At 47.8% G+C, this 68036-nt stretch overlaps 7 protein-coding genes and 2 non-coding genes across 9 annotated transcripts; 5 read left to right on the top strand and 4 right to left on the bottom strand.

Annotated features, from left to right (window-relative positions):
• Positions 1-9129: 9129 nt before the first annotated feature.
• Positions 9130-9210, bottom strand: TRNAL-AAG. Its single transcript has one exon. It is a non-coding gene; the product is annotated as a tRNA-Leu (tRNA).
• A 1868-nt stretch (positions 9211-11078) lies between these two features.
• On the bottom strand, positions 11079-11159 carry TRNAL-AAG. The gene has a single exon. It is a non-coding gene; the product is annotated as a tRNA-Leu (tRNA).
• Positions 11160-12096: 937 nt separating this feature from the next.
• Positions 12097-14195, top strand: LOC100825934 (zinc finger protein ZAT1). Its single transcript, XM_003572016.4, has one exon. It carries the CDS (start codon positions 12741-12743, stop codon positions 13830-13832), a length of 1092 nt encoding a protein of 363 aa, XP_003572064.1. The 5' UTR covers positions 12097-12740; the 3' UTR covers positions 13833-14195.
• A 3550-nt stretch (positions 14196-17745) lies between these two features.
• LOC100825620 (putative pre-16S rRNA nuclease) lies at positions 17746-19624 on the top strand. The gene is made up of 6 exons (XM_003572015.4): positions 17746-18122; positions 18211-18270; positions 18407-18519; positions 18660-18728; positions 19012-19063; positions 19143-19624. The coding sequence occupies exons 1-6, from the start codon at positions 17835-17837 to the stop codon at positions 19260-19262; spliced, it is 702 nt and encodes a 233-aa protein (XP_003572063.1). The 5' UTR covers positions 17746-17834; the 3' UTR covers positions 19263-19624.
• A 182-nt stretch (positions 19625-19806) lies between these two features.
• LOC100825315 (putative glucuronosyltransferase PGSIP7) lies at positions 19807-23162 on the bottom strand. The gene is made up of 5 exons (XM_003572014.4): positions 22563-23162; positions 21548-21809; positions 20954-21155; positions 20717-20864; positions 19807-20585 (listed from the first exon to the last, which is right to left on the bottom strand). The coding sequence occupies exons 1-5, from the start codon at positions 22871-22873 to the stop codon at positions 20042-20044; spliced, it is 1467 nt and encodes a 488-aa protein (XP_003572062.2). The 5' UTR covers positions 22874-23162; the 3' UTR covers positions 19807-20041.
• A 7050-nt stretch (positions 23163-30212) lies between these two features.
• On the top strand, positions 30213-32497 carry LOC100841655 (QWRF motif-containing protein 7). Its single transcript, XM_003574266.4, has 5 exons — positions 30213-31109; positions 31235-31471; positions 31591-31680; positions 31784-31891; positions 32150-32497. Exons 1-5 carry the CDS (start codon positions 30519-30521, stop codon positions 32258-32260), a joined length of 1137 nt encoding a protein of 378 aa, XP_003574314.1. The 5' UTR covers positions 30213-30518; the 3' UTR covers positions 32261-32497.
• A 5884-nt stretch (positions 32498-38381) lies between these two features.
• LOC100841351 (acanthoscurrin-1) lies at positions 38382-39444 on the bottom strand. Its single transcript, XM_003574265.4, has one exon. The coding sequence runs from the start codon at positions 39340-39342 to the stop codon at positions 38704-38706; it is 639 nt and encodes a 212-aa protein (XP_003574313.1). The 5' UTR covers positions 39343-39444; the 3' UTR covers positions 38382-38703.
• A 13536-nt stretch (positions 39445-52980) lies between these two features.
• On the top strand, positions 52981-53837 carry LOC112271681 (flavin-containing monooxygenase FMO GS-OX-like 7; the record flags this gene model as incomplete). Its single annotated transcript, XM_024461429.1, is given in 5 exon segments — positions 52981-53058; positions 53166-53241; positions 53244-53280; positions 53312-53627; positions 53706-53837. Coding segments are annotated over 5 exon segments (639 nt in total), but the record flags the coding sequence as incomplete, so codon positions are not given.
• A 5617-nt stretch (positions 53838-59454) lies between these two features.
• Positions 59455-61536, top strand: LOC100824706 (flavin-containing monooxygenase FMO GS-OX-like 2). Its single transcript, XM_003572013.4, has 6 exons — positions 59455-60170; positions 60312-60382; positions 60459-60608; positions 60695-60919; positions 60995-61168; positions 61251-61536. Exons 1-6 carry the CDS (start codon positions 59642-59644, stop codon positions 61407-61409), a joined length of 1308 nt encoding a protein of 435 aa, XP_003572061.1. The 5' UTR covers positions 59455-59641; the 3' UTR covers positions 61410-61536.
• Positions 61537-68036: the final 6500 nt, after the last annotated feature.

The raw sequence follows: 68036 nt of genomic DNA, 5'->3' as shown, positions 1-68036 counted from the left end.
GCTCGCCGCGCACAAGCTCGTCAGAGCCCATCTTTGGCGGCTTGCTGCAAGGGCATGGCCGTCCAGAAGATGTGTTTCTTTTCTGGGTTTTTTTAATGTGATTTGGAGTTGGGTGCAAACTGCAGATGTAGACTGAGATGAGGGGTTGGGATAAAAAGAGAAAAAAGAATGGGGAGAAAAACGAAAGGAGTGAAAATATGCAGGGGCTTAATGCATAAATGGGATGCGATCTGACAGTGGTCTTCACATGTAAGGAAAAGTGTCAAACGTGCTTAAACATCGGTTTTAGGTAAACTGAGAAGATTAGTCTGAAGAGATGTGGTTATCGAAAAGTGTGGTTTTGTGAGAAGTTTGTCTCAAAATCTATGGTTCCTTTAAATTTACTCTAAAAAGAGACCGTCTGACATGGCGGCTTACATGTGGATCCGATTTGTCGGTTTCGCTATCACAGGCACTAATCCGGGTGCTTTGGGTTTCTAAAAAAAATTACACCAAAACCTGTGGCAAACCCCTAGACTTGTGGCTGCGTGAAATCCTAGCCTCAGAACCTGTGGTTTTCTGAAATTTACTCTTTGCTGGAAATGAAAAATTGGATAGAGAAGAGAAGGTGGCTACAAGGTACTCCCGTTAATTAACAAAACACCGCACATATATATTTTTCTATTTGTTCCATTTTATATCTCATTTCTCATTTGACCGAGAAACGGTCACACACTATTTTTGTATCTAACTATTATGCATGTTGACTATTCAGTGGTATAGATGACATAACAAATTAGCAACACGGTACACCCAACAGTTGGTTAACTATTAGGGAGTGCCTAAAAAATAGTTAGTATTTCTCGGTCGACAATCCAAACCATCCAATGAATTTTTTTATCCAACGAACTTACATTTAATCTTTACACAAATCTCAACGATTGAATCAAAATGCTGTTACCATCGACTAAAAAATTGCAAAACAGTAACAATTATCCTTGCTTTAATACCACTGCTATTTCCGCATAGTCCAGTACAGTAGACCAGTACTCTAGCAAAAGACAACCCGCTAGATTCTCGCCGTAATTACTGGCGTTAAACCCTCACTGAGCAGGGCTGACTGCAGTTAAGTGTAGATTCACTCGGTTCGGTGCCGCAAGCACGCTCGTCGAGCAGAGTCAAACCAGACGACTCCATGCACTTAGTGCTAATAATGGAAGCCGTGATGTGTGCTGAAGATTGTCTTCATCTGTAGCTAATCTAGCGATGATCGAGAATACGGTTGATCTCTGATTCCGTGCGGCCGGAAAACGGAGAAATCACTGGAGTAAAGTCCCGCATGCAATTCCTTGGACCATGGATGCATGATTCTCTTTTTTTCCCCATGGAATTGCGGGACTTTACTCCATGGATGCATGATTCTCGCAGAGACACGTGACCATGGATGCATGATTATCTCTTTTACTAGTATTTTACAGAGACATAGTCACAGGCTCATAGGTCATAATACCTAGTCCAACGAAAACTACTCTTATCTGCTCTGAACTAGCTCATGCGTGGCGAGGATATCCGGTATCTGGATATAGATGCATTATTTTGTTCTGCGAAAAGCACATGCCATTGCCTATCAGTCTGAGCAGTTAACCGGAGAAAGGGACAAAAGGTAAACTGACTCCGACTGATCATGGGTTCAGGACTTCAGGTTTGCATGTGCCGCCGAGAAGTTGGACGCCGACCGCTGCAGCGCATGTGAGGCGCGGGCCACTTGAGGCGGATACCCTATTTGTTCCTGACATAGTATATCCCTGCTAGTACTTGGCACGCGAAGTGGCGATCTCCCAACACATATTCAGGAATCAGGAGGCCCAGACGGCCAGACCCAGTGGCCTAGCTCGCAAGCTCGCATCTTCGAACTGAAATTTTCTTGACACCGCCGTACAGTAAAATACAACACTGATACATTTAACGAACACTTTAGTCCACGAATTCGGAAAACGCACATTTAAACTCTTAAACTGGAACTACCGTGTCACTTTATTTAAAAACAGTTTGGCGAGGGTTAAATACGCCATGTGGCCGTCACGCCGGCCTCGGCCAGGACTGCGGGCTGCTACTTGATTTTCTTAGGATTTTTTTTGGCAAAATCACCATGCTCAAGTCGCCGCGAGGGCCAAGGCGGCCACGCCCAGACAGGGATCCTGGAGCCCTGAGAACCACGCTGTTGCCGCCGCCGTCCCGCCTAAGATTGCTATCAAGTTCACAACGCTCAATTTTGACCAGAGGACGCCGATGAAGGGGTCGCCGAAGCCAACATGGCGGCCACGTGGCGTGATTAAACCTCACCGAACTGTTTTTTGACTAAAATGACACGATAGTCTAGTTTAGGGGTTTAAATGTGCGTTTTTTGAGTTCGTGGACTAAAGCGTTCATTTTTACCGAGTTCGCGAACTAGCGGTGTATTTTACTTTATTTTTTGACACCGCCATACTTGCCTCGCGGCGTTCCCCGGCCCGGGCAAACAAATTTGCGGAGCCAGGGCCCAGGGCTAATTAATGTTTGTGCATCTAATATTATACGGAGATGTTGTCCAGTTTCATGCACGCAAAACCTGAACGCTGTCTATAAAAAAGAAAGAAAGAAGGGAGGTGGCATCATTTTACGTGCTATGGAGCGTCATTGACTCATGCATGGTCGCTGATTTACGTTGAGTGCAGTCACAGAGTTGCTTACGTTCATTGGTCTGGGAGAACCAGATTTGAGGCCTGATTCTCAGGTGTTTGGTTTGCTACAACTTGAAGTATAGCTGAAATGTGATCCCTCAGACGGAATGTTTGAACAGCCGGGAATACAAAATACCTAAAACATAATGCGCTGACGTTCTTTATTTGGCTGGTTCGCGCGCACGGACGCAATTGGTCCAGCGCTACTAGTTGGGCGTGCGGAGGGTGCAACTGGACGTGGTCAGCTTTCTTTGTACCGGTCCATTTTCAAGGTTTAAATGTTTTGTACATCAAATCGTCAGTCCGATTTATATTCTGTTTTCACCGGTTGGTTCGTATCGACGATAGCTTTAAATTTATATCCAATTTTGATATGTTTTGCCAAACTTTTTTCGGACACTTAAGTTACCAATCGATAATGCGAAAATTACCATCTGACTTTGAAAACGTTGTCATGTTGTAATAGGGTGGCAATTTCATTAATTATTGGCAGGTAACTTCATGCATGAGTTACCATTCTATTTGTACGAAATTGTCATGTGGTAACTTGGTATCAACAGGGTGTCAACTTCATATATTATCGGGTGGTAACTTTTGAGATTGATTTTTTCCGTCAAACATACCAATATGCATGAAGTTATCACATGGTAACTTGTTATTAACTCGGTGATACTTTTGTATATTATTCGATGGTAACTTTAGTGGACAAATTACCAGCCTATTTTGCTTGAACTTATCGCATGGTTATTTGTTACTAACACGATAACTTCATGCATTATTGGCTACGCATTAACTCATGTAGAACCCAGATTCTTTCCCACCTTTTTCGGGGAAAAAATCAGCTCATACAGATTGCTCAAGGTCAACGAGCAGAACAACTGAGCATGCTTAAACGCAGATTTACTGGCTTTCGGTACCTATCAGAAACACTTCGGCATGTGTTTCCTGATTCCTGAACTTCGGGTTCTTACAAATAACGGGATCATGCGGACTTAATGCCTGCCTGCAGGTAGAGTCTACATTTTGTCATTTTCAGAGACCATGGTGATCGGTGACGTGGTACGAAGTGTTCAGTGGAACCCGGACGTGCATACGTCGGGATTGCTTGAGCGGTTCAGCACACGAACGTGCCAATTTCCATTCTCGTTTGCATTCAAGTTCACGTAGCGCACGGGACGATGTGATCAAGAAGGGGTTGCATACATGCACGCTCGCTGACGTTCGTTTCTGGCCATTCCAATATCACGGAGTCCGCCGGCCCCTTGATTGGCCTGAATATTAGTGGGATTGATCTGATATCCCGGGTCACACGAATCTGCAGCTGGAGATGCCGTTCTGACCGGAAGAACGAGAGGAATTCAGCCGGGGGAGTGTGGAGTTTAGGACACTAGCTGCACTGAAACTATTTCTGAACCTTTGGGCTTTGGGTTGTTGCATGCTAGTACCGCTGCTAGTGAAACTTCAGGTGATCATTATTGTGATGGGATGCACTGGTATTTCGAAACTGCACAGCCGTGGTCTCTTCTCGATTTATACAGGAATCATGCGATGATGCTTTAGTTTGTCCTCTGAGTATCAGGTTACCCTGTTCGTAACAACACGTTAACCGGGATAGCGAGAGCAAAACTGACGTAAGCAAGTACGTCGGCATCGTTAAGCCGACTTAATAATCGGCCGGCATACCAAAAGTGTGCCGGCATGTCTATCTTGTCTTATGTGATTGCAGGGTAAGCACGAATTAGCTGATCTCGGCTAGGGCCGGGACACGCCAACGGTCCTATCCTGATCACATGGCACGAAGTAAAGCAGCGCTCCCTTTATGACGGAAAAGCAATCGTTGCTCACATCGCTGTGCCGGGCCACCGCACAGGGACGTGCCGTAGAAGGACATATGACGAAGGCCGGAGCATGGCTACAGTGCGCGCCGTCTGGCAGTACGTAAAGCACAAAGCTGCATTGTCTCCTCCCAGACTATCCGGAGGGGAACATGGGCGTACCCGGCGGGCCCGGTGGTAGCTAGGGCTTGCTTTTGGTCCACATGTCAGTGTCACACCTTTGGCCTATAAATATAAGCTCCACCCCTCTTGTGAGAGGGGTTCCTCACTTATACATTGTAAGAGTTTTCCTTCTCCTTTTTCCTCCTCTGAATACATCTTAAGGAGCACCATTGTAGCCCCCCATATCTCGGCTAATACAAAGAAGGTGGGAGTAGGAGTTTTACCTCGTCGAGAGGGCTCCGAACCTGGTTAAACGCCGTGTGTCTTTACTTTCGTGCGTGGCTTACACTGCGTCATCCCTCCTCCGGATCTTTCTTCGTCCATCGTTCCCATCTCAAACCATCCTACGGCATCTGCCGTGCACCACAACCACAGCTTACAGCCAAGGTCCAAACTGGAACGGAACCTCGTACTGTGCATAGAACCCGCAATAAACGCCGTCGCACAGACTAGCAACAGTACGCAGGTGCATTGATCGTTAGTACGAAGCACGTACCAAGCGAGCAGAGCCATGGCATTTCGTCAGAGGACGATGAAAGCGGCAGCGCAACGGATCCCCAGCCGGCCGGTCAGGCCTCCCCCACCATGTGTGCGCGCCCCTCCATGGCTCCATTCCCTGCTTCGCCTAGTGTACGTCCCATCACCGGTTGCTACGAGCTCAATAATGCAAGGCCAAGCTCGAGATTGCGACCCCTTAACTTCGAGACATCTGGGGCTGGCCGGTCAGCAACTCATCGGCGTGCACGTGCACCCGATGATATGGTCAGTGCCGTGGCCGCGCCCGACATTTGCACGCGCACGGGACGGGCGGATACATGCATAGATCGATTGATGCATACGATCATTCCAGATTAAAAAGACCGACGTGGCCGATGGCCGAGTGGAGTTCCACGGCGAAACCATCGGAGTAATGCGAGCAGCTAACAGACACACCGACCGGCTAACGGTCGGAGGCCCCGACTTGGTGTTTTTTTCTCTCGTGGTGGGAGTGGGGTTCTCTTTCTCTGTCGGTCGCTTTCACTGTGGGTTCTGTGCTCCATGCATGAGAGGTGTTCGCGCGTGGTCGTTGCATGCCGTACGTCTGGCCCGCGCGGGCGCCTGTGGCGGCGGTGCGCCATGCCATAATGCTACTGGATAAGAGTTTGCTGAACGCTGATGACGAGTGCTCCGCCGTTGACGCTCCGTGCCTGACAGGGGCCAGCCAGGAGTGGAACGGAAGGGATGTCCATAATGCAATGGAAATGTTGTAGGATCACTCGCGGCTCGTATCTGATGCTGATGACAAAATGATGGCGCGCGCTAGCTTTTCCCTATTGGGAGATACAACAACTTGGACACATAAAGTATGCTCGCTCACTCCTCAAGGCATACGAGATTGAAATTTGATAAATAACTTGGACGTAGTTGTTTTAGCGAGTGACTAGTTATCCAAAACTACCTCGGATTTCTTTTTCAATACGTATATGATATACCCACATTTATGATATATGATATACCTGATGTGGTATATTTAAAAGAATCGTTTTGCTATTTCTCAGGCGACTGAGAAATAACAATTTCACAGTCGACCATATTGACCGTCGGATGAGGCGTTGAGATTCGTGCAAAATTTCCTCAGCAGTTTCTGCCTTCGTGTCCGTGTGTCCATCTGCAGGCCGTCAGGCCCAACGAGCCCATGTAGTTGGAGGTGTGTGTATCTGTCATCTGTGGGTGTGTCTGTGTCTGTAGACAGAGATTCGTGTGTGTGTCTGTGTCTGTAAGATCACGTGTGCGCGCGCGCGTGTGAGTTGTGATTTTATTTTTTTATTTTTTAAATTTTTAGATTTTCATGAAAGACGGTTATGTGGCTGTTTAATTACACATATTTATATATGTATAGTTCACAATCAACTATTACAATTCTCACATATCATCCATTAGACATTTTTCCTCCTAATGTTATTTGGAAACACCAATATGTATTTGTTTTTATACTTTTTATGGATTATATATTGCATGATAATAAGTAGTGGTTTTTGTAATAATTTTTTCGAAGAGTGAGTTGCACATCATGTCCGTCGGCGTGCAACTGAATGATTTTTTATTTTATTGAGTCGCCTTTTTTGTAGCCGAGTCCCGCTAAACGAGTTGCACATCGGGATCACTCACGCGCAAGTAAACGTGAGTTGCACATCATGTCCATCCTTGTGCAACTGAATGATTTTTTATTTTATTGAGTCGTTTTTTCTAAAATTAATTCTTTTGTCGTGAAACTTTTAGTCGAACCCCGATAAACGAGTTGCACATCATGACCATCCGTGCGCAAGTAAATGTGTGTTGCACATCATGTCCGTCCGTGTGCAACCGAATGATTTTTTTATTTTATTGGTTGCTTTTTTAAAATTAATACTTTTGTCATGAAATTTTTAGTTGGGCCCCGCTAAATGAATTGCAAATCATGACCATTCGTTGTAAATGTGAGTTGCACATCATGTCCGTCCGTGTGCAACTGAATGATTTTTTATTTCTTGAGTCGCTTGTTTTTAAATTAATTCTTTTGTCGTGAAATTTTTAGCCGAGCGCCGCTAAACGAGTTGCACATCATGACCATTCGTGCGCAAGTAAATGTGAGTTGCACATCATATCCGTCCGTGTGCAACTGAATGGTTTTGTATTTTAGTGAGTTGCTTTATAAAAAAATTAATCCTTTTGTCGTGAAATATTTAGCCGAGCACCGCTAAACGAGTTGCACATCATGACCATTTGCGCGCAAGTAAACGTTAGTTGCACATCATGTCTGTCCGTGTGCAACTGCATGATTTTTATTTCTTGAGTCGCTTGTTTTTAAATTAATTCTGTTGTCGTGAAATTTTTAGCCGAGCGCCGCTAAACGAGTTGCACACCGGGATCACTCGTGCGCAACTAATGTAATCTTCTTTTCTTGCACATCATATCCACTCGCGTGCAACTAAATTTTTTATGCAAATTTTCTATGACACCAAAAAATTTTGTTGTCATTTTTTCTACATCTGTCTAGAATGAGTAACTGAGATAATGCGCACATATTTTTAAATTTCACATCTTGGCTGCATGTTTTCTTCCGTGTGCTTTTTATTTAATTTTTGTTGCTAGTGGTCGTGATGATTGGCCTCAAGTCTTTATTTTCAGATCTCCCAAAAATAGTTTATCTAACACAAAAACTTTTCGTCTGAGTGTCTTTTTTTTGGTTGGTTGCACGTCTTTATTTTTGGAGACTTTTATTAGCTTGATACAACTAAGTTATAGTTGCATAATAGGAGAAAACCATGGTCTAATAGAGAGACAAAGGTATCAAGGCCCGGTACAGCCCATCTAGTGAAATCTGATACAATCTCCTGTTTCCAAGCATTAAAAAAAAAGAAATCGACCATAGACTGAGAAATAAGCATTTTGCTTATTTCTCAGTCGCCTGATCTATAGGCAGGCCCTTTTTTTAGGGGAGTTGTTTCTTCGGTTATTTGATATGCTTATTGCCTCAGGGTTTATCGTTATGTTTCTTCGGTTTTACTGGGCCACTCTGGGCTATCAACAACCTGAACCGAATGATGGCCAGCCTGTGCCCCAGGTACTTGGTCACCTGTAGGGCCTGTACCTTAAGGAACATAGAGGCCCGCTGTCCCTTAACGGTAGCCAGTTTTCGGCCCATGGGAACCGTCCTACGGAGTACTGAGTACTACTTTCTTTTCTATGACCGGAACGTGAAATCTCGGAAGAAATGAAATCAGTATTCAGCCATGGAGAGCCTTGAATTCTACTGGTCTCAGAACAGCGCCATCAACAGATCCATCCATTTCGGCCCAAAGATGGCCGGAAACAATTATCTATCGATTTGGGCCCAAATACGGCCGAAAAAAATTATCCATCGATTTGGGCCCAAATACAGCCGCAAGGAATTATTCGCTAAAAAAACACATATGTACGAGTGGGTAGAGTATGACGACGCAGAGCAGGACCGCCGGCGCGATTGCCGTCCCAGCACGACGAGTCGACGAGATGAAAGTCCGATCCGCTACGTTCCAAGTTCGAAGCTACCTGCCACTGACCCACTGTACTCGGCTCGCAGATGCAACGCGGGGAAGGCCGCCATGTTTTGCTTTTTTCAGGTGCAAATCTGTTGCGCCTCTGCAGTTCCGCTTCTTATATGGATTCTGGGCCAACGCGGAGCCGCCGTCCCACCTGCTGTATTTCATTCAGGTCGTGACCGTGAGGTTCATATTTTCTTTTCTTTTTTACAGCAGCGGCATCCTGCTAACTTGCTATGTGTGTTGGGTACACAATACACTGGTCTGCTAACAACTACTCCTACAATTCATAAAATTACACGCAAAATTATTATTTGCACGTTAAATACTGGATGCTTTGGCGTTTCTTAGCCTGGCGTGTGTAATATAAAAGGCGAAAAACTATAAAGAAATTGACCAGAGTGGGATTTGAACCCACGCCCTTTCGGACCAGAGCCTTAATCTGGCGCCTTAGACCAACTCGGCCATCTGATCTTTCTGTCAGTACAGAAGATACAAACTTCTTTTTCCTTACACAACCTGATGCTGGCAAAACATAAACTATCTTATGGGTTGACGGAACATTTTTTTTTTCCTGAAAAGATTATAGAAAAACAACTACGTTGTAGAAACTTTATGTCCTATCCGAAAACCTGATGGTTGAAAAGCATAAAATGATTTTCTTTTGTTTTAGAAATCAACTATAACATAGATAGGTGCACACACCTTAACATGTGTCTAGTGAAACACATAAGGGCTCATACGGTTTACATTTTTTTCATATGAAATCCAAAGGATTGTGAATTCCATAGGAAAGTTCACTCTGTATGCATTCGTTTTGCAGGAAAATAGTAAAGTGATTCTGTAGGAATCCTATTGATTCCTCTGTTTTTTGAGAAAAATGAACATTAAGCTTAACATTTCTTTTCCAGAGTAATGAGGCAAGCAATTTCTTAGGATAGCAAGTGCCACCCTATTACAATCATATGTTTCTCATTTTTCCATGTTTTACATTCTTTTGAACCGAATGAGCCCTAAGTGTTTTGTATACATGGCCGTCTACCTTGAAAAGGATAGCACATATCACACTAAAACGAATTTGATTCCTCTGGGACGTGGCAACGTTTTCAATAGAGGATATCGTCGTACTCTTACCGGTTTGACATTGTTATATCAAATGTCAGATATATCGGGAAAAGTTCGATATAAAGATATATCGGGAAATGTTCTACTACTTTTGGTTTGTTATTATGGCTTATATCATTTAATTTTTTCCACGCAAAGAAAGTGTACAATAACGATATTTCAGCATAATAAGTGTATGATTACACATTTCCAACTAGTTGTTTATGAAATAAACATTCACTAAATCCTCACTGTTACATTGTAAGCTTGTCTTTGTAAAATTATTTATATTTTGATAGTTTGATGACGTCATAAACATCTACTATTTCAAGTCAACCACTTGTAAAAAGATTGAATCCATGTCCATATCATTTGAAATACCAAGTACAATGTCTTAACACTTTGTTACACTGATAAAATCAGCATAGCGGACCGAGAGCGCCAGACATACTACGGCGTTCTCTTGGTGGACCGACTAAACACCCCGGGTCAAAGTTTTTGCTTGGCTCCTCTTGGTGGACCGACTAAACACTCGAGACATGCTACGGCGCCGGCATTGGTTAAGGGATGACGATGATCGTTGTGTGCTTTGCAGTGCGTGGGTGCTTGAAGATTGGCAGCATCTGTTTTCTACCTGCAACTTCAGCCGGCGGATCTGGTCCTTCCTTCAGATTGATTGGCGTTCGGTGCCTTCGGTTGATGTTGTGGTGCAGCGAGCGATGATTTCTTTTGGGGAGCCTTTTCTGTTGGAAGTGATCGCTTTCGCATGTTGGCATATTTGGAAGCAACGGAATGGCCTCATTTTCAAAGAAATTATACCTTCTTTCCATTCGTGGCGTGCGGCGTTTGTGCATGTTCTTTCTTTGCTAGGTCATAGGTTCAAGCCGGGGCTGGCCCCTCGGCTTGCTGCTTGGCTTGAGTCCTTGTTGTATATGAGTAGGTAAGGTTTTATTTTTCTCTTGGGTCATGTTACCCGCTGTACTGTTATACCTACAGTTTTCGGTCAAAAAAGAGAGCACCATACATACTTATTTGCACGTGAAAAATGTTGTACGCTTTGACATTTGTTGGGAGCACTAGATAAAAGATCATCACACTTTGTTACGCTGGTAAAAAATCAACAGAGCAGACCGTGTGCACTGCCAAACATACTTATTTGCACCTCAAAAGTGTCGTATGCTTTGATATTTGTTGGTTGAAATGTGTGACAATAAAAGGTAAGGAAAGAGAAAAGGAATTGACCAGAGTGGGATTTGAACCCACGCCCTTTCGGACCAGAACCTTAATCTGGCGCCTTAGACCAACTCGGCCATCTGATCGATCTGTTAGAAACACAGAGATGAACTATTCTATCCTTTAAATTTATGCTCGTGAAACATAAGCATCTTCCGATGGTACTTGTTTTTATATAATAAAAAAAGGAATTAGCAAAAACAACTACTCTTGTCCTATTCGAAAACATAATACTCTTACGAGTCCAATTATCTTTGGATGCTACTGGTCATATTACTGGGGATACAAGAGGTGAAGTCTCACAAAGGAGTAGTACTCCACTACTTACATGTACTCCGTATCTTGAAATGTCGATTGTTTGCATCAAAATTGGGTAGAGGCCGGGAAGCAATAAATTTCCTCTTTTATCTATGGAAATGCTGAAATGTCATTAATCTTTTCACCAGTATATTCCTAAAATAGCGCGGCTAGCTATTGCTCGAAATGGAACCACGCATGGAAAGAAGAAGGTATTGATCATGGCCAGCAATACCCGGATCACAGCTTGACCAATGACCCGTCTTTAAGGACGATTCTGCAAATTAAATCTTGGCCACTGAAATGGATGGACAGCTGCGTTGGCTCATCCCGTGCTTTGCTCTCGCTGCTGCAGGTAGCCTTTCTGGTGTGGTCGATCCAACCAAAAAATGAAAGGAAGAAATTAAAACAAGAAAAAACAGCTAGCAGCTTTTCATTGGCGTTATACCTGAGATCCCATCTGCAATTCTCTCATTAATTATTTACCATTGGTGCCTGCTTAGCCGGGCATCTGCTGATAGCTATCCGCGACGCATGAACTTAACCCATATATGCAGCCAAATTGTGACACACCAAGATAGACATTTGGAGCAATTTGGAGAAGGAATTGAATGGGAGATTTGGCAGCACATATCTAGGATTAGTCCATGGCCATGATCACATAACATAAAAATAATCTCTCGCTGGTCAAATCCAACGCACCTTCAGAATACAGCAAAAGTGGAGTGTTCCATACGCACAACTAGTAAAGAATTTCCTCCCAAATCGCCCCCCTGTAAAGAGCATCATGCGTTTGACAACCATCGCTCCTTAATTCTCTGCTGAAGGAGAGGCCAAACGCATGCAATCGTAACTCCCAGCTTATTCGTTTTTCTTCATCTCTGCCCATTTTCGGTTCGGTTATGTGACGCTTGAAGGTGGACCAATTTGCTCGAGCAGTTAATTTGGTGATTCTTCTGTTCTTTGAAATGCCATAAAATTCTCCCCTTTGTTATGTTTTGCGTAGCTGTGCAGGAGTATTTAAGTGCTCTGCTTGAGCAACTTTCTCACCGCCTCCCACTTGTTTCTTGCTCTTCCTCATCGGTGGAGGCGGATGCTTGTCACCTACTCCTACTTTTAAGTTCCCCACTCTCTCTCACACTTCTTCTACCTCGATCGATCCCTCACGTAAAATTGTCAGTTGTATTACCATCAACCAAAACCGCAAGCAGAGGAACCAGAAGAAGAAAGCAAGCAGAGGAAGATCGAGGGGCAGAAAGGAGCAAGCGATCGAAGCGAGCCACCCGGATCAAGATTCCAAGCATTGCGGCATCTGATCTCTGTTGTCGTGCCATTGCCTTGTGCGGGAATTGTTTCTTCCTGGCTTGGCGATGGACAGGCACACCTGCAAGCTCTGCTTCCGTCGGTTCCAGAATGGCCGTGCGTTAGGCGGCCACATGCGCTCCCATGTCATGGCGGCGGCTGCCGCGGCCACCGCTGCAGCCGCGTACTCGCCTCCAGTACCGCAGCAGTCGCCGCCACTGTCCTTGGCATCCACATCGTCGACCGCCATGGATGGCGCCCAAGCGCAGCGGAAGACACTGCCCTGCGTCTTCCGTGAGGACCCCAAGGAGAGCCGCAAGGTTAAGGCAGGAGGCGCGCTACCGGAATTCTCCGGCGGATACTTCGGCGGGCCGGCGGCCGGCGGCGAGTCCTCGGTCGTGCAAGATGGCGAGAGCGACGCCGAGTCCACACCGCGCGGCGGCGGCGGCGGCGGCGCGGGGTTCGCCGTGAGCCGCCGGCGCTCGAAGCGGGCGCGCCGGCGGCGCGCGGCGGATCCCGAGCAGCAGCCGGCTAGCAGCGTCGTCTCCGACGCGACGCGCGAGGAGGAGGACGTGGCCATGTCGCTCGTGATGCTGTCCAGGGACTCGTGGGCCCGGCCCAGATCCGAGCCCGAGCCCCGCTCCTGGGCCAGGGCGAGCTCGGAGGCCGCCAAGCAAAACAACGTGTTCGACGACGACCACGACCACGACGTGGCTGGCGACGAGGAGTACTACTACTACGGCGAGCCGGCGACGGCCGCGCGAGGCCCACGCGGCAGCAACAGGCACCAGTGCGGCGTGTGCAAGAAGGTGTTCCGGTCGTACCAGGCGCTCGGCGGCCACCGCGCCAGCGTCAAGAAAGGCAAGGGCGGCTGCGTGCCCCCTCCGGCGCCAGGGAAGAAGGGCTCCCGCGCCGGCGACGGCGTCGTCCACGAGTGTCCGTTCTGCTTCCGCGTGTTTGGCTCCGGACAGGCCCTGGGCGGACACAAACGCTCGCACATGCGGCCCGCGGCGGCGGCCGCGGCCACCTCACCTGCAGCGAAATGCGGCGACAGCAGCTTCGGCTCCTTCGACCTCAACGTGGCGCCGCCCGCGTTCGACGACGACTTCGAGCTCTCCGCCGTCTACGACGCCGAGTTCGGCAGCAGCACCAGACGGTGAGATCGATCGGCAGCTGATCTCGCCATGCCATTGATTGTCAACCTCCAGATCGATGACCAAATGTACCTAGACAAGCTCATGAATCGGCATGCAAGGATGGATCCGAGGTAAAGGGCTCCGCCGCGTCCGTGCAAGAACCAGGTGGAAAACAGTTCGATAATAATTATTTCTTATTTGCCGGGTTGAAATTTCAATTGCAATACATTATTGTGATTGGTAGGACTGAATTAGTTCAGCAGGCAGATTCAATTTTTTTTTTGTTCCATGTACCTAAATTGGGTCATCTTCTACTACATTATGGAGGAGTACTGTAATTCTCTCATTGAACTCTGCATTTAGTGGCTCATTAACCCCTGCCATTAAGCTCCCCCCTTCGTTAAAACCTTACAGTACCAGCAGACATCAGTAGTAACAGCTCGCTGCTTCAGCCTTTTCAGTTTCCACAAGATGGTGAAACTGCCTAATGCCAATCCAATGCATGAATCGCATGATGCATCCCCACGATCCACAACCCATTTTGTTCGGCGGCCATGGATTGTGTGTACTGTACTCAGGTCTCAGGAGGACTGAGGAGGAGTAGCTCGCTGTCTCGCTGCAGTAGCAGGCTCCACCAAGACAGGGTGTGAGTGTGCTTCTGTCAGGTCAGCTTAGGTGACTGAGCTACTCCTAGTACGCTTTGGCTTTGCTTCTCTGATCCAGCAGCGGCGGCAGCTTCCCCTGCAGCTCAGCTCTGCCCGCACTAGTACTTGTCCGTGTCCTCTAGTACCGTATTTATTCGCCTACTCCTGTATGCATCCGGCCCCACGCCGCAGGGGCTCGGTGGTGGCCGTGAGGCTGCATCATGGGGCCGGAGAAGACGGGGCCCGATGGCAGTGTCTAGGAGCCGCGCTAACTGCGGCCTGCCTCGGCGGCCCTCGGTTGGCTTTTTTTTTTTTTTTTTTTTTGGAAAACTCTCGGTTGGCTTTGTGTCCCTCCGCTTTTGTATCCGAGCGAGACGGTCGATCCTTTTCGGCGTTTGGTGTCGACCTGTCGATCGTCCCCGTCTTACGTTCCCGAATTAAGCACTTATACTAGGTAAGTATAAAACCATAGAGTCGTGGACGTGTATATATACGCACCGTACGTGTAGTGTATCGATGTCGCTGCTGGTACGCCGTATGAATATACGCGCGACCGGCCGGTATGCGTACGTCATGGTGGTGGACTGGTGGTGGCGTTGCACCTACTAGCTCGTCGCATTCGGCTTAATTATAGCTAGCTAGCTGCTACCTCGGCTGAATCGACTTAAGGGTGAAGGAGGCTCCATGAGGCATGAGCTGGCTAATAATCGATTATGGCAATCTTCCATCCAAAGCAGTGTAAAAATGGAGAACGTATATGTAATTCCTCGTGCTGTATTGGTATTGGGTCGTCGGCTAGCTATCGATCGCGTGCCAGCATGCAGTATGGTTGCTGCCCTCTAACGGTATAAGATTATACATCTTCCTTTATTTTTATGCGGTGCGTGGTCTGATGCAGGATGCAGCATGCATGACGATGAAACCTAGGCATGTCAATGCTGGCAATCATAAAATTAGATACTATTTTTTTCATTTCTAAATATTTTTCGCTGTTTAGAAACGGAAGGAGTAATCTGCTACGGAGTATGATTCAATCTAACCAATTAGTTTGAGTCATCTTGTTGGTGCTACTAGTACTGATTAGACATGTAACCAGCGGTACGGTGCGGAGATGTGATCAGTGGAAATACGGGAAACAACACTAGCGTGCACGCACGCACCTATGTGTGCTGTTTGACCAACTTCATAAAGGCCAGGCTACCATGCCGGCCGGCCTGCCATAGCGTTAATTAGTTCATGTCCATGTCCCAAACCAAACGGTGGGAAACATCACTAGAAACATACTACTCCTCCTTGTAGTACTCCATATAGTAATGACTAACGATAAATTGTGTATCTATAGCTCCTTTTATTTTGTATGTAATCCAAGCAGGCCGGAGGTTTCCATGGCCTAATCAGTACCCGGCCATGCATCGATTGGCTTTTGCTCACAGGAGACTTAGCTTAATTATTTGCAGTGGAGTACAACAGTTCATTGCGGTACAATCTTCACCCATGTACTACTACACAATAATTCTGTAAAAGTACTTAATTACTACTCCCTCCGTTTCTAAATGTTTTAGGTCAATATTTTAAAATTTTGATCAAGTTTGTTGAAGAAAAATCTACCAACATCTACGACACTAAATTAGCTTCGTTAAATCTATCATGATACATGTTTTAATAGAATGCTTATTTGATACTCTAAATGCTGACACATTTTGCTATAAATTTAGTCGAATTTTAAGAGGTTTGATTTAAAACAAAACAGGAACATTTTACATTTAGGAGCAATGATAGGTAGTACTCTCTGTTACTAAATACTTGTCGGAGGTACTTGAGAAGCGGAAAAAAATGATAACGCAACATACTGCAGATCGAACAGGGTGAAGCTGGTCTCTGCTCCGCTGTGCGGCCGATCGAAAAGGCTAACCAGGTCACTCAAGTCAGCACAGAAAAAGCTCAGCTTCTAACAACCACAGAGCCCCGGCCCCGGCCCCGGCCGGCACCATGGAGCTAGCAGCCTAGCAATGGCCCCATGAGTCCATTTAGGTAGCGAGAAACTAAACGCCAGATTAGATGCAGATTGTGCGTGTGTTAGCTGGAGTGAAGTGGAGGTAACCACACATAGTTTAGTAACTGCAGTTGTCGATTATATTAATATGTGAATGAAGTGGTGTGACATAAAAAATAAATACGGGGAAGTGGTGTGACCTGCCGCAGCGAGTAGCTAAGCTAGGCGCTGCATCGGTCGCAGGTCGATGGGATGCAACTGAGCGAAAATGGATGCACGCAAGTTAGTTAGTTAGCTGTCGGTTGAGTGAAGTCAAGTGAACGTGGGGATGGCCAAGCGAAATCGATTGAGTGCAGCGTGCAGGATGGCCACACCCTGGCAACTTTACTTTGCTTCGGCAGCTTATTATGCCATCTTCGTTTGTCGTCGGTGTGGAAAAATCATCTTAGCGCTGCCATTGTCGTCGGTCACAGGAGTTGAGATCGTGGGAAAAGGTATGTAGAATTCTAGTAATTGCCAAGGGAGCTGTTTGACAGTCAGAAGTGTGCACAGTCGTCAGTCACACCACACCCTGCCTAGGAAATGCCAGCCAGGCGGCAAGGGTGCAAATGGCAGCGAAATGCTCTCAGTTAATTAGTGGAATACTTGATGATACAAAAGAAAGGAGAATAGCTTACAAGTCACAAAAGTTGAGTTTTCCAAAAGAGAAAAGTTACAAAAGACGACGACAAGATCTTGCGGTATCATAAGCTTGAGGCCATTACCGGCCCAATTGCAGATACAGTACAATGTGTTATTGTATTACTCATGTGTCATGGTCCAAGCTTGAGTAGTGCTTATTGCCTGCTAAAGAAAGAGTGTTGACTTCATGTGCATCGTGGAAGGAAGGCTCAAGAGCACTAGTTGTATTCGGAAGCAAAGAAAAGCACTAACATTGACCATTCTGACGCTACAACGTGCTAGAGTGAATCTGGCTGAAGTTGACAAGGCGAATGTCAACTCAGATGTCCAGCTTCCAAGTCGACCGCGGTTCGAGGCTCGACTTGGGGGATTGGCAATACAGATTGAACATTGGCACTAGCAGAAATTAAAGTTGACATGGTGAGCTCCAACTGTTGTGGTTCCAACGCAAACGGAGTTGAACAAAGGACCGTACGCCGGAGTAGGCCTTGGGGTTTCTGTCGCCAGGCGGGGTGATATAAGCGAGCCCACGTTGGGCTTATCTGCACAGCCCAATAATCGCGTACCCTGGGCTCCGCGAGAGTACATACATCCCAAGGTTAAGTGCCCTCCAGTGTGAGGCTCAGATCTCACTACGGCCCATACGTTCGCCCTATCCAAATCCGAGTACAGAAAAGCAGTCGTAGACTCGCGGTGGCTCTGGCGCCGATGGCAACCGCGAAGCCAACGGCGCCGGCACCGCACGCGTGGGCCGCCGCCTTCACGCAGATTCTGCCCCCGCGCGCGCCACGACGCCGAAGGGCAGGGGCTGTGAGGGCCTCGCCTCCTTCCACCGCCGGCAGCGGAGACGCCGGCGAGCTTCTTCCTGCCCGGCTCCAGCCGAACGCGCGGCAACCGCTCTGGCACGGCGGCGGATTCAGCCTCGGCGTGGACTTGGGAGACGCCCGCACGGGGCTCGCCGTCGGCAGGGGCATCACGCAACCTCGCCCTCTCACGGTACAGGCTCGAAATCTGTTTATCGTTTGCTGCGTGCCTGCGTTCCGGTGGCTTGCAATTTTGAAGATGGGTTGGTGGTTCCCGGTAGGTTCTCAAGCTGCGGGGCCAGAAGCTGGAGCTGGTGCTGCTCGACGTAGCTCAGGAGCAGGTAGAAATTTAATCCAAAGATCATCAACTTGGGGATATTATCAAAGACTCGGGAATTTTGGGATATATTACTGTACTGTACCAAATTCCTCGACATTTCAAATGTGTAAATTTGCTGTTCCTGCTTCGCTTCGCAGGAGGCGGACGAGCTGATCGTCGGGCTTCCGGTGTCGGCCGACGGGAGGGAGACGCCGCAGTCCAACAAGGTCCGAAGCGTCGTCGGGAGGCTCGCCATCCAAGCCGCCGACAGGTGTGTGCGCTTATCAGTTCGAATTATACACACGAGTGCAGTACTATTGATAAGATGTGTACGCGGTGTTCTTCAGTCGGGCACATTGGTCAAGTCTTCAGTACTAGAATCCCCTCAGTGTGTTTATTTCAACATCGCAGGGGGTTCAGGGTTTATCTGCAGGATGAACATGGAACATCAATGGACGCCCTTAACTACATGATCTCCAGGTAGGTTCTACCCTTTCCTGCTTTCCTCGCAAGCCAATTGCTACATGTCATAGTTGCAGCTTGCCTTGTTAAATTTTTCTTTTTACTTCTGAATTGGAGGATCACATGAAATGTCCACTGAAGGCTGATCCATTATCAGATATCAACATCAAATTAAGTAAATACAGTGCCTCTTGACAATGCTAAATTCTTTCAGTCAGCGTGTCTTTATCTATTTTTTGTTGTGGAAAGTAAATCGCACATCTCACTAGCAACTTGTCAGTCTGAAACTCATTTTCTTCAGGGGAGTTAAGAGGACTGGTCGTGACGTCAAATCTGATGCGTATGCCGCCGTGGTATATATGTTTCTGGCCTATTTACAAGTTTTACTGGCTTGCTTATGTTCCAACTTGTAACAATTTGCTTCGGTTTTAGATGATTTTGGAGAGATATTTTTCATCATCGGGTCAAGAGACTAAGATTGTTCTTCCAAAGCAACAGGAACTGCAGGACAAACTAATGGCTCAATCAAGGCAGTATGATGATATCTACTAGGAAGGCATGTCTTCTACTCTATGATCTCTATCCAACTTTAGACACCATACTACTTACGACTAGTAGAATTTAGATAACAATTCTGTTGTGTTAATGACTTCTCTTCTGGCTTTACACCTTCAGGAGTTAGTGCGATCACTAACTTCAATCGATTATGGAGAGTTTTCCTTTTCTGCTGTGGCAAATTTGTCAATCCTTGTTTTTTAAGTCTAAGACCAGATGGATATTGAGTAGCTTGGGCATTGCTTACTGTCATGGTCAGCTCTTGTATGGGTCATCTAGCTACACTCTATTTTCCAGATACTTGCCTGCCTGATTCATAACATTGTAGATAAACGTTATGATGTGCTGCTGCACTGCTATCTATAAGACATCATGTAGTTTTTTTTAGAGGTAACATTATGTAGTTTTCAACCGTTCAGTTAAGAAAAGGCTTTTGACCAGTGGAATCACAAGAGTCCAAGAACCTCCCACCTTTTTTTTGGAAAGAAAAAAGAAAAGGAAAAGCTTTTGACCTAATGGATTAGATGTATAGTTCCAACCATGAATACAGGAAAAATAACTTGCTCAATGATAGTTTGAATCTTTTCCAATTCAGTACAACTGATCTATCTTTCCCGTGTCTGCATCAATCATGGTTGCTGCAGGCAATGTTTATAGATTACTGGATACAAAGTACATTGCCTGAGACAAAATCGTCAGAACGAATCTAAGAATCAGCCAATCTGAATCAGCTGTTCATATATGATGATGAAGTATCTCAAACCTATACAAAAGAATCAGTACAGCTTGCTGAACTCAGTCTCCTGTGCTGGTTCACCAAGCCGGGGGAAGAACGGATCCCTCTCAAGCATTGTTTGCAACGAGTCCAACACCCTCACGATGGATGCCCACAAGAATGGTGCAGAGCAAAATGCATACCCAACGACTGCCAGAATCCTCGTGATGCCATCATGGTACCATGGATTTGCCATAGCAAAGAGCATCCCAATAATCCCAAGCCAGGCCGTGAGGACAGCAAGCGGAGGGAGCTGGAATACATTGATGACAACCAACGACAAGGTGAGGACACCAAACAGGTACATGGACCACCCCATGATTGGGTGAACCGTGCATGGAATAACAAAGAACGGGATGGCATATGCAGCCACCAATGCCACAATCCCAGCCAGCTTGATTAGCCCCTGCACCAGGGCACTTTGTTTCTCAGGCCGCCGGTTATAGCACAGTTTTGTCATCTGCGGCCTTGCCAGTTTGGTGATGGCTATTATCGCTATGTACATTAATAGCTCCATCAGGACCATCGGAATTTCAGCAGCATAACTATGAAATGTGGACAGTGGGAGGATTGTTAGCAGGCCAAAAAAACAATGTGAAGGAACGTAGACAGCATGTCTTTTCTTTTCTGTCTGCCCAAGTACATACTGTGGTCAGGGAATGGTGATTTTACTCACCCAAGATCATCCCAGCGTTGCTTATGCCAGGAAAGGCCCAATGGCAAGATTGGCCAGGACCACCAGTACCAAGGTTTGAACCATGGGGCACTGGGGAATGTGATGACGCTGTTTGGCCCGCATGGAACATGCCAATGCAGCTTCAGATCTGCAATATTTTGTCAAATGATGGTTAAATTCTGTGAAAGCAGAGCCATATGAAGTTTGAGATTCAAGTTGAATAGCTGTGATGCTCACAGTAGTATGATGCATCCATCTGATAGCCGAGGGGAAGGCGATATGTCCCATTGAGTTTGGTACCATTCTCAGGAGGGTGGAACAATGGTTTATCAAGCAAGTCTGGGAAGCAACCGACCAGAAAGCCTTGATCTGCACCATCAGAGTTGTCGCGGCCAATTTCCAGGTCATGAAGCATGCCATTGAATACATCCATAGAAGGCTGTACATTGAAAGAAAGAAAAACTCCAACATCAATACTTCTCTTTGACTACCAGTTATATATGTACTATTTAGAGTGAGTATGCAAGCGAATTCTTCTGCGTATGTGCTGGCAGTGGTTTAGTGGAGCAATCACTGGCAGAACACATACACATGCAATTGTTAGTACATGCAAACTCCATCTATTAATAGTTGCTCAACTGGCTTATTGCCAGTACAATGCCCATCATGAACAGAGCTACGGTATAGGTCAATTTCGGAACTATACTAAAGAATACTGTACCACCAAAAATTGTCAGACGATCAATTCAACAGGCCCATCAAGCAACATAATGCATAATGTCACATTTGGTGCAAGTAATACAACTAAGAGACAGAATATGGGTACCATACCTGGAGCACGAAAAGACCGGTGTGGAAGTAGCAAGGGTTGATGAAAACGGCACAGAACTGGCCGCATTGGAAGAGCTCATCGGTGTTCTGGAGGAAGATGTTGTCGGAATCGATCATGACAACACGCTCATAGTCAACCAGGCTCCATGCATAGAGCTTGTTCAGTGTGAGCTTGAACCTCCTGTTCATCCCTCCAAGGTTGCCCTCATAAGGATTCTTCAGGTTCTCCACCACCACCACCCTCATGCCATCCTCCTCCCTCCTGCTCCAGTTTACCACCATGATACCATGTCACATTTTGTTTCGCATTGAAATTGGCAAATACATACTCCAGTATATCATTAAAACGACAAGTTTGTTGCAACCACAAACCATCTTTGTTTGCATTGCATTTTTTTTCTATTCCGTGGAACAAAATGGCCATGATTGGGGAGGGAAAAAGTCTTTAATCAATAAAATCATTTGGGCTTTGACCTTGTCCGAAAAACCAATTCTCCAAACATTTCTACCTTTTTTGTGAGTAGGAAAGTTGACCACTCTAAATGGACAGCAAACCAATTACTCCAGTCAAGGCCACCAAACATCCAGTCAAACCACCGAATCCTATCACGCACCCCATAGATAAGCATCCTTTATTGCTTCGTCTGAGAGTAACATAGCAATTAACAGCATGCATCGGTAACGTGACAGACAAAGCGTTTACTTGAGCATGACTGGAGCAGGGAGTGCATAAAACCCCACGGAGAATACTAGGATTTAAAAACGAAGCTGATCAGAAGCTTCCTACAGTTCGCGTAAGGATTCAAACCCCCCCCCACAGCGGCAGAGGGGAAAGAAAGAAACGCTCGCGTAATTTAATCTGGTTAATCGCGACGTGTTCAACGATGGCAAGTACTAATTCATTACCCCATTCCAGTTGGCAATCAACGGCGTTCCAATCAAATCAAATCAACATCAGAGCAGAGCAGAGCGGAGGGTCCTAGGGGCGGGGGGAGGAGGCGTGCAGTGGACTCACATTGCGCGGACCCAGTCGCGGGGCACGTCGTCGGAGGCGATGAGGACGCGGTCGGCGTCGGCGCCGACCCTGGCGAGGGAGCGCATCATCACGCGCACCGCCACGTAGAACTCGTAGTCCCGCGGCGTCCCCATGTACATCATCGCCGCGTACGCGTGCCGGTGGTGGCGCCGCCCTTGCAGCTCATCACCCTTCGCAGCCTGCAGCAGCGCCTTGTGCTCCGCCGCCGAGGCCGACGACGCGACGAGAAGGCACAGAAGCGCCGCCGCCGCCGCGAGACGCCGCCCCGCAGCCGGCGGACACCCCATCATCGATCGCCGCCGCGCGCGAGAGATCAAACTCCCCGGTCAACGGACTCGCCGCTCCGCCTCGCCCCGGCCGCGCTCCTCTCCGTGGGATGAATGAGCGGATACGGCTACCGGCACTCGCGCCACAACTTGTGTAGACGTTTGCTTCGTCGGAGCAGCAGAGAGGAGAGCGGGAGATGCTTGTCTCGATGCTTCTGGTTCGCAAAAGCAAACAAGGGAGAGCGAAAGAGAGACAGAAGGGGGAGATGAAGAGGGACCAACTGGCCAAGGGGGAGAGAGAGAATGCGAAACGGGCCGGCGTATATTTATGTTATGTGCTCTGCTCCGGCGAAAACGCACAAAGACCGGGCCGGTCGCAGGCTCTCGCCTTGTTCTCGTGCGTAGACTACTAGGAATAGGACAGGATAGCGCAGAGGCAGAGACCGCGCGCACCTGGGGAACGCCCCCCCCCCCCCCCGTCGCTGGCATGCGGGCCCAACCTGCGGCGACGATCCATCCAAGCACGGGTAAATGCGAGCGCGTGCATCCCGTGGCTGGCCCAGGGCAGCTAAAGCGAAAGGTAACGAAGAGAAGGAGAGACTCGCCTCGTTTGTGGGGGGAACGGATGGACGCTTCGGATTGCCCCGTCCTCCGCACTGAAGCGTCTGGATCGATTGATCGCGGCAGGGTGTTTGGAAGAAGAAATCTTTTGTTTTCCTCTTTTTAGTGATGGAACTATGGAAGGAGGGATCCTTTGTGCGAGCTAGGAAGCTAGAGCGTTTTCACTGGAGTATATCGTGTTCCTGTATTCTCGCAGGATTTCAAGAACCTGACTCGTTCGTCAACACCTGTGTGAGCCCGCCAACTGCGTGTGCGTGACCCGAACCGATCGGCTTCGTGGAGCCAATCGCATACGCCTAGTGACCGGACCGGTGTGGGGCCCCATGACTGCGGCCGAGCGGGACCCCTGGCAGGTCTACTCGGCGGAAGCCGACGGGAGGGAGAGAGCAGGATACGACGAGACGGCCGACCGGCGCAATGGATCTGAAACGAACCACACGCTCCATCTGTCGCCGCGACGAGGAAGATAAACAAACACGTACGCAGAACATCCACGCGAGGAACGGAACCATCGAACGATCCTGCCGCGATCGATCGACCACGAGACGGCGACAGGCCGGTCCGCCGGTGCACCCGCGGCCGTCGATTTCATTTTCCGAGAGATCGATGGGCGCTTTTCTTTTGCTGCACGTACGAACCATGCCAAGGCCAGTTTGGAGTTTGTAGAGTCGACACACGCATCAAATGACTGCGACTAATCGTCTGCAACTGCAAGACTGGTATACGTACTACTGGACACTGGTACTACGATTCTCTGCTCAGCGTATGTATCCAATCAGTCTCCGCGCTTGTGGGCCTAGCTGTTTCATTCTCTCGTCATGCCAAATTGTCGATCGATAGAGAGCGAGAGAAAGACATAGCCCGTGCGTCACGATCCAACATAGTACTAGGAGTACGCAAATAGGGCTACCTAGTGGGTACTTAAAATGCAAAGAATCCATTACAATATTTGGATAAGATGGTTTCAAAGGAAAAAAGAGGACAGTATCGGGATAAGGGTGGCGAGGTGGCATCTAGTGGAGTAGTATCTGATTACAGAAGAGCATATGCTCTTCCATTGGCCTAATCCCTACTTCCCCCTCCTTACATTTCCCATTGCCAACAAGACCCAATGAGATGCACACACGTGTCATCCAGTATAAGGGATGTCCCATGCATGATTGGTCAGGCCCTCTTCTTAATAGAGTGAACCTAGAATACAGATAGCATCACTGTCTCTTGAGAGAGAGATGCCATGCATCCATCGATGCTAACACACAAATTTGGCATCACACATGTCCTGTCGAGCCGGTGCCCAAAAAAAAGAGAGCTTATGAATCTATCATCATTTCTGGAAAGATCAAGAGACGCTGAAAACCGTTTTACGTACGTCTCTCTGTTCACGCAAAGTTCTTTTCTGTTGTCAGTCACGAAGAAAACAAAAAGGCTGGAGCCTGGTAATAGGACTATAGGAGTGATCGGTCATTCTCTGTGTCGGCACTCGCCACCTTGCAGAAACCTGGGTTACTTCTTCAGCTGTGTCACGCGCCAAAAATGAGTAGGATCCGTCGATCCGGTCGTTTTCCTTGAGCCTTGGGATATGCACGCGCTCATTTGTCCACTTGTCCAAGCTAGCTACTGTGGGCTCGCCCGGTCCGAAACCAATTAACACCGGCCCGTCTCTATGGGCAGAGCAAACTGCCGATTAGGAATCGGTCGAAACTAGCAAGACGGTGCGACCCGCGCTGGGGAAGAGAGGACTGAGGCGTCGACCAGCGCTCAGAATGACGAACGCTCAGAAAGCGGCCTCAACTTTCTGCCGAGTGCTGATCGACCTTCCGACGACGCATGCCGGGGGAAGGTGACCACGCACGGCCGATCTCTTTTGACCGGCCGATTAGCGTTAATTGGTCTCTCCAAAGTCCAAGCGAAAACGTGTTCTCGGCTTCTGGCTCGTTCGTCGAACTCAACGGCTCTCGAACGGTATGCCGTGCCGTGTCCCCAGTGGCCCAGTGGCGTTCGCGTACGTTATGTCGCGCCGATCGATTGGACCAGTGGTCGCATCAGGAAGCTGACGAGGTTTTCGAACATAGCATTTGCTAGTTGTGCTGCGTTTTGTCGAGCGTTAGAAATGCAAGGAATTTTCAGGACAGCATATTGCCGCAACCAGGTTATGGTCCAGGAGCATGCAGCTTTCGTGTAGTTGCAGGGGGTACTACTTTGGTGGAGCAGACAAACAGAGTTTCTTAAACTGGGCCAGCAAGTTCTCTTAGCTGTCCTCTTCGCCTTGACCTTCAGTTTTTGTTCCTCTGTACTCTTTTTTTCTCACCTCCTTGTCCTGTTTGTTATGTAAACATCATATGTAGTATTATTTCACAATTCGGTCTGTCCCATATCAAGTGCTGAAATATTACATGTATCTAGACATATTTTAATATAGATACATTCATATTTAGACAAATCTGAGTCACTTAATATGAGATGGAGGAAGTATAAGATAAGGAGTGATCTACAAAGATTATATTCAAAAGTCAAAACTTCTATACCGTCTGTAATATTGCTTAATTTACTTTCATTGAACCCGAAACTTCTAGCCTAGGTTTTGGGTGTGTCCTTGCTCGCTGACGTGGCAGGTGTGAAACTTGTAGCCTAGGTTTTGGGTGTGTCCTTGCTCGCTGACGTGGCAGGTGTGGGTCAACTTGCTATGTTTTAAAAAAAAACACAGTACAGATGCCGACGTTCACAAACACGCACGCACACTCGCCGTATGAACGCACGCACATTCTACTCCTATGAGTACCTTTGAGAGACTGGCACATATACGTTAACTACGAGTCGTCTGTGGTGAACTTTGTTCTGTTTATCTGCCATGGTAGAACCCGGTCCAGTCTGAGTCGCATGGGAATTTTTTTTAGGCATCCGCTCACATTTTAGCTAGGTTGGCTGTTATTACTGGCCGCCATAGGGTAGTGCGCAAGTACCACACGAGCCAAGAGCATCTCCAGCAGCAGGAGAAAAATGACTCCCAAAACCAGATAACCCTTTTTTCCTCCTCCAAACAGCTCCACCAGCTTCCCAAAAGCACTTTACAATGAGTAAATCTTTTGGGAGGGAGGAAACCCTCCCCCCTCCAAATAGGGAGCCAACACCCGGAGGAGAAAAACTTTTCCTCCTCCGCACGATCTCCAACCGCCGATCCGGACCTCCCCATCCCAGCTGCCGCCGCCAAATCCGTGCCGGAGCCGCTGATCGGAGGTCCCCGTCGCCGCCCCCGGCTACCCCCCCCCCCAACCCTCGTCTTGGCCCTACAGTTCTCCGGTGCTCCGCCGCTCGAAGGCAAGGCCCCGAAGCCTGCGGCCGCCGCCAAATCCGCGCCGAGTGCCGCGTCCCAGAGGCTCACCGCCGCCCCCGACAATCTCCCTCCTCCCGGCCCCGACTCCCTCCCCCGGTGCCACCACAGGAGCTCCATGGCGGTGGAGCTATCTCCCCCGATCTGTCGTCCCATCCTCTCAGCCGCCTCCTCCTTCAACCTCCCGTCGACTGCACCCTCCTCCGAAGGTGATTTTCTTTCTTCTTCTTTTTTCATTCATTCTGCTATTGAATTTGCTTGTCGTGGTGGTGTCACGGCAGATGCCATGGGATGGCTTATCTTGGGGCCGATGGACGAAGGTGGATCCGGAGGAGGAAGGACGTGAAGGGAAACACGCACAAATACACAAGCACACACAGATTTATCCAGGTTCGGAGCCCTCTTGCCGAGGTAAGACTCCTACTCCTGCTTTGTTGTATTAGTCGAGATAACAAGCTCTACAATGGCAGTGACGTTGTCCGGCTTCTCCAAGGGGAACTTCACCGTTCTGCCAGATTTGCTCGGGACTGCGCCGCTTTCCGCAGTGCCTTTGCCAGCATCGACGCCGTGAGCCGTTACCATGACCTCCACACGGTCAGCGGGGCAGTCGACATGCCGGCCGTGAACCGTGCAGATGGTGGGGGGATCTTCGGCCACCACTACCTGCTCTGGGTACCTGCAAGGATTGTCAATAGCGACATAAACTTCATGCATGCCGAAGTTGATGAAGCGGTCTGCGCAGGGAAGCGGCGCGTTGTTGAAACAGCCGGCGTTGTTGTCGATGAAGCCCAGAGAGCCGAATCTCTAGACCAAACCGGAGACCACGCGCTTTCTGGTGACGAGGAAGGTTTCCGTCCGGATGAAAACTCCAGCCAGTGCCGCTGCTGGCCCCACGGTGGGCGCCAACTATCGTGGTGGTGTCACGGGAGATGCCATGGGATGGCTTATCTTGGGACTGATGGACGAAGGTGGATCCGGAGGAGGGAGGATGTGAAGGGAAACACGCATGAATACACAAGCACACACAGATTTACCCAGGTTCGGAGGCCTCTTGCCGAGGTAAGACTCCTACTCCTGCTTTGTTGTATTAGCCGAGATAACAAGCTCTACAATGGCGCTCTTTGAGCTGTATTCTCGAGGAACAAGAAGAAGAAGGGAAAAACCCTAGATGCTTAAGTCTTCGATCCCTCTCCAGGGAGGGGTAGTGCTCTATTTATGAACCGCCCATGTCACACTGACATGCGGGCCGAAACCTATCGTCACCTTCTTTAGGCCCCGCCGAGCACGCGCCTTGGTTCCCTCCGGGTGGCACCGTAGGGGACAAAACAACTTTTTACTTTCCCTGGCGTCCTGCAACAAGTACAGCAATCATCTGCCGGCTTCCGTCAGAGATTCTCTTTCGGTGCTTCTTTACGCAGTCGCCCGACACCGCAACGTAAGCGGCGACTGCTTTTTCGTGATAAAGATAACGTTGCTTTACTTTGCGCCGCGCGGTGAGGATAAGACCGTTGAGACATCTCGGCGCTGGCCGAGATCAGAGTATTCATCCTTATCCTGTAATTTTATAAGACAAGATAGTTATGCCGGCATTCTCTAGGTATGCCGGCTTAGTATTAGTTTGTCCTAATGATGCCGGCATACATGATTATGCTGACTTTGCCTTCGTCATCTCGGCTAAAGCGTGTCGTCATGACCCTATCTAGGGTCATCCCCCCGACACTGCTTCTGATTTCATTCATTTTTGTAGATGACTTCACTTCTTCAATTTTTTGAAGAGCAATTGTCAGAGGATGAACAAGAAATAGATGACGATGAGGACGATTTGCTTGCACTCATGCTCACGGACAAGGACATGAAGAAGCATGGTGGTTCTAGGCCGGGCAAACAACTTCCTCCAAGTTTATCGAGAGATCGAAGATAGGGCGACACATGAGCAGCTTCGTGATGACCTTGTTGAGGAGATGTGGAATTGGCATGGGCGACATCGTCATGATTGATTTTCATGTATATTTTCTATGAAGTGCATTTGAACTATGTTTGAATTTGTATTCGATGGATTTGGTATGTTTGGTTTGTCATATGTTGAAATGTCTAGTTTATTTGAGGTGAATATGTGCAATAGGATGAGAGTTGGAAAATTTTAGGGGGCATTTATTTTTCTCATGCTGCTGGAGAGGAAAACCATGGAGGAGAAAAAACTAGGTTTTCTCGCTCCAAAAAATCTGATTTTCTCCTTCAGTTTTTCTCATGCCGGTGAAGATGCTGTAAGGTCCTGTTTGTTTGGGCTTCTGCTTCAGCTTTGGATGCTTCTAGCAATCTCACTTTTTCCGTTTACACATGAAGCTGAGAAGAGGTGCTTCTCAGTTAGAAGCACCAAAATCACGTTCTAAGATGCTTCTCAGCTTTATGTATAAACAGGAGAAATGATTTTGAGATTGTAAAAGCATCAAAAACTGAAGCAGAAAGCAAACAACGAGGACCTAAGCTTGGACAAATTCTGGATTTTTAATTCGGCAGCTAACACGAGGTCAACAAACCTAAAAAATGCGCACGTCCAAGAACCCAGTCTGTTCGGTACTTCGGTGCCGCCGTCTGACACAGTGTATGTACACAGTTGTGTTCTAAAAATGATGTACTCCGTGTACTCCACCCATCCATCTTTTCTTTTCAGAGCCCATCCATCCATCCATCTTTTTACAGAAAGTATCGGGACCTATCAGTTTTAGCCCAAGTATGGGCTGAGAAGTAGAAAGCCTCAAGTCTGCATGAATAACCTATCAGTACTCCCTAAAAAACAAGGAATCGCCGATCAATATCTGCTGGGCTTGGGTCTCACCAAGTGAGCTAACCAGCAGGCCCATGTAATGTTCGATTTCAATTTTATCAGAAGTCTTTGTTGGCACTCGGCAGCTAGTAGTACTTGTGTTCAGTGCATCCGGTTTGTCGCACTGCAGCACTGCGTCCACTTAATCAATAAAATCGGGTTATTCCTCATGCAAGTTCCCTGTGATTTCGACTCTGGTGTGTTTCTTCTCCCACCTAAAAAGGCCAGTTTATCTCTCGCAACGTTGACATCTCTCTTTCTCCCTACCGTCCTTTCTTATCAACTACAGTTGTCCAAACGAAAAGAAATCGCATCGTGCGCTGCGCACGGGTAAATTGACCAGATTTCAGGTCGCCATGGCGTAGCACCGGCACTCTAGAAATGGCTCCCCTCTCCCTTTCCCCCACCAAACCCCACCATATTTCCCCCAACACAATCTGAAAACCTTTTTCCTCGTGTACACATAAACAACAGCCGCAAGTGATCGAGTGGTGTGATGAGTACGAGTCACAACCGATTTAGACGTACGAGCTCGAGCAATTCTCATAAAAAATCAACGGCCCGTGATGTATAGAATCTGGTTATTTACTATCGTGTGACGAGAGCGACGCGACATCGATCGCGAGAACACCACTTCTCCTTCTCCATGGCGCGACCGACCCCAAAGCTCTAGCTATATCTAGCACCGTTTGTTCGCTAGTGTCCTTGCGATGCATGCTTCTTTCTTCTTCCTCCCCCGGCCTCTCTCCCCCCCTGTAGTGTATAGGATGTGGCAAGCAACGCGCTTGCTCTGATCGACCCATCGGCGAAGCTTAATTTAATTAATTTATTATTTATTAACTTATTATCAAGGTATCCTTGATTCTATTTATATATTTATTAATTTATTGGCGTCCATGGAGTCCGGCGGCGGAACCCCGAGGCCGCAGCCGGTGTCCTCGCGGCGGCTGGGGCGCGTCCAGAGCGCGGCCTCCCGCGCCGGCGCCGGCGCGTTCCTCTACGACGGGATGCGCTCCGCGCCGATCTTCTCGTCCGCCACCTTCGCGCGCTCCCTCCGCAAGGCGGCCTCCTTCGGCAGCAGCCACAACAAGAAGCCCAGCGTCATCGCGGGGGACGTCGCGCCGCCACGGCGGGCGCTGAGCAGCAAGGACCAGAACACTGACGCCGCGGCGGTGACGCTGTCCCCTCGCCGGTCGCTGCCGGAGCCGGGCAGGCAGGGTAATTGCTGGGAGCCGACGCGGCGGCGGGGGCGGAGCACCGGCGCGAGTTCGACGTCGCCGGAGTACGCCGCCGCCGGGAGGGGGTCGCTGGCCTGCGCGCTGAGGGAGACGCCGGCGGCGGCGGCGCGCAAGATAAAGGAGGCCCCGACGGGCGAGAAGGAAGAGGACGCGCACCGCGCGCGCGTGCTTGCCACGCGGCTCCTCCAGTGGCGCTTCGCCAACGCCCGCTTGGAGGTCGCCGTGTCCCGAGCCACCTCCTCGGCCGAGGTTAGCTCTCGGACATAGACATCAATCCATCGTCGCATGCAGGAGCTAGCAATGGATTTTATTTTTTCTCTGCCGGTGGTCGATCGATCACTCATGCGCGTGCGTGCATGCATATATGGTTGCAGAACAAGCTGTTCTACACGTGGCTGCGGGTGGCGGAGCTGCGGAACATCCAGGCGGCGAAGCGGATCGTGGCGCAGCGGCGGCGGCAGAAGCTGAAGCTGGCCAGGCTGCTGCGGCCGGAGCTCCCGCTCCTCGCGTCGTGGGAGCCACACGCCGCGCCGCACGCCGACGCCGTCGCCGGCCTCGCCAGCGCCCTCTCCGCCGCCTGCACCTCCGTCCCCGTCACCTCCGGCGCCCAAGTACGTCACATGCACACATATATATGGTGCACATATATAGGACTTGCACTGCACCTCTCGATCACTCTCTCCGGCTCGATCGTCAGTTAATCATCGTGCACACACGCTCTTGCAAACAGGCCGACATGGAAGCGATGCGCGAGACCATTTCCGCCTGTGTCGACACGGTGACCGAGATCGAAACAAACGCCGACACGTTCTACACCACGGTACGTAAACCACAGGGGAAACACAAACACCTCGCTAATTTCCGCCATGAATTTTGACAGCTCGTACGTGTGTGTGGGTGCGTGCGTTGACTGCGGCGTTCAGGCCGGAGCGACGAGCGGGACGCTGGGCGAGCTGGCGAAGACGATAAGGGAGGAGGTGGAAGGGCTGGAGGAAGCCATGCGGCTGGCGAGGATCGTCACCCGGTTGCAGGTTGGTGTTGTTGGCCCGTCGGTCTTTGAGTTCCCGGTGATGTCTCACCGGATTAACGTAACCTACTCTGAATCTTGTACCGTACTGAAACCCTTGTGTTTTTGTTCGATTCGGTCGATCGCTGTCGGACGTAAACTAAACCTATTTGCTTCTTATTTGTCTGTCATCTACTTAGTTTTGTCAAGTAGTACTACTGTGCATCTCTGCTTAGCTACTAGTACTAATTTCTGGTTTGCGTGTGGCCGGCCGGTATTGCAGACGCAGGAGGTGAGCCTTCGAGCGAATTTGGTACAGGCGAAGCAGAGACGGCTTGTGGACGGCGACATGATGCTCGTCCCGGGGATTACGACTTCCGGATGGTGCTTTTGATCGCTCACCCGTTGTAAATTAAGACAAGATAATTAAGGTGCTAGGTGCAATACTTGTATTGTATCGGTCGTGAGTCGTGACAGGTAACAGGTTGATGGGATCGCCTCACCTCTCCCCACCTGCTTAATGCATGCGTATGTCACTCGAATAAATCAAGTGTCTTTTTTGAGGCCATGAATCAAGTGTCTGTAACTCAAATTATTCAAGGTGCTGGACTGCACGAGTTTACATCCAGAAGCACTGCATCTTTCGCACAAGAAAAATGTGCTTTAATAGGTAAATCTATGCACCACGCGCTGCTATATGAAATTTTTAGAAATGAGTTGTTTAAATATTTGTGTCCTCATATTTCCTACAATCGAGATAAATGAAAATAATTTCAAAATATGCATCAATAAATGAAATCAACTATAATCAAAATATAGTGATGCATATATCAAAAGATTGTGATACACATATCTACCATTTAGAATGGATGGACAATTAAGGTGATTTTTGGCAACCTAAGGAGCAGTCTCTGACCAAACGTACGACCATTAACTCAAATCTGTACGAGAGTAAAGATTTTTTGGGTAGAGATTAGTGCATACGGGACTTAATTAAGATCACTTCGGCTCCACCAGCGTCACTGCTCTACACAACTATAGCGAGGCGGGCTCTCCGTTTTGCAACCCTTGCATCGCCCGAGAAGCTGGCACAGTCTCTGCTTCACCTTTGCCACCATCCTACTTGCTATCTTTATTGAAAGATCGATTGAATGGTAGACGCACACACATCACTCATACCATCACCACACGCATGTACACATTCACATAACCCATACTGAAGACCTGAGTCGTGAACTCGTGAAGCACCGAGACTGACGAACACCACCAGTACGTTCCTCACTATCGTCATTCGACGGGGTACTAGACATCCTACTGAAAGGAGGGATAATGTGTCTTTTTCGCTTCTGTACTCGCTTTGACAGTCTCTTGAGAGGATGTAGCTTAGAGCATGCCTTTTAAGGAGAAAATCTAGACGAAAATGCTTTAGCAAATCGCTATTTCTTTAGTAATGACGGTCGGACTTTTTCTGAAGTATTTTTAGAACCTTTTCTACTGTATAGGGAGTTTACCTAGGGTTAGGCGCAACTGCCCTTGTCAAGAAAAAAACTGCAACCTCCTTTAGAACGATAATAGACATAATACACATTGAAAATCTACTGTATTCTTACGGCATCTTTCTCTGAGGAGGAGTTTCGTTTGGTTGTGTTCCAGATGGAGCATAATAAAGCGCCAGGGCCGGACGGGTTCCCTGCAGAGTTTTTTCAGCGATTCTGGGAGGTTATCAAAGAGGATCTGATGGCCCTCTTTGCCGACTTCCATGCGGGCATCCTCCCACTTTTTAAGATTAACTTTGGTATCATTACTCTCCTTCCGAAGAAGGAGGACGCGTCCCAAATTCAGCAATATCGACCGATATGTCTCCTTAATGTGTGTTTTAAGATATTCACGAAAGTGTGTACCAACCGTATTAATGCGGTCGCTAGCTTGATTATTAAGCCCTCCAAATCTGTCTTCATGTCAGATCGCCACATCTTGGAGGGTGTGGTTATTATGCATGAGACGGTCCACGAGTTGCACTCTAAGAAGTTGGATGGAGTAATTTTTAAAATTGATTTTGAGAAAGCTTATGACAAAGTTAATTGGTCATTCCTTCATCAAGTGCTTTGGATGAAAGGTTTTGATGATAGGTGGTGTGGTTGGATTGATGGTGTTGTGAAGGGTGGCAGTGTCGGTGTTAGGGTTAACGACGATATTGGGCATTTCTTCCAAACAAAGAAAGGGTTGCGCCAGGGGGATCCCTTATCCCCGGTCCTGTTTAACATTGTTGCTGACATGTTGGCAGTCCTCATTGAGCGCGCTAATGAGAGTGGTCGGTTAACTGGTGTTGTTCCCCATCTAGTGGATGGTGGGGTTTTTATTCTTCAGTATGCCGACGATACTGTCCTTTTTTTAAATCATGACATGGAAGAGGCCAAATATCTGAAGTTGCTCCCGTGTGTCTTCGAGCAACTGTCTGGCTTGAAGATCTACTTCCACAAGAGCGAAATTTTCTGTTTTGGGCAAGCTAAAATTTTTGAGGCTCAATATATGCAAATGTTTGGGTGTGGGGTTGGGTCTTTCCCATTTCGATATCTAGGGATCCCGATTCACTACCGTAAGTTGTTAAATAAAGAGTGAAAATGTGTCGAGGATCGTTTTGAGAAAAAGCTTAGTAGTTGGAAAGGAAAACTCCTCTCTAGTGGTGGCAGACTGACCTTGATTAATTCTGTTCTCACTAGTCTGCCCATGTTTTTGATGTCCTTTTTTGAGGTACCAAAGGGAGTTGCGAAGCGATTAGATTTTTACCGCTCACGGTTCTTTTGGCAATGTGATGATCATAAACGTAAGTATAGACTAGCCAAGTGGGATGTCATTTGTCGGCCCCGGGACCAATGTGGACTTGGGGTTGAGAACCTTGAGGTCAAAAACATCTGCCTATTGAGCAAATGGTTGTTTAAAATTTTGAATGGAGAAGGGTTGTGATTGGAGCTGCTTAGTAATAAGTACTTCTATGCTAAAACTCTTTCCCAGCTTTCAATGAGGGCATCGGACTCCCCCTTTTGGAAAGGGCTGTTGCCTTTGCGAGAGTATTTTTTTCCTCATGTGTCGTTCTCTTCAACTGTGGTTTGGCAGTAAACTTTTGGGAAGATAGGTGGTTGGGGCGTGTGGCCCTTAAAGATCAATTTCCTTCTCTCTATCGTATTGCGACCAACCGACATGCCTCTGTTGCTGAGGTGTTGAATGCGACGCCTCCGAACATTGCTTTTAGGAGGGTCATAGTTGGTGCGAGGTTGACGGCTTGGGAGGAGTTATGTGATAAAATGGTTTCAGTCCAGCTTGTAAACCGACCAGATTCATTCTCTTGGGTGTTGTCTACATCCGGACTTTTTTCCGTGAAATCTCTTTATCAGGTCCTTATTAACGATGATTGTCAATTTCGTCATAAGATGATCTGGAAACTCAAGATTCCCCTGAAAATAAAGATTTTTGCATGGCTCATTTGTCGTGGTGTTGTGCTTACTAAAGATAACTTGGCCAAAAGAAACTGGCATGGTTGCCAAAAATGTGTTTTTTGTGATCAAGACGAGACAATAGAACACTTGTTTTTTGAGTGTCTGATGGCGCGTTTAGTTTGGAGAACTGTCTTTGTGACTTTTAATCTCCCATCCCACTCTTGTATCGCGAACATATTTGGAAGCTGGCTTAATGGGATGGGAAAATCTCTTAAATCGCTCATACTTGTTGGTTCTTGTGCGATTTGTTGGTCCATTTGGAATTGTCGTAATGATTTGGTGTTTAACAAAAAAAAAGCTTCCAATTTCTTGCAGGTTATTTTTCGGGCAATACACTGGCTCCGTACCTGGTCCGTAATGTTTCTGATGGTGGCCAGGGAGTCTATGGAATTTGGGTGCAGCCGTATGGAAATGGTAGCACGGGAGTTTTACAGCCAGTTTGGGTGGCGTGCCGGGTTTAGACTTGAAACTGGCTGATTTCTTGATCTCTTGTTTTATTTTTGAGATGTAACTTTGGATGATGATTTTGTGATGAAGTTTAATAATATGATGGCTTTGTGCATCGATTGACGCAGAGGCCGGAGGGTTTTCCCTCTTTAAAAATAAAAAAGTGGACACTTCTAGGCCCAGCCCAAACTTGTGATTTCCTCCGATATGGCCTTGCATTTTGCTGCCTCCTGGCCCAATTAACAACCCCCACGCTCCAATATGCATTAAGCATGGGGCCTGTATGTACTTCTCCACCAGAGGAAAATGAGAGCCATCACTGTTCGCAGCTGCATATACAAAGTACAGTTTCAAGAGACCATATTTGGTCATGAGCAACGGGAAGGCGCATAAACTATGCAAGACTAGCTACTTCTTCTGATTCTAAATTCTTAACTCAAATTTGTTTAAATATGAATATATTTATTTAAAAAAAGAGTTTAAATACATGTAGTATTTCGATAACAATTTAGTCTTGGAGAGTGAGTACTTCTTTTGGTGCTGCTCGTTATATTTGGCTGGAGGAAACTCCAGCGCATCTTTGTATCCCTCTGAACATTGTTGAGTAATAAAGTTTCGGTTGTTTCTCTCTCGAAAAAAAAAGACAGTAGTAGGAGTAGTACTTTTGAGAAATCTTATGCAAAGTCGAGAGAAAGAGCCGATTGGTGACATGAGCCCATGAGACGGAAACCACAGATCATGTTACATACGACGACGAGACAAAGAGCGGCAGGCAACGTGGAGCACCACGAGGCACGAGTTCGGACGTGGCGTGGGCGCGTGGCAGAGGAACATGCCCCATGCATGGGATAACGTACGCCTCTACACTTTGGCTGTATAGCCCGTGACCAGCAACTTGTGTTCCGCAGGAAAACGTTTGAGAAGAAACACGGTTTCACGTGACACGAGAAAGTCTGTCTGGTCAGTTGTCCAATGATTTTGCGGATCTTGATTCCTTATCGACTGTATAAGAAAGTACGTTCCCGAGGACCAACTTGACGTCGATCTTGAACATATAGTACTAAAACTGTACTTATCGGCTCTGCTGTGTCGAAGCGGCCTAATGATATCACCGACGAGGTTAGGGTTCGGGTTTGGAACTTTGGATCCATATTTGCTATTTTTGTCGTTTTTTTAGTTATACTATATTAAACAAATTTGTCATAAATTTAGGAATGAAGGAGTAGTAGCTAATTGAGTTTGGATGACGGTCGACTTTCTAAAAAAGAAAAGGAAAAGATGACTGTCGAGACTCGAGACACACGGCTGGCAAGGCAAGTGCCAAAAGGCATGCCTATGCATAGAGGAGCCGATGGACGTCATCGAAGAAGTGCTGGGCTAAGAGCATCTTCATCCGTCTCTCCCGTAAATCGTCCGGTGTATGGTCATATGGTGGGTGCCGGCGCACAGCCGCGATCCAGCCGCACCACCAAATGTTGGCCTCTCAAATTTGGTTTGTCTCACAGACAGTGGTGGCCCGCGCTGCTTTTGAGCTTCAGCCGGCGCCCCCGCTAGCCTCCTGTGTGAGTAGGGAGTGGCTTGGGGACGTCGGTTAAATTTTTGGGCCACACCAACTATGTTTTGGATTTAGAGGAGTGGGCTGGGTAGGTATTTTCGAGCCGGCGCCCCCATTTTGCATTTGTGGGGCCGGCTGGAGATGCTCTTATTTGAAGCTACTCCAGCTGGGGAAGGGTTGAGACGAATCCGGTAGGGTGGTGGTAACCCGGAGGCAGTCATGGCAGAGGGCTAGAAAGGTAGATGAAGCTAAAGAGCCGGTAGAGACGAATAGTTTTTTCTCATCCGAACTATTCTACGGAGTAACATATTTTTCTCCCTTGAAACTCTAGGTCTTTGTAGAATTTGCTAAAATTGTGCTCGATCTCGTGTTTTTTTCAAGAGGCAATAAAACTAGAGATCCAACTACTTGAGGCACCGGAGCAAATTAGCCGAAGTACTTGAAAATTGTGGTGAACATATCGACGGGCCTCATTTGTGGGAGCAAATTAGTCAAAGTACTTGAAAATTATGGTGAATCGACGCAGCCCCATTTGCCATGTCTAAACCACGTGCCGGCTTCTCAGCGCGTCGGACCGTATAATGCATCCGTCCCTCAAGTACATGGACTAGTCCACCACAATTTTGAAGGACTTATACTAATTTGCTCTTGCGCATAAAGTAGTTGGGTCTCTGATGTTATTATGTCTTTTTTTCAACTAGTATAATCGTTTGCATGCAGCTGGGAGGCATTGGTAAGTCGGTTACCAAAAATACGGTCCAGCTACGTACCCAAAGTGGGATAGAGTTCCACAGATCAAGGCAGTTTTGATCAAATTTAGCAAACCCCTTATAACTACAAGAATATAGGATTCCTGAGAAATAGCTATTTCTAAACTGACCAAGTTGTACCCAGCTCCTCACTACGTTGTGCAGTTATATATACAATTTCTGCTGGATCAATGCAACTTCGAACTATGAATTTCTCGATTGACTCAGATATAAACAACCCCAATAACTATATGAAGGAAAAAACTTAAATTCATTTGATGCTGCCTTGCATATTTTCGAATTGAAATAGGTAAACAAGATCTGTAACAAAAATGCAAAAACGAAGAGCACGCTCCATCAAATTCATTGATGCTACCTTGCATATTTTCGAATTGAAATTAAATAGGTAAACAAGATCTGTAACAACACAAAAAACGGGAGACCAAAATCAACTAGTAGTAGTACAAGTTAAAACTCAAATGCTTCGAAAACAAACCAAAGATTATTCAACACACGCGCGCATGCACCGATCGATAGCATGCATGCACGTAGTAGACGCGGACGTGACCTTGCATCAAACGGATGGCGTTAATCAAGGGCACATGAAGCCGGTTGGGACGCCCTTGCCGCAGAAGTTGAGGATGAGGCTGAGGTGGACGGGGAGGTTGAGCTTGATGCCGAGCACGTCGGCCTTGATGGCGGTGCAGAGGCAGAGGGCGGCGTCGAGGTCGACGAGGCCGTGGAGCAGCGGGCAGCACCGGTCGTTCAGCGGCGGCACCCCGACCTTGGCCTTGATCAGGTCCAGCACGTTCGCGCACACGTGCAGCTTCAGCGCGTCCGTCGGGCACTTGCCGTACCACCCGCTCGTCCCACCGCCGCTTCCTCCTCCATATCCGCCGCCGCCGCCGCTCCCGCTCCCTCCGCCTGTACCACTTCCACCGCCGCCAATGATCCCGCCAGGTCCGCCGCCTATGATCCCGCCAGGGCCGCCGCCAATGATACCACCGCCGGTACTGCCCCCACTGCTGCCGCTGCCGCCTCCGTACCCGCCGCCGCTGCCGCCTCCGTATCCTCCGCCGCCTCCATGGCCGCCGCCGCCTCCATGGCCGCCGCCGCCACCACCGCTGCCGCCACCGCCACCGCAGGAAGGGCAGGCGCTGGTCACTGAAAACAAGAGGAGGTTAAGGGCGAGGAAAAGGCCGCAGGAAGCCGACGCCTTGGAGGACGCCATTGGTCACGGGCAGAGCAGTAGGTCAAGCAAGCACCTAGGGGCTTGCTAGCTACTACAGCGACTGTGTGAGTGTGGATGGATGGATGCATGTCTGATCGATGTCTTGGCGTTATATAGAGGCCGCCACGACCCACGAGGAGAATGGTGGGTGTTGCTCGAGAGATGGGGCCGGATGAGACGAGAGTCCGTGACGGGAATGACACACTGCGTGGATCCACGATGAAGAGGCCGGCGCGGGCGGTTTTATTCAACCCGTGGGCTAGGTGCAGTGGATTGGTTTCAGGCAACTGCGTGCAGACCATGTGTGACAGCGGTGTCATTTTGGAGGTTTACTCGTTTGTACGTAGTTACATGGATAATCGATCGCTGGAGCCTAGAACCAATCTATATCCATTATACAGCAATTGTGCGTTTAAATCGTCGTGAGGTATCACAGGTATACATGATACATGAGGAGGCTTTTACAATGTTTAACAACTTATACGCAACAAGAAGAGCTACAAGTTACTATCTTAACTAGCAGGGTGAACCAAGCAGCTCGCGGGCTAGACTTGTATAATAAAATATATATTTTTACGGTTTTGCTATTAAGAAGTTGCCTTTTTTTTGTTAGACATGAGCCGATGTGCTTGACCGTCGGATATTAATCCAACGATAGCAAGTAGAAGAGAAGAGAGTGCCATTATATCTTAATCCAATGGTTCTCATACGTCAACTTAGATTTAAGGTCCTCTACTTAAAAATTAGTGGCGGGCGGGTGCAACGCCCGCCACTGATGTTCATCAGGTCGAAAGTGGGAAACGCGCAGCTGTATATCAGTGGCGGGTTTTGCACCGACCAACACTGATGCTATACATCATTGGCGGTCCTGCTGGGCCCGACACTAATATGACGTCACATATATGTCCTTTTGTAGTATTGAAATTCAAACAGCAACACCCATATTTTTATGTTTTTGTTTTCTAAAATTCTTTTTTATTGCAATTTAGATGTATTGTGTTTGGAAATATCAAGTGATTTTCTGAAAGATTTGTTTTGTTATACATTTTACCTACCAAAATATAAAGTTCTTCACTTCTTTTTGTTGATCTAAATCTTTTGAATGATAAGCGAATATTCCGAATATTTAGATGGGCTTAAATTCATATACAACACAATATGTTGTTATTAGGTAGTCATTACAAGTTTTAGCAAGAGTTTTATTTTATTAACATTGTGTGCAATACAAAAGTGTTGAGCTTCTACAGGTAACATATGAGATTTTCGTTGCTATTTTAGATATTTGAAAATTTTCATTATAGACATCTACTGTAGATTTACAAAAAAAATTGATAGGAAGAATGTAAGGGAGACCCCGGCATAATGTGAGCACCAAGATTTGGACCCTAATGGGTGGAGTCATGCACCCACAACTACACCACACCAAGAGGTGTTTCTCATAATTTTTCATTCTTAATTATTTTTTGTATGAATAATGTAGTAAGAAATGATTATTATCCTTACCATATGTATCTATTAGGCACATCATCAATTGGCCTCTACGACTCTTTCATAATTTCTTTTTAACGTTAGACACGAAATCTTCATTATTTTGTCATGTTGTTTCTGGTGTTGTTGTTGCTTTCGGCGGCCGGTACCGAGAGATGCTTGACTTCAGGTATCCGGTTCATAGTCGTGGTCGTGGATTTGTGTGCGCCTATGGTACGTTGGCTTCCGGCTAGCGTTTTCGTTGTGAGGATGTTGCTACCAGCCGCTAGAGGTTGACGAATGCATGTATTCGTCGACCTTGCATCTGCTGATGTACGTATGAAAGCCAGATGTGTTTGCTAGCTATGTTTTTCATCTGATACACATAGCGTGTATGCCACGTCAGCACCCTGTCATTTAATGAACATCTCATATAAGTTATTGTTTTGGCATGGCAGGACATCACCACCAATTGAAGCAGTTGTCTTTACACATGAACATAAATTTATTTATTTCAAAGCACATAAAAAATATTGTACTCTCTCCGTCTCGTATTAAGTGACTCAAATTTGCCTAAATATGAATGTATGTATACCTAAAAGACGTTTAGATACATGTAATATTTCAGCACTTAAAATGGGATGAAGGGAGGAGTTGAAATGTGTCTTGAACCTAGTTTTGAAAACCGGACCGGACCGGCGGTCCGACCAGAAAAAACCAGAACCGCAGCTCCTAGCGGTCTGTTTAGCGCACTGGACCGGACGGCCAAGTGGACCAGGAAAAAACGGATGAACCGGCCGGTTTCAGAAACCGGTGAACCGGACGGTTTGGCTCGAACCGCCCGGTTCACTTGCCGTTCCCCATCTCGCCGGATCCCGCGCCCGCCCGCCCGCCGCCGCGCCTTGCCGCCCCCGGCACCGGCCGCCGCTCCGGTCGCAGCGCCGCCCCGCACCCGCTCGGCCACTGGCTGCGCCACCTCGCCGCCCGCACCTCCCTGTTTTTTTTCAGTATTTAGTTAAAATAGATTATTTTATATCTTAAAAAATCGGACCGGTTCAACCGGTGAACCGACGGTTCGACCGGAAAAACCGGAACCGAGAGCCTCGCCGGTTCGATTACCGGTCCGGTTTTCAAAACTAGGATCTCGAGGAAGCGTATGGCTGGACGCCTAGACTTGGTAAAAATATTTCTATGCCGTTTGTTATTCTTGTTAAAACATCGGTATGTGAAAACAGACTAGTCAGTGGCATTGCGGACTACCTTTCAGCCGTCGTTACCACCGCTTCCTGCATGCATGCCTAACTCGGTGGCCTGCTCGATTTTGCATTCCATTGATTGGAATCTGGTGAGTCCATCTGTCGATCACTTGCCGTCGCGTTGCGTTTGCCGCCGCGGGCGGGGTCGTCGTACGCGCCGCCGCCTGGCGTTCTTGCGTTGTAGGGTCCTCCGACGTACGGTGGGCCCAGGCCCACGTGTCAGGCACAGCGCCATACGACAGGAATCGTCCTCCGTCTTCCTCTTAGCTACATACTAACGGAGTGCTTGTGAGCAGTCTATTTGCCCCGTCCAGATTTTTTATATTAGGTGGGACAAATACACTACAATTTTATTTTATTTTCTAACTTTTTGCATACTTTTACTTATGTTAAAAGAATTTTCAAATTTATTGGTGGGACGGACCCCACCCCATCACCACCGGCTGGGTCCGCCCTTGCTTGTGAGTTGCTCTAGTCTTTACAAATTATTTATGTTCAAAACTTAGACTTATGAACTTGGGCCAGACCAATTTATTCTGCCTACGTGGTGGTAGAGTTGTGGATGAGCAGACACTAACTGTAAATTTATAGATAGTAAAGATAAAGATATACATTAATTCCATTGGTTTTCACTCAAACATTAAATACTTTGCATGCATTTGCATTGAGACATTTTTTTGCTTTGGTACTAGTGTCATGCTTTGATATTAGTGTTTTTCTTTTGATACTAGTGTTTTCAACATTAAATCTGCATCTATTTTCTCTTTCTTTATAATGCATTGGTTATACCATTTGCCAAGGGAGGCCTGAACAGAGGGAGTAAATAAAATAGTATATAGTAAATGTTTTGCATTTTTGGTGGGACGCGATCCGCCGGTGGTGCTTTTATGCATGTAGGGGTGGCGCATAAAAAATATGAGAAAACCAAAACCAAACCAGAAAACCCAAATTAGTTCCAGTAATTTTCGGTTTCTGAATCAGGTTCCCTTTTTTTAGAGAGGGCGAGAGAGGGCTAAATCAGGTTACGCGAAGCAACCAATCTAACCGATCACCTTTGGGCCAAAGAGACAAACCTCAGGCTTTCCAAAAGCCCAACAACAACCTCAAGCCGAAACAACACGGTCCGTGCGCCTAATCAAAAAGAAAAAAGAAAAGAAAATGCATCCTCTCGTACATATTACCCTGACAACTCTAGATTTGCTCACTGAACGAAATGAATGTTTTATTTTATTTAATGCCTAAGTACCTGATAAATATCTACAAATGCTAGCTTTAAAGGGTTGTATCTATAATATGTAATGCTACTGTAACCACCTAGGAAAAAAATGAAAAAAAATCTTCACAAGTTTTTTTTTTACTCCAGCAAAATGAACTAAAGGTTTGTACTACCCCACTCCATCTAACACATAAAGTTTAGGTGTCCGGGGCAACTTCATTTTCTTGAGTGGTGCAGCTACGAAGTGGAAGATTCAACAGGCACAGAGCTGACACAAACACTATCAAATTCACCGTCAACATTAGAAGTTTTTGGTTCGATAAGACCGAGCAATACTGCTCTAGTGTCGGTCCGAGCACTAGCCTGAGCTGAGACGGTCGCCGCTGGCGCCTGACTTTCCTGGTGACTCCCGTTTCTACACGCACACTCTAACGTCTCCACATAGAATTGCCCTGACCCAACGCAGCTGGACTAGATTTCTTAGGCAAAGGTGAACATATTTGATTTTTGCGACGAACTGTAGGGATCCATGTATATATATGTACCTCCACAAGGTGCACGAGATCTTCCTCGATTGATTTCGACACATTAGTGCCACCACGTCCAGGTACGCTCGTCATAAACACAACTTTATTTTTTTACTTTATGACATCGACAATAAACACATCTGTCGGAGCTGATCGTTGCCTTCAATGCACGAGATTTCTTCTTCTACAACCACACATGCGAGTATCCCTGTCGGCCGAGAACCGACAGGAAAATAAAAATGCGTTTTTCTGACAGGAATAGAACTCCCGTGTGTCAGCCGACAGGGATAGCTGCACAGGATATTTCAATATGCATGTGTGTTCACCGACAGGAGATATATTGCTTTCGGCTACTCCCGTCAGCCACCAACAACGATATCATCTGTCGTCAGGTCAAGGCTCGTCAGCTCAAAGAATTTTCCTATCGGGTAACTGTTGTTGGCGCATGCACAGGAATATGAAGTAATAGCCAATTCAACAATGTTTATACTGCAGAAATCCTTGTTAGGTCTAGCTGACAGGAAAATGAACAGGCTGACAAGAAAATGGACTCTTTATGAGTTTTACAAAAACTGCAAATGCAATTCACCAATTCATTAATAAAATCAACAATTAATTCAATACAGTCGCCAGTTCATTGATATTGTCACCAACACATGCACCTAGCTAACCACACAACCGTACAATGCATCTTTGTTTCACACACACAAAAAACTTCAATCATATGCAGAAGTGTCGTCCTGCAGCTACCTCCGACCACGCATGTAGACGTCGTCCAGAATCGACCTATGCAACAAGCTTCTGTTATTAACCTGAAAGAAATGCAAAGCTCAGCACTACCATTCGAGAACACTAGAGGCAAAGTTTCCCAAGAAAAATGATTATGCACACAAGTACAAGCATCTAGATAATGGATGCAACTCAGCAAAAGCACGAGGACAATTCATTTGCATATGCAAAATCCAATCCATCCAGTGAAACAGAACCATCAATCATAGCTAGAGAAAAATCGGAAAGGATAACACAAACCAGCATATGCAAATGATATAGATACTGTGTTATACAAAGCCTATTATTTAAACAAGATTTCCAAGATAGATACAAGACAGGAAAATAAACTGAAACTACAGTCTTAAATGGATTGATATAGCAGGATCCCGGACACTATCATCTGAAGCTCATCAACAAGCTCTCCAAGCTACAATGCCAAGACATGCTTCGGACGACCCTCCAATTATAATGCATATTGGTCCAATGACAAGAGCCCGAGCTAAGGCTATGCAATAAGAGGTGAATCTGTTTTGAAGCTTATCCTATATTTACAACTAAAGAAGGTATGCTACCTAATACTTGGACCCTGCTCCTACACACCTCAAGCTGAATCAATTACATAGGAGTACATATTTAGACCCGGGGCCATAAACAGCTAACAAACACGTGGTCAAAATCACTGAAGGCAAGTCTCCCGTGCAAAACATGAAAATGGAACGATTGGTCAGTTATAATCTGCAGCTAACAATCATTAAAAATTGTTCTCTTTAAATTTAGTTAGCCAAATGGCACCCGCTTGGGATCCAAACGCAAGCCAATTCTACTAGCCCATCCCAGAGGGAGTTGTCGCTTGACTAAATTGAAAAAGGACTGGCTGGGACCAGAGCTATACGTCGATGTCCTTCAAGGAAATGTAACATCAACAATTACGGTGAAATGTCTTACCCAGCCTCGGCAACATATATGAGACCACATTTGAAACGGAAGTTTCTGGCCTGAAATGCGATATAAACAAGAGTTAGCATTGATATGAGCTTGAATAGGAGGGAATAAATGTGGTTATCGTAAGTCAAATTTAAATTACAAACACTGCACCTTGATGGGCTGTTGTGTTCAGATGCAAAATAGGATCTTTATCTGCATACAAACAATCTGAGGACAATCAACCATGAAATGAGATAGAATGTCAGGTTGCCTAAACAATTGATTAAGACTCTATCGGGGAGATGACCCTAGGTAGGGTCATGGCGACACAACTGTAGCCAAGATGACGGAGGCAAAGCCGGCATGGTTATATATGCCGGCATCGTAAAATCAATCTGACACTAAGCCGGCATCCCGGGCGTATGCCGGCATGACTATTTTTTCTTATGAGTTTGCAGGATAAGGATGAACCGAGATCTCTCAACGGTCTTATCCTGACCAAGCGGTGCAAAGTAAAGCAGAGCCATCATCATCTCAGAAAAGCAGTCAGCGCTTGCGTACCGGCGTCAGGCGACTGCAGAGAGGAAGCACCGAAAGAGAATCTTTGACGGAAACCAGCAGAGGATAGCGATACTTTCTGCAAGGTGACAGGGAAAAGTAAAGTTCTCTTGTCCCCTGCGGTGCAACCGGGAGGGAACCAAGCCGCGTGCCCGGCGGGGCCCAAGGAAGATGGCGTTAGACTTGGCCCACATGTCAGTGTGACATGGGCGGCCTATAAATAGAACCTTACCCCTCTGTAAGAAAGGAGGACGGTGCACTTAGACAACTAGGGTTTCCTCTTCTTCTTCTTTTTCTTCCTCAAGAATACAGCTCAAGGACCACCATTGTTGAACTTGCCTATCTCGGCTAATACAACAAAGCAGGAGTAAGAGTCTTACCTCGGCAAGAAGGCTCTGAACCTGGGTAGATCCTGTGTGCTTGTGTGATTTGTGCGTGTTTCCCTTCACGTCCTCCCTCCTCCGGTTCCTCCTTCGTCCATCGGCCCCAAGTTAAGCCATTCTATGGCATCTGCCATGACACCACCACGACAGTTGGCGCCCACAATGGGGCCAGCAGCGGCGCTGGCTGGAGTTTTCATCCGGACGGGAAGCTTCCTCATCACCGACGAGCGCGTGGTCTCCGGTTTGGTCCACAGATTCGGCTCTCTGGGCTTCATCGACAACAACGCGGGCTGTTTCAACGGCACACCGCTTCCCTGCGCAGGCCGCTTCATCAACTTCGGCTTGCACGAGGTTTATGTTGCTACTGACAGTCCCCGCAAGTACCCAGAGTAGGTGGTGATGGCCGAAGATCCCCCTGCCATCGGCACGGTTCGCGGCCGGCACGCCGAATGCCCCGCTGACCGTGTGGAGGTCATGGTGACGGCTCATGCCGTCGATGCGAGAAGGGACGCTGTAGGAAGCGGCGTGGTCCCAACCAAGTCTGCCAGAACGGCGAAGCTCCCCTTGGAGAAGCCGGAGAACATCGCCGCTCAAGCCGGCACATCGGCTCTGCCGCCAAAGCCAACACAGATCCAAGCCTCCATCAAACGGCTGACCGCGCCGGTAGCGTCGAACGCTAACCCGGCCCAGCTGCAGGCGGAGTTGGAGTTGGAGAGACAGAAGCTGTTGAAGGAAGCAGTCGATGTCGCTCACGCTCGACAACAGCTCGACATCTCACTCCGTGAGTATAACAAAGCCTATGGTCTTAGTTCTGATGCATTTACTAACCCTAGCCGAGTTGGGGAGGTGCGTAATCGTGGTAAGAACTTGAATGCCGAGATGACGAGAGAAGGCAGGGGTGCACCAGCAGCGTCGGCAAGTTTTGCCTCGGCACTGAAGCCGAAATACAATACCCCTGTCAAAAATCTCAGGGCTGCCGAGGCTGCGGCTGAGGAGTTGCCGAATCTTACAGGAGAGGCACTTCGGCAGCAGCAGCTACGCGTGAAAGAGCTGCTCCAAATAGCTAACGAGCAGAATGAGGCGTATATGAGAATGCACGGCAAACCCGACGCATCTTAGGTTATTCACTCAGCTGCAGATGTCGGTGGCCGCGTTGACAAGCAAGCGTCCTCACCTGGTGGCAAACGGGACAAAAGCGTAAACTCTGGCCGGAATAAGCAGCTGGAGCATCATGACCCGGCCCTGGCAGATAAACAGATAGTCAGAAAGGTTGATGACAGCCAAAGCGGCCTGCGTCCCAGCGACAATCGCCGAGACCAGCAAGAACGTTACTCGTTTGATCATGAACACCGACCTCGTGGTCCGGCACCCAATACTGCTGCAGGACAGCGGGGTGTCGGGCGCAATCCCCCCCATCGAGGTGAAGATCGCCGGTATGACCGTTACGATGACGGGTACTCGGCTATGGGCGACGAGGGTTATATCAGGCGAGAGCGTGATAATCTCGGTTCGCTCGGAGCCCGAGTTGGGAACAGACAGGTATCACCTCTGGATGCCCGACATCGGCTTGACAGAATTTATCTGTCCGAACTTCTGGGGGAGAAAGGCCCTCCGGGACCGCGTTGCTTTGCGCATCGGATCATGAGGAGAGACCAGCCCCGGGTTTCTAGCTGCCCAGGGGTACAAGAACGTATGACGGCAGCACTAAGCTGGAAGATTGGCTGGAAGACTATGTCACGGCAGTGAGCGTGGCAGGCGGTAACCGCAGATGAGCAGTACGTTATGTACCCCAGATGCTGGTAGGGTCGGCAAGGATATGGCTGAACAACTTGCCGGAGGGCAGCATCAATTGCTGGATAGACTTCGAGGAAGCTTTTGTCAACTATTTCACTAGCACTTACAAGAGGCTAAATCATCCTCAACAGTTGTCCATGTGCAAGCAAAGAGACAATGAGACTGACCGGAATTACCTGACAAGGTGGAACAATCTCCGCAATTCCTGCGAAGGGATAGTGGAATCGCAAACCATAGCGTGGTTTGCCCAAGGATGCCGACACGGTAGCATGCTGTGGCAGAAGCTGCAAAGAGAGATGCCGGCTACTTTATCTAAGATGATCAGAATCGCTGACATGTATGCGCTTGGCGATCCGACTCAGCCCTCGCTGATGCCGGCAGAACCACAAAGGGAGCAACTGAGATACAATCCTGCAGGGGCATTCCGGAGGAACGATCATCAAGATCATCGCAACAAGAGAAGAGATGATAGGCCGGATTACCGGTATGGGCCAGCCCATGTCGCCGCAATTCAGGATCAACCTGATGCCGGCTCCACCCAGCGTCAGAAAACAGGAAATCAGCAATGGATCAAGAAGGGAGAACAAAAGAAGCACTGGCAGGATAAGCCGAAGTATATATTCGAGGTGATGTTGGATCAGCCTTGTCGTTTTCACACAACTAACCCCAACAAGCCGGCGAACCACACAACGCGGCAATGTAGCTGTATGCAGCGTGCCGAGAAGGGTGAAGCAAGTCAGTTACCCCCTCCTCCACCGCTTACAGGTTCTAACATACAGATCCAGGGACCCCCTCAGGCAAACAATGAAGTCAACCAGGTGGAAGAATAAGAAATCCCGGGGTATGCCGGAAGAAATGAGTACAAAGAGCATCACCAGAGCTACATGATCTTTATCACTGAGCCAACTGACAAGCAAAGTCAGCGCAGGCGAGAGATGGAGGTCAATGCTGTTATGCCGACTGTTCCAAAGTTCATGTATTGGTCGGAGCAGGAGATCAATTGGAACCGGGCAGACCATCCCAAGGTTATGCCCAACCCTGGCGGATATGCCCTGGTGGTCGACCCGACACTCATCGGGCCCGACATTAACGTCAAGTTCACTCGGTTTCTCATCGATAATGGGAGCAGCATCAATATCATGTACCGGGACACGATGCTTAAGCTCGGCATTACTGATAACATGCTTGAGCCCAGCCGGACTACCTTTCACGGTATTGTGACGGAAGTTTCTTGTGCCCCGATAGGCAAGATCCGAGTAGATGTCTTCTGATGTGTTTAGCAGACATATATTACAGAGGCTGACATCTAATATGGGTGGAACCCGGAATAGGGATGAATTGTTACCTTGAACCTCGGCGACGCGCTTCAGCAGCTCCGCCACTTGAGCGGTGTCCCTGGCTGTGAACAAAAACAAGTGTTAGTCTTTGTAGAACATTGATACTCGAACAAAAATCTTATTCCGGTAAAATATACTTACTTTGGTTCTTGCGGTCAGCCTTCAGAGCCTCATGCTCCGCCTCCAGCTTCTTGTACTTTGCAAGCAAAGTCTTGAAGGTAGCGGTGCGTTTGTTCATGCAGGACTGCAAAGCAACAATTCGCTAGTAAGTTTGGTACAATAAAGAAGTCCGCAATTACAAGCTTCAGGCCGACTATTCTAAACCCGGGCTGAATCTCGGGGAATAAGTGTTTGAAGCTTCTAAAGCTTCAGGCCGACTATTCTAAACTTTCCTGAATCTCGGAGAATAAGTGTTTAAAGCTTCTAAAGTTTCAGGCCGACTATTTTAAACCCAGCCTAAATCTCGGGGAATAAGTGTTTGACATTTTTAAGTGTTGCAGAGTTTTTGAAAGTTTAAGGGGATAAGCTTCAGGCCGACTAATTCTTACTCGCCCTAAACCTCGGGGACTAGGAGTACGGGTACTATACTGGAATTGAAAGAAAAATATTTTAAGGAATTCTTCGTACCTCGCAGATCGGCTGGCCTCAAACAAGGCCACCCTCGCTTGGTACATCCGGGTGGCCACCGATTCTGGAGTCGCCGCTGGTGGAGGTCCCACCAGCAGGCTTTGCCGAGCCGCCTGGAGGGTGCTGGAGGTCACTTCGTAACTGTCGGTGCTGTTCCAGTCCGTTATGAACTGGCCCGGCGACCCCCAGCTGTGCCCGCTAGTCGTCTGGAGGGGAACCCCTTGATGCCTGCCAGAAGGTTGCGGGCCAGTCAAACCCCGAGCCGTCGATCCTGCTGCGGTAGTGGGGCCTTTAGCCTTCTTGGCCCGCACGGCAGCAGCTTGATCGATTTCCGGCTGCGATGGAGAAGGGAGCCGCGTCGGGGTCGGCTGCGGTCCTTGGGGTTCCTGGGAACCCGTCGCCGCCTGTTGCGGCGGCTCCGAAGCCTGCGGCTCCGTCGACGTCTCGACTGCTGCGGAGGAAGGAGCAGCCTCGGTTGCCGAGGCCCCGGCCGCAGGAGTCTCGGTCTGGTCGACGACCGTGGCGTCGGTGCTTGGGCCGACATCCCGGGCGAGGGATGTCAGATCCGCGGCGGTCTCAGTCTCACCCGTGGCCGGGTTTGAGGCCTCGGCACGGGAAGAGGGAGCCGCCGGGATCTCGGACGCAATGCACGTCCGAGATTGCGTGGCCGTCAGAACCTCCCGGCAGAAATAAGACTTAGTCGCTTGCATAATAACAAAGAAAAAAACCGACATCAGTGATTGAGGCAATATTGGCCATACCCGACGATCAGGGGCTTGAGCCTTGGTCCACGAGCCGCAGTCTTCTTCCGCTTCACGTTCTGCGGAAGATCTTTGTCGGCGGCGCGCTTCGAGACCGCGCGCTTCTCTCGGACCGACGCCGCAGCAGCGGCTGTGTCCGATGCCTCAGCGGTAGGCTCGCCCGACTCGGCTAGTTTCGGGATAGAGCAAAAATGAATACTTTGCTAATGGATATTGAAAGGATTACAAGAAGATGTCAGAGATCCATACATTCGGTACGGCGAGGGCCGGCATGGGCGATCGGCATGAAGTCCTCCGAGTCCGGGTCCTCGGCGTCAATGGACCTGCGCGGGGCCGCGAAGCGTTTGTCCGGAGAACTCCCGTCTTCGTTTCGCTAAAGAGAGAACCTCTGCACAAAGAAGTCAAAATTGAGTCGAGAAAGATATTCGTCGGGCGACATAACCAAATGTCAGATATGAACAAGAGACAAGTAAAAATTAGAGCTTACCGGAGGAGCGCGGCGATCCCGGCTGAATGCCGGCATACCCCATGTCCATTTCTCGGACATGTTCGTCTTGGCGATCGCCTTGACCTGGCGCCGGACTTCAGCGCGGGAGAGCTTGAAGGTCGACACCCTGTCCGGGTCGAATTGGCCGCCATAGAAACACATTTTGTGTACCGGGCGCTGGAGCGGACACAGCCGCCGGTACACAAAAGTGGCCAACAAGTCGCCAGCTGTCATCCCGTTGTCCTTGAGCTCGAGGATGGCGGCGTGGATCTCGTTGACTTCCGGGAGGGTCTCCTTCGGGTCATATGACCAGTTTCTCTTCTCCTCCAGGGGGCCGACTTCGAATCCCGGCAGATTGATCTTGTCGGCTTCGCAAGTGTTTTTTACATAGAAAAAGGTCTTGAGCCTTTTTTTACATGACTCAAGACCCTTAATCCGGGAGAAGATGGAACCCCAACGAGGAACGATAGTGGCGGCGCCGCATTGGGTCATCGGCTTCACGGCGCCGGGATTGTCCTTATCGGGAAGAACCTGTGGCCGGAACATGAAGTACCGGGACCACAGGTCGATAGAGGGCCAAAGGCCGAGATAGACTTCGGAACAAGTGACGAATGCCGAGAGAGTAAGAATGGCATTCGCCGGAAGTTGGTGCGGCTAGAGGCCGAAGAAATTTAGGAAATTCCTAAGAAAATCGCTAGCAGAAAGGGCAAAACCGCGTTCAAAATGCGAAAGGAAAACGACGCGCTCACCAGCCTCCGGAGTTGGCATGAGTTCGTCGCCGGGAATCCGGCACTCAACGTCCTCCGGGATCCGCCGGGAGCGGTGGAGCCACTAGATGTCGCGCCGGAGTCACGTCCGAGCCTTCCCAGCCAGCTCGCTCAGAGCCGGTCCTCTCCTCAGCCAGCTGGGCAGCAGGGTCGACGGCGGGGTTGCGGGAAGACGATGCCATGGGAGGAGAGTAGATCTAGGGTTTGGAGTTTCTGTGAGCTAGCAAGCGAATGTGACGGAGACCCAGATGGGTGCGAGCGAACCAACGGCGGCGAGCTTGGAGGCGAGAAACCGCGGCGGCGGTCGAGCTCGGTGCTAGCAGGGGCGGCGGAGTGCGCGAGGAGCTGGAGAACAGAAGAGAACGAAGGGTGCGAGGAGTGCGAAGGGTTTTCTGCCCTCGTTCTCCGCCATTACTTACTGATTCGATCAAATTCTGAACACCTGGGCCACCGGGAGGTGCTCGCCTTCCTCCGTGCCTTCGCCTCTGAATCAGAAGAAGTGGAAGAGACGTGGCGTGGCGCGACGTGGAGGAAGGCGAGCTGGCCGTGGAGGCGTTCGACGCCGTCGTCGTCTGTATCGGGCACTGCTCTGTGCCCCTCGTGCCCAAGCTCCCAGTTTTTTTTGGGAAAAAAAAATCAGCTCCCAGGTGAGAGGCGCCAATGCCCTGTTTCTTCCCCCTCCGTTCTAGTTTTTCGCAACTCAGACAGGAAAACTAAATTATCAGCTGCTGTCGGACAAGAGCATTGTTAATTTCGATTTCGCGATGCAGGAATTGAAAATTGGCAAGGAAAGCAGATGCACAGCCACAGATACCGTAGTCCAGAGCCATTTCGAGATCAGGTACTTTTCTTCGTCTCTCTGCTTAAGTAAAAAATGCAGCGTTTTCCACGCACGCACACACACGAGAAAAACAGGTTCTGAACAAATTGGTTCCAATCTTTCTGCAGGTCGTTGTTGTTGTAGGATTAGGCGCCAGCGGAGTCGACATTGCCAGGGAGATCTCGCATGTGGCCAAGGAAGTGCATCGAGACACGACGAGCACAGGCTGGGAAAGATCAATCTCTACTGCACAGAGAGGTATAATTCAGAACCCCGAGCCTTTTCCTCGTCTCCCTTCAATTAAGTCTGAAGCCAGCACGAAATATCGATCTTAAGAGCAGGTGAATTGCATCCAAGATTTGCCGCAAAAAAAGAAATGCATCCAAGATGACGGCCAAGTGTGGTTCGGTGAAGGTACAACAGTAGCAGCCCATACCATCCTCTCCTGCACATGGTACCGCTACCATTTCCCGTTCCTGGACCACCTGGACGGGCTCGCCGTCGAGGCGTCGGCCCTCTGTACACTGTACAGGCACGTCTTCCCTCCGAAATACGCGGCCGGTCTCCCCTTCGTCGGGCTACCGTCAAAGGTACAGACAAACCTTACAGCGGTTCAGACTTCAGAGATTCAGCAGCTGACGACAAAGCCTCATTTGAGCTGAGAGCAGACCATCATCTTCCAGACGCTGGAGCTGGTGAAACCAAGGTGCGGGAGGGAAAGAGAGGTGATGGGGGTTGGGCAGGGATTGTTGACAGCAGTAGTAGCAGCAGCTGCTGCTGCTCCATGCGAGATCCCGTAGCTTCCACATCGAGGGCCACAGACTCAGACGCATCGACCACATCCTGGTTCTTGGAGCCGCCCATCATGTGGACTGAACACCTTGTTCCGGAACTGTACCAAGAAATGAGTCATGAACCCACCCCACGATCATATCCCTTCCGTGGCCTGAACGAAAAACGCCACCGAGACGAGATCTACCACCACAGTGAATCGGAGTGATTCCGGAGGATTTTACTAGAGATCGCAATGCCTAATCACCCAAGTGACCCAACCCAATTCGCTGCCAAAGATATGCTAACTTCTGACACCAATTTGCCAGTTCCGGATGGGATCAACGGAGATTGAGATGCAAAAGTGGGCCAAGACGAAGAACAAAAGTAAAGTTAAGGTTTAGTAATACATTACTACTTGCTTTCCTCAATCGGGAGCTCGGCTCATAAATCACTCGAGTTTTTAGAGTCACATTTCACGAAACGATAGTTTGACAGGTAAAACGTCAACAACTTATAGCTAAAGAATTAATTACTAACTCAAAACGTTGTGTTCAATTGTAACCGTATGATGCTTACGATTCGACCGTGGCCGTTCCTTAACTGATAGTTGTGATGATCTGATTCATAGGGCACGGATCGTTCGATTAGCCTAAGTAGGACCGCTGTAGCATCTGTGTGAGTGGTAAGTGGTACACCGAGATCGGATTGTCACCGCTGGTGCTTAATACTTTCCTGGTGCCTCCCGTCTCTACACGCACACTCTAACATCCCCATATACAATTTTCCCGACCCAACTCAGCTAGACTATATTTCTTAGGCAAAGATGAAACATATTTGATGTCTGCAACAAACTGTAGGGATGCACTATATATGCCTCCTCAAGGTGCAAGCGATCTTCCTCGAATTGAATTCAGCAGATCAGTACCACCACATGCAACATGCACGGCCATGCATGGCCATCACTGGGATTTCTTGTCCTTGGATCGGGATCGTACATGCAACATGCACGGCCATCACTGGGATCATGGAGTATGTAGTTCTTGGAGCGACTGCTTCGATCAAATTCTGTTGTGAATACCATCCTCACATACGGACCTACTCTTCCACGATTCCACCGAGACGAGATCGATCGTACACACCGGAAGCCGGGCAGAGCGGGATGCTGCGCCTGCGGGCGGGCGGTGGCCATGGTGGGCTAGGGCGCTGAGGGGCCGAACTCTGGAGGCCGTGCGCGAGCGGCGCGCTCTGCAAGGGCAGCACCATCTTGGTCTTGGAGCGCTCGCCCGCGTGGCCGCACCTGGCCACGTACCTGGGCTGACGACGACCCGTCAACGTATTGTTGCTATTGGTGAATCTGTTCAGAGCCATCACGACTTCGTATGGCCCATGCATATTGCAGGCCAGTTGGACCATGAAGAACTTCAAAGCTCATAAACACACAGATAGGCTGCATGGAGACAAAAATGAAATTTTCCAGACGTGTTTACTGATTGGTAAAATCAAGCAAGATGCCAAGATAGATGATCAATAAGAAAATGCACCTCTTTTATACACGTAATTTTCACACAGTTGGATAACATAAGGGTCCGACTAGGGCTCAGTCGACTAAGAAACACAAATTCTAAGTCGACCGATCATGCGTGTCGTCCAAAATAATGACCGTACCGTCGAGAAGGCGTCGAATGAGCAAAACACAATCTCAAAGATGATTGTAAGGTCGAGGAGAGAACTCAACAATGTTTTGGTAATCATATCAAAAGAGACCACGGCGTCCCTTTCCCTGTCACTTGAGACAATGCCAAAAAGAAGAGTTATACAAGGATTTATGACAGACCTAATTCTACAAACACAAAAGAATTGTCATTGAAAATGGGTTTGCCTACGGCACAGTCGACTGAGACTTCTTGTGTCTCAGTCGACCATCCTGGTTGTCGATCTTCTTGCTCCTACCGATTGACTGAGACCAGATCGGCCCGTATATGTGTTTGTTTTCAACCCCTCGTCGGCCTTTTTGTGTTTTTTCTGCCCTATTTGTATTGGGCTTTCCCTGCTGGCCTGCCATAGAAAGGCCCAAAAAATGCAGCAGCCCCACTCGATGCCGATCTAAAACACTTGTCCACTGGACACAAACCCAACGTCCCAGCAGCCCCTTTCTGTGCGTGATCTAAAACATCTGGGAACCCTAACCTTCTCGCCAAGCAAAACCAAAAAAGCAGTGCAGAGAATTCCCTAAAAAAAAAGCAGTGCAGAGAAAAAAATCATGGGGCATGCTCTCCTTCCCCCCGATCTAAATTGGCAACATCGCCCAAAAACGCAGAGATAGAAAAACAATAAAGAAAAGTTTGCTTTAGCCGCCCGAATATCGAAATGCACATTTCAAAATCTAAATTTTCACATGAAAAACATGTGTAGTTTTAGCCGTTCGAAGTTGCAATATCCAATTATAGATTTAAAAATCCAAATTTGTACAAAAAAATATGTGCAATTTTAGACGTCCGAAGGTGCAATATCTAATTGCACATTTTAAAATCTAAATTTGCACACAAAATTTCACGTGCAATTTTAGCCGTCCGAAGGTGCAATATCCAATTATATATTTCAAAATCCAAATTCGCACCTAAAATTTCACGTGCAATTTTAGCCGTCCGAAGGTGCAATATCCAATTATATATTTCAAAATCCAAATTCGCACCCAAAATTTCACGTGCAATTTTAGCCGTCCGAAGGTGCAATATCCAATTGTACATTTCAAAACCAAAATTTGCACCCAAAATTTCACGTGCAATTTTACTGAACCGAAGTTGCAATATCCAATTGTACATTTAAAAATCCAAATTTGTACACAAATAAACATGTGCAAATTTAGACGCCCGAAGGTGCAATATATATCTAAGTGCACATTTCAAAATCTAAAATTGCACACAAAATTTCACATGCAATATCCAATTGTACATTTCAAAAACCAAATTTTACACAAAATTTCACGTGCAATTTTAGCCGTCTGGACGTGCAATATCCAACTGTACATTTTAAAATCCAAATTTGTACACAAAAAAACAAGTGCAATTTATCTAAATTTGCACACAAAATTTCACGTGTAGTTTTAGCCGTCCGAAGGTGCGATATCCAATTGTACGTTTCAAAATCCAAATTTCTACACAAATATATAATAAAAAACAAACGGATGTTGCTGCCTAAATTTTAAATTTTTACTGTGCAAATATTTCTGGAAGAAAAACAAGTGTAATTCACTTTATTAAAAATGTTCATGTCACTTAGTCTGCCTCGACAAAAAAAGGTAAAGGACTAGCTGAGCCATAGCTGAGCAAGTAAGAAAGCCCAAAATATAAATAAAAATTAGCTCATAACACAAAGCAAGATGTTGGCAAAAAAAAAAGCACTCAGGCCAGCATCAACACCACGGCCTTCTACTTCTACAGCCAGCCCAGATTACACATCAAAACAGAACAGGAGGATTCTTTGGAACAAAGAAGACGGATCGGTCGCTGATTCGCTGGAACAGAAAAACGATATGGGCTACCCGCATGCAAAATATTAGTACAGTTGTAATCGAATAAAATTAAACAAAACCGATCGCCAGCCCAATTCCTGGTTTGATTCTCCTCCCCTTTGCATTGTACCTCTCCTCGTTTAGGATGTAACCCTTATTTCCAAATAATAAAGAGGTATTTTGTTGTCAAAAAACCGATCGCCAGCCCATTTTCTCGTAGCGACGCAATGCAATAAAATTAAACAAAACCGATTGCCGGCCCATTCTCGCACAGCAACGCAACACATGCACAAGCAGATCGACAAAAAGGCAAAAATCCCAATGTCCAAAAATTGACGGTTCGCAGAAATCAGTTGAGCTGAGGTATAGCAAAGCTGGAAAAAAACTTCAAAATTTGAGATATAAATGTCCGTGGTTGTACGATTTCACTTAATGGCTTCGTTCAGCACACAAAACAAACCAAGCCCAGTTCACTAGGATACAACCAAAATAGCCCATGAAAAACACACACATATATATTGATGGGTCATAGCACAAATAATCCTTGAGGCATGCTTAGGCGGCTGCACGTTACAAAAAAGGACACAAAACCACCCACGACTCCTGTTAACCAAGCTGAACAAATTTAGCACACATACCGACGGTTGAGAGCATCGACTGAGAAATTGTTATTTCTAAAAGTTGAACATGCAGCCCGTAACTTTTTTATGTGCAAATAAAAATGCAGCCCGTATCTTTTTTAGCACAAATAAGAAAAAGATGAGCATGCAGCCTGTAAATTTTTAGGGCAAATAAAAATGTCTAGATCCAAATAGACACAATAGATAAACAACCGAAAAGTCCAAACACAAAAGGGAGAAACAAGCATAGGAATTTCAAGAGAAAAAAAAACTGAAAAAAGCTTCCAGGCAACCCACTGCATGGCCCGTACGCTTGGGTCCCTCACGCGGTTGCACAAACACTCAAGGATCGACAAATGGTGTATCGACTGAGAAATTCATGTTCTCAGGCGACTTAGCCTTAGCAATTCCGTTGAAAAATACACTGTGCTTCAAATGAAGTCAACCTTGCAAAACACCAAAACACTGCTAATCCTTTAAGGTAACTACAAACATTAGCACCAAAGAGTACGTCTTCATCTAACCACCTCTTTGCGCAACAAAAACACTGAATAAAATTAAAAAAAGAGACGACATCACAGTCGAAAATAAAAGGACAACAAAATTGGACACCATCCCACAACCTTTTTTTTTAGAGGAACGGGGGACTTTATTCATTCAAAAATCTGGGGGAAAATGCATGATCCGGTGGATCAAACAACCACACATGTCTACCCAAATCTAAATAGGTGGCTGATTTAGCAAGTATATCAGCCTCGTTATTGCTTTCCCTCCGTTCATGGCCGAAGATGGCCTCCTGTACTAGCTTTCTCTTCTCTTCTACTTCTCGCAAGATGACACCAAAGGAGCTCTTAAAATTCTGGTTCTTCAAATCATTTACTACTCCCAAACAGTCCGAAGCAACAGCAATGAATTGAAGGTTCAGATCAGCTGCAAGTGATAATGCTTTGCTACACTCCAAAGCCTCAAGAAGTGCTGCATCTGTGAGCCCTTCGAAAACAACAGCTGAAGCTCCCTGGAAGGCAGGACAAGCCCACGGATGGACAAGCCCACGGATGGACAAGCCCATGCGGCACGACAATGGACATGGACAAGCCCACGGGAGATAGGTGGCCAATTAGTAAGGAGGAGGTATTTGGGCCGCCGCTGCCTAATTCTATCATGCGCACGGCAGCTATTTCTCCCTTCTCAGGATTCGTAGTTACATGAGCTAGAAGACTCGATGATGGTGCCCAATACTTTCTTGCTGCCTCCCGTTTCTAAACGTGCCCTTCCACTTGATTGCCCGGACCCAACTCAATCATACACGTCTAAGAAAGAAAAGAAAAAACTCATTTAGACTATTTCTTGGGCAAAGACGAAACATATTTGATGCTTAGGCGGATTGTATGGTTGCACATATTTATGGCTCATCCGGATGCAAGAGATCGTCCTCGAATTGAATTCAGCAGATCTTTTTTTTTCTTTATGACAATGACATAAATGCATCTGTCGGAGCTTTTTGTTGGCTTCAATGCACGAGATTTTTTATCCTTGGATCAAGATCGTACATGCACGGCCAGCATTGGAACCATGGAGAGTGGTACGTACTAGGAGTGACTGATTCGATCAAATTTTGTTGTGAACGCCATCCTCCGCACCTACCCCTCCACGAACCCACCGAAACCGATCGTACAGACCGGCCGATTCAGGCGCCGCGATGCTGCAGCGGCGCGCGCGGGCGGTGGCCGTGGTGGGCGCGGGCGCGGCGGGGCTGGTGGCCGGGCGCGAGCTGCTCCTCGAGGGCCACGCCGTCGCGGTCTTCGAGCGCTCGGCCCGCCTGGGCGGCACCTGGGCCTACGACGACGAACCGCCGGCCAGAGCGCGCAGCAGCAGCATGTACGCGTCGCTGCGCACCAACCTGCCGCGCGAGCTCATGGGCTTCTCCGGCCACGACCTCGCGGACGGGGTCTTCGCCGGCGACCCGCGCGTGTTCCCGGGCCACCGGGAGGTGCTCGCCTTCCTGCGCGCCTTCGCCGATGAATCCGGCGTCGCGTCGCGCGTTAGGCTCCGCGCCGAGGTGCTGCGCGTGGCGCCCGTCGGCGGCGGGGAAGAAGAAGTGGAAGAGGAAAAGAGGTGGAGCGTGGCGTGGCGCGACTTGGAAAAAGGCGAGGTGGCCGTGGAGGTGTTCGACGCCGTCGTCGTGTGCACTGGGCACTGCTCCGTGCCCCTTGTGCCCAAGCTCCCTGGTGAGAGGCGCGATTGCCCTGTTTCTTCCCCCCTCCCTTCCTTCCAGATCTTCTCAACTCAGACCAGGGAAACGAAATTAGAAATTATCAGTTTTTTGTCAGACAGACAAGATCATCCTTAATTTCAATTTCGCGATGCAGGAATTGAAAATTGGCAAGGGAAGCAGATGCACAGCCACAGATACCGCATCCCAGAGCCATTTCGAGATGAGGTACTTTACTTAACAGCAACAATTTTCCACACACAAAAATCTGGTTCCGAACAAATTGGTTCCAATCACTCTGCAGGTCGTTGTTGTTGTAGGATTAGGCGCCAGCGGAGTGGACATTGCTAGGGAGATCTCGCATGTGGCAAAGGAAGTGCACATCGCATCGAGGCATGACGAGCACAGGCTGGGGAAGATCGATATCTACCGAAATGTTTGGATGCACACAGAGGTGCCGTAATTCACAACTCTGAACTTTTTTCTCCTCTGCCCTTTCAAGTCTGAAGCCAATAACGCAGTGTCTCAACTTCCAAGCAGGTGAATTGCATCCAAGATGACGGCCAAGTGCGGTTCGGTGAAGGCACAACGATGGCAGCCGACATCATCCTCTACTGCACAGGCTACCGCTACCATTTCCCGTTCCTGGACCACCTGGAGGAACTCACCGTCGACGAGGACGACAACTACGTCAGCCCTCTGTACAAGCACGTCTTCCCTCCGAAATACGCGCCCGGCCTCTCCTTCGTCGGGCTGCCGTCAAAGGTACAGGCGAATCCTAGTGTTCAGACTTGAGAGATTCAGAAACTGACGGCAACGCCTCGTTTGGGCTGAGCGCAGACCATCATCTTCCAGACGCTGGAGCTGGTGTCGAGGTGGGTGGCGCGGGCGCTGTCGGGTAGCGTGGCCCTGCCGGACGACGAGGGCATGCTGGCCGCGGTGCGGGAGGACTGCCGGCGCATGGAGGAGAGCGGGAAGCCCCGCCGCCACACGCACGTCCTCGTCCCTGATTGGGTCAGTAATGCCGTGATTTTTAGCTGACTGATTGTTGATGTCTGATGGTGATGGGGATTCTCTCTGCTGTCGCCGGCGGCAGGTGGAGTACATGGACTGGCTGGCGGAGCAGGTCGGCGAGCCACAGCTGGAGGCGCGGCGGCGCGAGTTGTATGAGCGGGCTCTCCGATGTATCTGGTCTCTGGACGACGCGTACAGGGATAGGTGGGAAGAAGGGGGAAGTGGCGGCGGTGCATTGTAAGAGAAGGATTATTAATTGTGTTGTATAATCTCCTTGGAAATTATCTGATCGAGAAGAACCAGAGATGAACAGCATATATTATTCGCAGACGGAAGCTGTTGTTTGTGCTTATGAATTTCTTTCGGAACAAAAATTATATTCTGACGAGAAATATAACGTGGAGAATGTACCGGTCGTGATGATGAGTTGCTTTTTTTTTTGAGAGGATGATGATGAATGGCTGTGTCCCAAACGCGGAAGGTCCATCCACAGCCCAGATAACTCGTGGGCCGGCAGTGTACTGTACCGTAGGTTCGTAGTGGGCTTCGGTTCGACGTCTCTTGGTGCTGACAGGCCGCATCCTCAATGTTGTATGAATCAATGGGCTAAGGACGACAGAGAACACTGGTTCAGTTCGCTCTCGTGGGCTGGAAATTGGATGGTCATATGGCAACCTGGAAATGTAGTCCAGCTTCGATGGCCAGCAGTTTTATGCAACGTCTCGATCTTTTGGCGCCACTATCAAGTATCAAAATGGGAAAAGTTCTTTTTTCTGGTCATCGGCGGCACTGTCAAAATGTTTCAATCCGAATTAACTAGGTCCCTCCCAAGTCATGTCACCTGGCCGGTCACAAGGAGAACAAAGATAACCATCGCTACGTGACTACGTCCAACGTACTGATCAGAAGACACGTTCCTGGGCTGTCTATGGAGCAATATATATATTTTTTTTTCAATAAAAGTGGATACAGTAGAATTAATCATTACAATCTTGGAGAACCAGCTCCACCACAGAGGGTGGGCCAGAACCCAACCACACAGCCATACGTTGCTCAACACGAGCAATATTAGCTAACGCATGACTCGTATGATTCTGATGTCTATCCCCCTCACGAACTTCACACTTCTCTCAGCCGATAAAACTCTAATCTCCTCAACTAAGTGGGCTAGAGGTATCATGCCCGTGACCACTCCCAGCCTGAACCACTGTGGCACAATCCGACTCCACGATGATAGAACAATTGCTCCACTGAAACGCCATCGCTAAGCCCTCGATGCAAGCACATAGCTCCGCTTCCTCAGGATCCGAGCAATGGAAAAGAGCTCGGCAAGCCGAGAAGACAATCTGGCCAGCCTCATCTCGGAGGAGCATGCCCGCCCCGGCCGAGCCAACCAGGTGCTGGAAAGAGCCGTCCACATTGAGCTTCACCCAGCCAGGAGGCGGCTTCTCCCAATTCTTCAGATCAGTAGGTGCCTTGGGTCTGATCGATGGAGCAGCCTTAAAATCAAAGACCAACTGATTGCCTTTAGCTTTATCTATTAGGGGGTTAATCCTTAGATTCAACAGTCTGATCTAGTCTTTGTACAAACTCAACTTTTGTTTTCCGAAAACGTCCTAGTAGCTATATATAATAACGTAAAGTACTAGTAGCTCGTAGCACATCAGCGCCGTCCCCGTCAGCTCATACTCAAGGCCGGCGCCCTCGTCTGTCAAGTACTCGAGTCTTCCCCAGTAGTTAACCACTGACCCGGACTTAATCTGCACGCACGCAACCAGCCGGCCTGAAAAGGTAAAAAACAAACAGTACCGGATCTGCGCGACTTACGTGTTTTATAACTGGATTGTCTGTTTCTTTTTAGATCGGTTTTTTTGTTGCGTTGGCTAGGAGGAATGTTGAAGTATAAAGATGTGGTTGGTTTGCAATCAAAACATGCCAAGCCAATTTTTTGGTCATCGATCAAATTTTGTTGTTTGTTTGGATGGTGACCAAATATTTGGCTAGCCAATGTCCCATAGCCAACTTTAGTTTAATTTTTTTGGTCAAAATTGGTCAACTCATGGGCTAGCAAAACTGTCACCAATTATTTGGATAACTAATTTTTGGTAGGGCAACTTTGAGCTCAAACCAAATAGCCCCTGAGAGCATCCATAACGTGCCAAAGCCAAATTCACCAAAAAGCTGCAATTTGACACCGGTGTTAAATTCCCAACTTCCCTCCAGCGTAGCTAAATGCTAAATCTTCTCCAAGGAGACCCACACAGTAATAAACAAAACCCAAATATCTACATGTGCTGCTCTCCCGACCACACCCAGGCCATCTTCTTTGCTCCGTTGATTATTTTATTAGTTCTTGCAATTTAGCACCGTAGCAAGCAGAAGCACCGGTTCCAAAATTTTCAGATTTGGCACCGGGCTCACAATGTTAAAAAAGATGCCAAATGCCAAATAACTATTTGCCACTCTTATTTGGCACGTACACACTGTGGAGGTCCTAAGTGTATTGTCTATCCCTTTTTATTAGATCGTTTTTTGGTTGCGTTGGCTAGCGCATATATAAAGCTCTCGATTACGTGTGGCGCGTATTCGGGTTTCGACACTGGCTTCTTCTTCATCAACGAATTTTATTTGATTATTCGGCGATCGATCTGTCGTTTGGACCCCGGGGAAAGCCGACGAAGCTCGATCCATCCGGACGCGACGTCTCGTTGCCTCGTTGGCAACACTTGGCCGAGGCTAGCAGCTAAGCTAGCTGTTGCATCTTCACGAACAAGTGCCGGTGCACACAAACAAACACACGGTCCCGTCGATCACTCCAATTTTTTGCTTGACCCCTAGGGCCTGCGATGACGTCCACCGCACAAGCATGCGCACGTCGGGATCGGATCGGCGACAGAAATCACGACAGCGGTAACTCGACGCCGGGTCGTCGTCGCCGGCCGACGCCTCTACGTCCACCGCTCGCCGTCAACCATAGACGACACGCTGCGTTAACACATTTTGATAAATGTCATCTAAGCTGTGCCACTCTGACCTGAATTGCATTATGAAGCGTAAACAATCAATGGCACGCCCTTGCGTCTGATCGCTTATCACGAAATGGAATTAGTTTACGCTTTGTTCCCCGGCTAGCTGGCTCACTACACCGGCCCTTGGAGATACCCAAAAGAGGAGGGGGAGGAATCTTGCCGCGGATAGACTTCGCGAGCTAATTAGTTTTTGCTCAATAATTGCTCGCAGCTTTGACCGAGAGATTGATCGATCGACGTCATGTCTACTTAATTAATTATGTAATAACTGTGTTATTCTGGACTTGAACAGCAACCGGACAGCTCTCTCCCTGCGTTGCGTTGAACTCTCTAATTTTTCTTAATATATACTGCAGTACCTAACTCCATCCTCTGTTTTGAGCTTGAATTTTATGAGAATGAAGTTCAGATAGCTACTCAGAATTGCCAGCATGCACACACGTAATTATCATATCTATGTAGGAGTATGTACGATCTATCTGGATGTGTACGTATATTGATGTCATTCATGATCCAGGCCGGTGTTCCTCTCGTCAGAACAAGGCGAAAAGGATGGGCGATCAGACCAGGGAAGAATTAAAGAAAATGAAGTGAAATGTATTTTATTGCTGATTTTGCGATCTCGAGCTTGGAAGAGCCATGATCCATGAGTTTACTCGACCAGGTAACCACCGGTATCTTATGCCACCGACGTGGCTCTCTCAATCTGCTTAGGCTGCACTTAACCTGATTGATTTTTTTTATTAAGGTGTGTCAAAGGGAACACAATTTTTTTCTAGAATACGTCAAGATTGACGTATCATCGTTTATAGAAAGAAGGAAACTGCACGATGCAGTGTTCAAGTTACAAAAAAGTTATCCCATATCTCTCCACATATCCCCTCTAACACCAACCCTAGGAAAAAAAAGCATTATTTCCACTAAAAAGCTTTGCTTGGCTCCAATTCAGACTTTCTTCAGCCATTTCCGCCTTGACCCTTGCCAGACTAGGAGATTTCTTGTCGAAGACCACACCGTTTCTGTGCTTCCACAACATCCAACAGACCAAGGTGATGACGGTGGCCAGATCCTTTTTCGTCCTCCCATCGGACGAGATCGAAGACCACCATTCCGGGAGGGAGGATTCGGCATTGGGCGTCCAGTTTTCCTTTCCCCAGTGACGAAAGAAATTGTACCAAACCTCCCTCGAAAAGACGCAGCCTAGGAGCAGGTGATTAATGTTTTCGGGCAGCTGATCGCATAGTGGGCAAGCCACCGGGTGCTCCATACCGCGCTTGGCGAGTTTGTCCGCAGTCCAACATCTTTCCCGACAAGCTAGCCAGATGAAAAGTTTACATTTTAGTGGAGCTTTGGAGTCCCATGCAAGATCGTGACCCGGGAGCAATTCTCTACCACCGAACAGGACCTGCTATGCAGAGCAGGATGTGAACCCTTTGGAAGACGACCATCTCCAGATGAAGGAGTCGTCACCCTCACGCAGTTGAATGTCAGCAGTGACGTCCCTTAGGTTGAGGAACACCTGCAGATGTGGAGCTATGTGGTTCGGGTTAAGAGAAGTAGAGAACGCGTCCAATGATAACCTTGGAGTGCGTCAGCGACAGAGATCTTAAGATCGCTTCTAGGGACAGCAGCAAAGATGTTGGGAGCCAGGTCTTTAATACGAGCAGAATGCAGCCGATCTGTCCAAAAGAGCGCGGTTTTGCCGTCAACAATTTCCACCGAAGAACCCGCTTCAAAGATATCGACAACTGCTTGAGGAATGCCCATAGACAGATCGTGCCATGGGCGAAGAGGATCGGTCCTTTGGAGCCAAAGCCACTTAGCCTGAAGAGCCATATTGAGGAAGCGAAGATTGGGGAAGCCTAATCCGCCGAAGCAGTGGGGCATGCAAACCTCCCTCCATGAAACCAGACAGTTTCCCCCTCGAACGTCTTTCCCCCCTTTCCAGAGAAAACCTCTACAGACCTTTTCAATGCTTGTATGGTCTTGACGGGAAGGTCCAAGGACAACATGGCATAGACAGGGACAACGCAGAGCGTGGATTTAACCAGAGTAAGGCGCCCACCTAGCGAGAGCATAGGGGCACGCCAGCCCTGGAGCTTGTTTCCCACCTTATCGGTCAGTTCTTGCAACTGAGAAGCAGAAGGCTTGCGGATGTGTAGTGGCAGACCTAGATAGGTACAGGAAAAGCCCTCGTTTCTGCAAAGGTTGCTCTCCAACATCGCGATCTGAGCGTCGGAACAGCGAATGGCATGGGCTGAAGATTACGAACCAGGGATGTGTTTCAGTAACACCAACATGAGTTTTTCAAGGATTAACACATTGGTTGGTTTAATTAACCTGAGGCTAAAAAAGTAAGGGACAACATGCAACTGCACATGCGTCGACATCGGTTTGACTAGCGCCTGCTCCCTGGGCAGGAGCTAGCTAGCCCCGTTCTGAGTTAATCCTGATCGGGACGCATGATTACTCTCTCCCCAGCTCACGAGTCAGAATCTCCAATCGATCGCCTCTCATTCTAGCAACCATGTGATTCTCATCCTGTCAAGTCCGTTCGATCTTGCGCGCAGAAGTGCAGAGAAATGGGCTGCAAAATATCTAGAATTTCATGGAGATTGAACGCCACAGTTTTTTTTTCAATTGCGCATATGCGCGCTACAGCTGATGATTGGTGGCCATTGTGGTAGTTTGGAGGAAAATCTGTCTTGCTGGCTGCTTCAACGGAGCTGATCAAACCGGCGGAACGAAGTTGAATACTGTGCATGATTAAAACTTGGTTTGTATTCTACAAAAATTAAAACTTGGTTTGCAGTTGCTGAATTGCGCTCGATTTATGGTATTCTAGAGCATTATTTACAAAAAAGCTAAGAAAGTAGAAATAAGATTTTGGGTGGGGCATTGATATTTGTAATTACCGGAAATGATGCTCAGGTACCACCGGATTTTTTTTAAAGAATTTCAAATTCAAACTTTTCCGACGGAAGATAGTTTTATTTTGAATTCTTTGTAGACGCAAAAACGGCACCATGACACCGCAAACATCCATTTATGTTCTAAGAGTGATACTAGAGAATTTATCAGCATAGCAAGCGTTTTAACTAAAAAATTTAAAATAATATGATTTTTTGATTGGTAAGTTTGTTTACTGTGGGGGCCACCAATAAACAGAGTTACCAGGCAGTAAGAGAAATTACCTCTCGTTCAAATTTTGTGAATTTTATGATTATAAGTCATGAGCGAGAAAAAGGGGCCATGTTGTTCAGATATTTTGATCTTTAAAAATGATATCAGAATTTTCTGGTTCTAAAAGGGAAAATGCACATATTGTAAACAGTTGTCTAGTGTAGTGGTAGAGTCGTAGAGAGGTTCTGTATGTTGATTAATCAGCTTTTGGGTTTTTGACTCCTGTTTCTCTAGAAATAATGCTAGTTTTCTTAAATGCCAGAATTTAGATTTGGAAAAAAAAAGGCGATTTTTTTTTCGAAAATCATAAAACAAAATGCTAATCGCTGTCCTCACGGCAAAACTAAATGATCTCAACCCACTTGGCAGCTAAATTAAACGAGTGCCCGGACGTCCACCAAACGCATGCATGCATCGATCGGGCAGCCATGTTGCATTACAAGTGTTTTTTTTTCTCCTGATTGCTGATGGGACGGTGGCATCTATCCATTCCTCTCTTTTTTTTCGAAACTACTCTTTCCGTTTCATAATTCTTGTCGAAATATTACATGTATCTAGACGTATTTTAAAAATAGATAATACATCTATTTTTGGATAAATTTGAGATAAAAATTATGAAACGGAGAAAGTATTGATTAAGGACGAGCCAAGATGCT

The sequence above is a fragment of the Brachypodium distachyon genome, chromosome 3 (assembly GCF_000005505.3).
Source record: "Brachypodium distachyon strain Bd21 chromosome 3, Brachypodium_distachyon_v3.0, whole genome shotgun sequence".
In the NCBI taxonomy this organism is placed as follows: domain Eukaryota; kingdom Viridiplantae; phylum Streptophyta; class Magnoliopsida; order Poales; family Poaceae; genus Brachypodium; species Brachypodium distachyon.
This window is presented reverse-complemented; position numbering and strand designations above follow the sequence as displayed.

What these genes read in the sequence shown, in the direction of transcription:
- LOC100825934 (XM_003572016.4), top strand. Translation starts at nt 12,741, where the DNA reads ATGGACAGGCACACCTGCAAGCTCTGCTTCCGTCGGTTCCAGAATGGC.
- LOC100825620 (XM_003572015.4), top strand. Translation starts at nt 17,835, where the DNA reads ATGGCAACCGCGAAGCCAACGGCGCCGGCACCGCACGCGTGGGCCGCC. An exon ending in CGCAACCTCGCCCTCTCACG is followed by an intron (nt 18,123 to 18,210) that starts GTACAGGCTCGA and finishes GGTTCCCGGTAG; the next exon opens with GTTCTCAAGCTGCGGGGCCA. An exon ending in CTGATGCGTATGCCGCCGTG is followed by an intron (nt 19,064 to 19,142) that starts GTATATATGTTT and finishes CTTCGGTTTTAG; the next exon opens with ATGATTTTGGAGAGATATTT.
- LOC100825315 (XM_003572014.4), bottom strand. Translation starts at nt 22,873, where the DNA reads ATGATGGGGTGTCCGCCGGCTGCGGGGCGGCGTCTCGCGGCGGCGGCG. An exon ending in CGCGACTGGGTCCGCGCAAT is followed by an intron (nt 21,810 to 22,562) that starts GTGAGTCCACTG and finishes AAACTGGAGCAG; the next exon opens with GAGGGAGGAGGATGGCATGA. An exon ending in GATGGATGCATCATACTACT is followed by an intron (nt 20,865 to 20,953) that starts GTGAGCATCACA and finishes AAAATATTGCAG; the next exon opens with ATCTGAAGCTGCATTGGCAT.
- LOC100841655 (XM_003574266.4), top strand. Translation starts at nt 30,519, where the DNA reads ATGGAGTCCGGCGGCGGAACCCCGAGGCCGCAGCCGGTGTCCTCGCGG. An exon ending in CCGTCACCTCCGGCGCCCAA is followed by an intron (nt 31,472 to 31,590) that starts GTACGTCACATG and finishes TCTTGCAAACAG; the next exon opens with GCCGACATGGAAGCGATGCG. An exon ending in GGATCGTCACCCGGTTGCAG is followed by an intron (nt 31,892 to 32,149) that starts GTTGGTGTTGTT and finishes CCGGTATTGCAG; the next exon opens with ACGCAGGAGGTGAGCCTTCG.
- LOC100841351 (XM_003574265.4), bottom strand. Translation starts at nt 39,342, where the DNA reads ATGGCGTCCTCCAAGGCGTCGGCTTCCTGCGGCCTTTTCCTCGCCCTT.
- LOC100824706 (XM_003572013.4), top strand. Translation starts at nt 59,642, where the DNA reads ATGCTGCAGCGGCGCGCGCGGGCGGTGGCCGTGGTGGGCGCGGGCGCG. An exon ending in ATGTTTGGATGCACACAGAG is followed by an intron (nt 60,609 to 60,694) that starts GTGCCGTAATTC and finishes ACTTCCAAGCAG; the next exon opens with GTGAATTGCATCCAAGATGA. An exon ending in TCGTCGGGCTGCCGTCAAAG is followed by an intron (nt 60,920 to 60,994) that starts GTACAGGCGAAT and finishes GGCTGAGCGCAG; the next exon opens with ACCATCATCTTCCAGACGCT.